This window comes from Saccopteryx bilineata, chromosome 1 (genome assembly GCF_036850765.1).
Source record: "Saccopteryx bilineata isolate mSacBil1 chromosome 1, mSacBil1_pri_phased_curated, whole genome shotgun sequence".
Taxonomy (NCBI): Eukaryota; Metazoa; Chordata; class Mammalia; order Chiroptera; family Emballonuridae; genus Saccopteryx; species Saccopteryx bilineata.
The window spans coordinates 91,485,858-91,548,779 of record NC_089490.1 but is presented as its reverse complement, the minus strand read 5'-3'; the positions used below and the strand labels follow the sequence as shown (position 1 = coordinate 91,548,779).

Below are 62,922 nucleotides of genomic sequence, written 5' to 3'. Positions count from 1 at the left end.
GGCGGTAGCAGAGCAACCAAAGTATAAATAAAAAGATAAATTTAACTATAGTAAGTTGTTTTATAAAGATTTATTCTGCCAAACTTAGTGAAAATCTGACATAAAGTACTTGGGAAGTAATTATTATTATATGCTTTAACTTGCTATAACTCTGCTTTATAAATTTTATAAAGTAAAGTTACTTCCCTGCTTTATAAATCACAATTACTGTGGAACCAGTGGGCGCTTAGAAAATTTTACTGCTAACAGAGAAACAAAAGTGATTGATAGGTATAAAAAGGTTGACTACATGTGATCTAGACTCATATTGGGAAGGGCATTTATTTACAAGGCTCAGGTTCATTATTAAAACACTTCAAAGCACTCTCCGGCCTGGGGTCATACACACACCTTGCTCCCCCCCCAGCACATCTCTTTCTTTCTCCTAAGCTCCAAGGACCCTTCTTTTTTGCCTCTGTAACTTGTTTCCTGAGCCTATTTCTTATACCTTTTTCTAAATAAATGTACTCTTATTTTTTTAAAAAACAAATACTTCAAAGCACAGCAGTATCTGACGGCCATAAAGTTTTTATATTGAACAGTAAAGATGTCAGCCCTTAAATAGGTTGGCATATGTTAAGCAGGTTAATACACGGAAGTGATTATGTTCTAACTAGGTTTTCCATCTTCCTAAATTTGTGCAAGTTAAATCACTAGTCTTTCAAATTTAAGAATCACAAGCCCCACCTGTGGTGGCGCAGAGTTGACCTGGAATGCTGAAGTCGCAGATTGGAAACCCTGGGCTTGCCCAGTCAGGTGCACACGAGAAGTTAACTACAAGCTGATGATTCCTTCTCCTCCCTAGCTTTCATTCCTCTAATATGAATAGATAAAAAGCTTAAAAAAAAAAAGATTCACAAACAAAATGATCAATAAATACTAAAGCCCCAAACTACCAAAGCAGTGGTTATTGTATCTTTTGTAGTCTTAAATCAGGTCTCTAATGTAGGTGAGGTGTCTTAAACATGGCCTAGACAGGAAGGTTGAAGAGGCTAGACTTACAAAGCTAGGAAAGGTCTGTGACTTTTTTTCTTCTTTTTTTAGCGAGGGACAAAAAGTGAGAATCTAGTTGTGACACCTTAGTTCATTGATTGCTTCTCATACATGCCTTCACCCCAGGGCTCCAGCTGAGCCAGTAATCCCTTGCTCAAGCTCTCGACCTCAGGGTTTCAAGCCTGTGTCTTCACCATCCCAGGTCAATACTCTACCCACTGCACCACTGCTTGGTCAGTTAAGACCCTTAATTCTTGAGCCCTAGCTGGTTGGCTCAGTGGTAGAGCATTGGACCAGCGTGTGGACATCCCAGGTTTGATTCCTAGCCAGGGCACACAGGAGAAGCGCCCATCTGCTTCTCCACCCTTCCCCCTCTCCTTTCTCTCTCTCTCTCTCTCATCCCCTCCCACAGCCAAGGCTCCATTGAAGCCAAGTTGGCCCAGGCACTGAGGATGGCTCCATGGCCTCTGCCTCAGGCGCTAGAATGGCTCTGGTTGCAACGGAGCAATGCCCCAAGTGAGCAGAGCATTGATGGATCCTGGTCAGGTGCCTGCGGGAGTCTGTCTCTGCCGGCTTCTCACTTCAGAAAAAAAAAAAGCCTTAATTCTTTATTTGGGTTCAACAGCTGTACTTTGGGGACCCCAGAAACTCCTTGAAGTTATATTGTATCTCTGCCTTTTCTCTTCGGTAAGGCTCCTGGCTTCAAACTCTCAAAGGAGCCTGTGACCTAAAAAAAGAAAAGTTGCGAATCCTTGATCTAATTCCAGCATCCAGAGAAAAGGGCAAGCTGTTAGAATCACACAGTAAATTAATGGCAGAGATGGGTCCCAGGCACCACTCACGAGGACATTTATGTGCTTTCTGCTACCCTGAGCTCTAACCGGTCCAAGCTGCAATTCAGAGTTGGCTCTCTGTCAAGGGATCTCAAACTCCTGTCTCCTACGTGCAAGCAGGACTCAACTTGCAGCTGGGAGACCCCACCTGAGATAGGAAGAGTCCTATCAGGGAGACAAGCCAGAGAGGATGTCTACCCAGCGGTGGGTAAGTAGTAACAATGAAGTCGCAAGGGCTAAGACAGACGTCAAAGCTGTAATCTGAGCTGGCTCTGTAACCTCACCCAGTCATTTTTTTTGGTCTGAAGCTGGTTTTCCAGGTGCGTTACGAGATCGTCAGGCCACGCCCTAAACTTTTTAAAAAGGCGTGGGGGCGTGGCCTAAAGAGCCCCAGGCCCTCTACCATTTACGTCATGCGTGACGTCCGCCTACGGCAAGAAAGCCTCAGTGAGGTCACCGCCCTCCGCCTCGGAGTGCCGGCCCTCCTCGTCAGGGGCGGGGTCTGTGGTCAAGTTCCAGACTCTCCGTCCCGCCCCCACTGGCGCCTCCTCGCGGACCATCCGGCGCATCACGTGACAGGTCGGCCGAGCTGGCGGTTGCTGTCAGCTGATACCACGGGTTGGTGGCAGCGGCAGCCGCGGCGATGGACTTTCTCCTAGGGAACCCGTTCAGCTCTCCAGTGGGACAGCGCATCGGTGAGTCCCCGGAGCTTCGCCCAGCCCTGCTACAGAGCTCTGCACCCGGCCTTAGGCCCCTCAGGGCGCTCGAGATCCTCAGTCGCACACGGGAAGGAGGCAGGGAGGGTAAAGAGACTGGCGCGTCTCTCCCAGACCTGGCCCCGCCCAGTCTCCCGCCCATCTTGATTGGCAAAAGTCGTGGTCCATTAGGAAGCCTCGGCTTGTGATGGATGCCCACGACAGCCAAAAGGTAAAAAGAGAGGGCGGGTCCTCTTGCGGGTCCGCCAATGTGCAGCTGCTGGGGTCGCGAATCCTGGGAGAAAGTTTGGAGGGTTAAAGGGACTACGTGGTTTGCAGTCTCGGAGTCCCTTGACTGTTTTTGTCATGTGTTCCTCATTCCTGTCGTGTCGCCTGGGCTCTTTCTCTCTCTTCCCTGATTCGCCGTGCGCTCCAGACACGGATACCGGAGGAGGGCTAGAAGTCCATTCTCCCAAGACCAGGCATCTAGGTGGCGACTTCTGGTGGGGGGTCCGGGGGCTGTTAGGCAGCCGTGCTTCCCCGGGGCCCTGGCCAGACCCTGGGATTCTGCTCGACGAGGCGGTCAGCCTTAGAGACCAAGGTCTCAGAATGTATTTTCCTTGGCAACCCTCGCCTACCAGCCTCAGTTCGACGCATAGAGTGGCTGACCCTCTGAGATAGAAGTGATCTTAGGAGCCCCCCAATCATGCCTCCCTCATTTCTCAGTGGAAGGGACAGCCGAGCACTCTGGCGTGAGGCACAGGCTTACTCAGCTCCCAGGTCTCCTGACTCTCTTACTCCCTGTCGACAGGAGTCTCTCTAGTTCCTCACCTGAAATTAGGGGGTAATAATGGTCCCTATCCCCGTGGGGTTGTTGTTAAGACCTAACTCGCTGTTAAATGCAAAGTGCTTTGAACAGTGTTTGGCACATGGCCAATGCTAAGTAAAAGAAAGAGGTAATATTGATTATCTTTGTTGTTGAGATACCACCAAATGAGGCTCAAGACTCTAGAAATGGCTGGACAGTAGGTCTCACACGCCATGACCCAAAAAGCTAACATTTGACCGGGACTGGCTGTACCTCCTTGCATGTGGAAACCGCAGGCAGTTCAGTGAAATTCTCTCTTCATCTTTTTGATGGTTTGTAGCCTGAAGTCCAGACTGGGATAGTTTGATAGTTTAGACAAGACATTCTTTCCATTCTCACTGCCTTGGAAGCCAAACCTAACTTAATGTCTGTTGACCAGTTCTGTGTTATAATTGCCACTGTTGCTGTTAGTGACTCTTGGGAGGTTTTGTAATCGGCTCTCCAAGAAGGGTGTGGCAGTAGAGGATTTATACACCAGAAAGATCCCGGACCAGAGAGTGGGGCCTGCGCTCTCAGAACCACCACCACCACCCCCTGTCCCACATGACACACACACCCTAGTGAGTCATTGTTTTGGAGTTGAAAAGAATGCATCCTTCTTTCACCTTTATTTCCCCAACTACAGATAGGGCTGCTTTCATCACATGTCACGTTTGAGGCTACTACTTAAAAAAAAAGGCTGTCCAAGTCAGCTGCATATTTGTGAGGCTTTCTCAATAAGCTCACCTGGATGCTGGACCTTACATGGTCAAAGAAAGCAGCTTCTCTTACTCTGAAGGGTTGCCTGCCTTGGACAAAAAATACTTTGTCAAAAGACAGTGCTATTAAGTCATACTTTAGAGCACAAAGTTTTGGTAGCCCAAGGTTCTCATCTAAAGGCTTTGGAGGTCGTATTAAAGCACTGCAGGCCGGGCCCCACACCCAGAGCTTCCTACTCTACAGGTCTGGGGTAGGGCCCTGAAATTGCTATTTCTAACAAGTTTCCAGGGGATTGGAAACCACATACTGTATTGAAAACCTCTGTTCCAGCCCACCACCTTTATTTTACACAGCAGACTGAGGCCCACAGAGGGGAAACTGTAGAGTGTGACTTACCCAGGACCCCAGTGAAATGATAGGAAAGCTAAGATGAACTCTCCAGAGCCATTGAGATTTGAACCAAAGCAGAAGCATCAAAAGTAAAATTAAATGAAGAATATTTGCCATTTGAGTTAATGCTCTCAGTATTCCATAGTTTTCTTTTAGATAAAGAGGTTGAAGTACCAGTGATGTCTGTGATTTTAGCGATCTAGTATTAGCTGCTTGCATTTCTATAAACTGCAGTAGTAAAATAATCTTGTCTCAAGCCTGCCGCCTCTATCCCTATTGAGAGAAGAGCACACAGAATTGACGTCCCTGAGCACTGTGGGTTCCAATGGTATCTCATAAGGGATGTTATTCACAGAGGTCTGGCGCTGCTCCCTCTGCCTGCTCCCATGTGTATCCTACGCCCTGGGGATCAGCACCTCATCCCTGAGGTCTCTGACCCCTTCAGGTCCAACCACTGCTTTTGTGCTCTCTGGTCACTCTAGCTCCTCAGGCTCCCTCACTGTCTGCTTTTGGGCTCTGAAGCTTCCACTTCTTCCTCGGTGGAATGGTGGTTATAACAGACAGCATCTACCTCTCAGGGTGATTGTGAGAATGAAGTGAGGTACTTCCTGGAGAGGGCCTCATTGCCAGTGCGTATGAAATGGTAGCTCTTGCTGTCACCATCATCATTTGAATTTTCACCATCAGCACACTAATAGGGCACTGTCCCATTATGTTAGTAGTTGTGCGTATGTGTAGCCCCCACTAGACTGGACTTCTGAGAGTTGGAGTTGTACTTTGTTTATCTGGACCCTCAGTACCTAGCATGATGCCTGGCCTCTAGTAGAAGGGAAGAAAGAAGAAAAGGAAAAGTAACAGTTTGTGAGCAAGTATCACGTGCCAGGTGCGATACTAGTCTCCTAGGTAGGACTCTCCAAATTGACCCTACAAAATATGGCAATCTTTTTGCTTTTCACCAAAAGTAAGTCTGAGGGTAACTGCCCAAGGTCTCACACAGCTCATCAGGGTCGGAGTCTAGACACAAATTTCTATGCCCGCAGAGCCCCACTCCTCTCTTGCATCCTCACCATCTGCCTCTAGCTGACCAATGGTTAGTTGAAATTACATCAGTCCCACCCTCCAAGATCTACATTACTAGTCTGCCCACAGACTAGCTTTTCTGACTATGACGTACACACAGGTCTAGCACATTTCCAGGTCACTCACCCATACCTGTGAGTAGGAGACTTCCCAGGGGCAGCAACCTGTCACTGAAAGCATCCTAGAGAATTAGTACTAGGCAGTGTTGACACAGCCATCTTCTTCCAAGGATTTCAAAACCCTTTCAGAGTATTATCTAAGGACATATCTTACTGGCCACATTTTTTTTTTTCTTTTTTTTTTTTTTTTTCTTTTTTTTTTTTTTTAAAGTTTTAATGTTTTTTTTGTTTGTTTGTTTGTTTGTTTTATTCATTTTAGAGAGGAGAGGGAGAGAGAGAAAGAGAGAGGAGAGACAGAGAGAGAGAAGGGGGGAGGAGCTGGAAGCATCGACTCCCATATGTGCCTTGACCAGGCAAGCCCAGGGTTTCGAACCGACGACCTCAGCATTTCCAGGTCGACGCTTTATCCACTGCGCCACCACAGGTCAGGCACTGGCCACATTTTATAGACAGACATCAGAAGACAATCTACCAGTTCATTTTCTATTACTGGCTATCAGCTCACCCCTGTCTCTTTGAGCCAGAGACCTAATTGACTCATGAAAGCAAGCTACAAACCAGTAGAGACTGTAAATATGGGCAGCCCTGGAGACCAGCCCCCAGTAGTTTTGGTGGAGGTAGCTCGAAGTGACGGAGAAAGAAACCTTAGAGCCTATGAATGAGCCCTGGGGTGGAAGAGAGATGGGAAAAAGTCAGAGAGCTGCCCTTGGATCCACAAAAGCCAAGCCACAGAGCCACAGGAAGGAGTCATGGACCAGAAACCACAGATGTCCACTAGGGAGAGAACACCTTGGGCCCTCTGGGGTGCCATTCTGGCAGTGATGAGTTGGAAACCAAACCCTGAGTCCCAGCTCCAGCTCTGTCCCTAACTTTTACGTTCCCTCTGCATTGCCCGTGCCCTTATCTGTAATGTAGGAGTGCTGTTGTTCTTCCTGTTTCCCAGAGGATCAGTGACGAACAACTGAGGTGAAGGCAGGAAAAGGTTGATACTAGATGGAAGAGAGAAACTGATGGCCATTATGGAGGAATGATGGAATTGACTCCACGAGGCTCAGAGGGTAGAATGTGATGTTACAGCTGAGCGGGTTTAGTGCCAGCACAGATAGCCGTCCCTGCCACCTTTCAAAGACGGAACTGGGCCCTGGCCAAATAGCTTGGTTGGTTAGAGTGTCTTCCAGAAGCACAAATGTTGCCAGTTCACTCCCTGGTCAGGGCACATACAGGAACAGATCGATGGTTCCTGTCTCTCTCTTTCTTTCTCACTTCCTCTCTCTATAAAAATCAATTTAGCCTGACCCGTGGTGGCGCAGTGGATAAAGCGTCAACCTGGAAATGCTGAGGTCGCCGGTTCGAAACCCTGGGCTTGCCTGGTCAAGGCACATATGGGAGTTGATACTTCCAGCTCCTCCCCCCTTCTCTCTCTCTCTCCTCTCTCTCTTTCCTCTCTAAAATGAATAAATAAAAAAATAAAAAATGTTTAAAAAAATCAATTTAAAAAAAAGGCTGGAACTGGCTGCCTTGCTATGTAGTGAGCTCCCCACCACTGGAGGTATGAAAGCAGAGGCCAGAGTGGAGGGAAGCTTTAAATAGGATTCCTGCGTTGGATGGCAGGGTGGATAAACCCATCCCTGTAGACTTTTTCTGTAAAGGTACAGATGGTAAATACTGCTTTTTTGGGTTTATGGCCACTGTTTCGACTACTCAGCTCTGGGAATGAATGTGATTGTGTTCCAATCAAACCTTATTTGTGGGCACTGAAATTTTAATTTCGTATAATTTTCACGTCATGGATTTTTTTCCCAACCATTTAAAGATATAAAGACCATTCTTAGCTTGATGGGCCCTACAAGAACACACTGAAGTTGGCACATGGGTGCATAATTTGCTAGCCTCTGGGTCAGACCAACTGGCCAGAGGCAGAATGATGGAGGTCACTGTTGTCAAAGTGGGGTCCCAGAGAACCACATCAGGGATGCTTCAGGGTACCCTATGCTTGGGCCCCTGGAGTCAAATCTACCACCTCCCACACTGTGCCCACAGGAGCCCTCATATCAGAAGGCTCTTTGATCTGGAAGGGTTAGAGCCCAACTCTCTGTCTTGAAGGTCACAAGGAATGATGTCTAGAAAGGGCTTTGTGTCAGCTGGCCACATATTACACATAGTAAGGCATCCTGGATGAGCTGTTGAGTCGGACCAGATGGTCTGAGTCCTGGTTCAGCCTGCACCAGCTTAGTTACCTGGGGCAAGTTACTTAATCTCTTCATTCTTCAGTTTCCTGACTATAAAGTAAGGATAATAATAGCACATACCAGTTAGGGTTGTTGTGTTGCTGTATTTATTGGGAGGTTGTAGTATTGTATTGTGAAGCATTTGGCATGATGCCTGCCAGGCAGGAAGTATCCATAATTGTTAGCCATTGTGATTTTTCAGTGGTGTGATCATCATTGTGGGGGTGTAGTCTAAGTTGGTGGCAGAGCCAAAGGGCCAACCCAGGGCTCCGACTCTCATGCAGCCTCTGTGTTGGTCTTGGCATCACTGGGAATGAGCAGTCACTGGCAGGGCGGCAGTCACTGGCAGGGCGGCAGCCACATTCACAGACAGGTTTCAGGTTGCGGGATAGAACCGATTCCCACTTGGGAATTAGAGCCTTTGACTGACCCTATGGATGGAACTGATGAATAGGTTTTGTTCCCTCACAGCTCAAAGAAATAAGAGGAAAGGCCCGGATTTCCACTCTTGGTTTTAGAAAAAACAAAACAGAAGCCCTCAGTGTCTTCTAGTTAGCTTGGGGTCATCACCCTGGAGAAGCAGGGGGATTCAGAACACGTTAACTCTTTCCATCCGTACCCAGGAGGTGTGAGTCCAGGCTAGCACTCTCTGGGCATCTGTCCTCTGGGCACTGCCTTTATGGTTTGTAGCTGTACCTGTCCCACGGTGACTTATTTCAGAGGGTTTTCCTTTGGTTGGCTCACCTTTTTAAATTTGGCCTTGTCCTGTGTAATTATATCCATGAAATCATTACTTTGATGAGCTAGCTCATGTTTGTTTTTTTCTATTCTACATTAAATATTAAATCTAAGAATGTCTTTAAATTTGCCCGTGAGCCCATTTAACGTGATCCTGCTTAGCACTTTAGAGTTGACCCTGAGAGTGTCAGAACTTGGATTTCTAGATCAGAAGATCTGGGTTCAGATACAAGCTCCACCTCTTCCTGGCTGTGTCCCCCAGACAAGTGACAGAGCCTCCAAGGGACTTATGCTATGATGGACAGGAGAGAATTGATGGAGCACTGAGGGTGCCATGAAGAGCCAAACTGCTGTGCCTGACCCTAGGACAGACACTGGGCTCTGCTCCTGGGGGTGGGGGGCCAGGGAAGGCGGGACCGGGAAAGGAGGGCCAGGGGCCCAGCCAGACCCAAGGACAGGTTAACTTCAATGTGGCAACGTGGCTGGGCCATGGGACCCAGATATTTGGTCAAACTTTATTCTCGATTTTTCTGTGAAGGTATTTTTTGATGAGATGACTGTTGAGTAAAGCAGAATACCCTCTGTAGTGTGAGTGGGCCTTCGCCCGTTAGTGGAAAGCCTTTAAGAGAAGAAAGACTGGCCTCTGGGAAGAAGGAATGCTGCCACCAGACAACCTTTGGACCTGAGCTGCCACTGCTCCCTGGGTCCCCAGGCTGCAGGCTTACTTGGCAATTTTGGACTTGCCAAACCTCCGTGATCGTGTGAGCCAGTCCCTAAAATAAATTGAGAGAGGGAGAGATCAGTAACATCTTTCACATTCACAAGTTGAGGAGGAAAGAGGAATAACATGTACGTGTTGGCCAATCAGTTCAAGCCTCTGCCTTCACAGCCTTGCTCCACCTAACTGAAATATTGCCCTCCTTCGTCTAACTGAAATATTCTTCAGTTAGGTACTATATTTAGTTACATCAGCTTTCAAATTGCGGGTTATCTTCTGTAAAGTATTTTAGAGTTCCTCTTGCAGCCTGTGGTTACAAAATGGCAGGGGAGAGGCAGCCAGGGTTTTGAAAAAAGACTGCTCAGCAACTTTGGAAACTGGTGGAAGTTTCCAAGCTAGGGCTGGAAAAAAATGTTCATTGGAAAAGTAGTCTTCAAGACAGTTTGCTGGCTGGGAAGAAATAAAAGGATTCTGCATGTATTTAAGATCTGTTTTATGAGCATGCTTGAAATCCTCAAACAATTTTTGGTTATTTTTGTAGGTGATAGTGTTTGTGTTGGTGCTTGCTATGTGCTAGTCATGATACAGAGCACTTCAAGGGCCTCCTGTCATTCCCTCTCACACAGCCCTGCAAGGTGAGCGCTGTTATTCCCATTCCTCAGGGGCAGAGGTGAGGCCCAGAGAGTCACTCATGGTCACACCCCTGGTGATTGCTCAGGTGAGGACTTGAACTGGGATTTGCCTGTAGCCAGATCCCACACTCCTGACTTTTCCTACCTCATTGCTTCCCCTTAGAATTGAAAGGGACCTGTGGGTTTCCTTTTGAGTGAAAATGTCTGGGTCTGTCTCAAACGAATCTATTCATGCTGGTTCTCTCTATATTTCTTCCCCACCCCCACCCCCACGTCTAGCACAGTGGCTTTGTCCTGGTGCTTGTCCCTCATAGCAGGAAGCACAGGAGAGGCACCAGCTCCAGCCACCTCTGTTTTCAGCAGAGCAGAACCTCCCCCAGGAGCTGCCCAAGAGAATTCCACTTATGTCCCAGTGGCCAGAACTGGGGCAACGGGCCCTTCTGGCTGCAAGGGAGACTAGAAAAGCCAAATACTCTGTGAGCCAGTGGAAAGTATCTTCACGACAGACTCTTGGAGTCAGTTCCATGCAGTGGAGTTAATAAATATCTAATGTAGCTCCAGGCGCGTTAATACAAATCCATTCCACCCGGAGCAGGTATGCGAGTTCCCACACTGCGTTTCTAGATGGGTGGCCCAGCTGGCCTACATCCCGAGCTTGATCAAAATGATGAAGGCTCTAGAAAACATGTCCAGAGTGGAATGTCATAGGAATCGAGGATATTGGCATAGGAGACAGATTAAGGAAAGACATGATACTTTCTAAAAATATTCACAAGACTGCCAGTTTAAAGAAAGATTGGGGTTTCTACACATCAGCTACTGAGGGATCAGTGGGGGTCAAAGGTGTGAGTATTTCATTTAAAGTGTTAGGAAGGTTTATTGTCCTGATGAATGTGGCCTCATCCTTCATTAGCAATTCAGCAAACATTTACTGCAGGTTTGTCACAGGTCCAGTCCCATCTAGTATAGAGAATTTGTCATTTCATGAACTATAATCTTCATCCTTCAGCTCACAGCCTAATGGGAGAGACAAACAAAGAAATCAGTATTATAGAGTTATTTTAACAACTCACTAAACAGAGCGTACAGTTATGGTTTGTGCTACATGCTACTGGCCCAATGAGTGAAGGAACAGGCCCTCCAGGGGTCACAGCAGTTTTCATAGAGAGGCCTGATCCTAGGAGCTTGATTTTAGATGGGAAGGTGGGGAGGAGCATATTCCTGGAAGGAGCACAGAAGCCTGAAGGAGTGGGACGGACCTGGCAGAAGGCCAGGACTGGCAGGAAGAGGAAGTGGGGAGATGGGCTGGGCCAGGTCTCCACCCAGTGTCTTGCTTAAGGAGCACCTGTGAAGCCTCAGGGTCGCTATGGTTCAGCACAGCAGTCCCACAGGGAAGTCAGGACAGCAGAATTCAGTCCACCAGGAGGGCTCAGGACATCCAGCAGGGGTACCTCAGCTGCAGATGATAGACCCAGCCACCGCAGGCCGAGCCCATCACCCCGTGCTTCGCTTACCTAACAAGAAGTCTGAAGGCCGGTGGTTTCAAGGGTGGTGTGACAGCTCATTGATTTCTTTAAACATCCAGGCTCTGTCTCTGTCCTTAGCATGCTGGATTTTTTTTTTTTTTTTTTTACAGGGACAGAGAGAGTCAGAGAGAGAGAGATAGGGACAGACAGGCAGGAACAGAGAGAGATGAGAAGCATCAATCATCAGTTTTTTGTTGCAATACTATGGTGTTCATTGATTGCTTTCTCATATGTGCCTTGACTGCGGGCCTTCAGCAGACCAAGAAACCCCTTGCTCGAGCCAGCGCCCTTGGGTCCAAGCTGGTGAGCTTTTTGCTCAAGACAGATGAGCCCGCACTCAAGCTAACGACCTTGGGGTCTTGAACCTGGGTCCTTCCGCATCCCAGTCCGACATTCTATCCACTGCGCCACCGCCTGGTCAGGCAGCATGCTGGATTTTTATTATGAGTTTGTCCCCTACCAGACTCAAGCTGCAGGGACCATACTCCCATGCTATCCTCCCAAAAGAGAGGAAGGAAGGAGAAGGGAAGAAGAGGCTTTCCCCTTCCTGGGCTGTGCCTCTGTGTCCCAGAAAGGGCCTCCCAGCACTGCTGCCCAGTCGGTATCCCCTTACTCCCCAGGGATCAGAACTAGGTCACCTGCCCACTTCTGCGTCCAGCACTGTAAAGGGAGTGGGATTGCTGCTTTGAGCGGGTGAGAAGGAAGGGACAGCTTTTGGGTTGGCCAGGAAGGCAGCTGCCTCTGTGGGTTTTGGTGTGGTTCCGGGCCGAGTCCCTCTTTCCAGCGTGAGGTTGGTCCATTCCAAACTATCAGCATATTTCTCTCTATGTCCGTAGCCACCCTCTCCTCCCCTGGCCACTTCACTGCCTCCTGGGACCTTCAGCCTCCTTCAGGTCACTCCTCACAGTCCCTGAGACTGACCCTCGAGTCCTTTCTTCTCCCCTCCTCTTCCCATCATCTTCGATGATGCATCATTGATCCGTTCATTCAGACAGCGCCACTCCTCCCCAGCAAGTCTCTCCTCCGCCCCTGGCAGCACCGCCTCGCTGACCCTGCCCCTTCCCTCTGCAGGTGCTCACCCCTTCTGCAGTTCCCACAGGACCCTGAGCTGGCTTTCCTCATCTCAGTTATCCATTTTGCACTAAAAATGTTTGCCCAGCTGTCACCCTGACCACTTTAGGACCTCCTCAAGGGCAGGGGTTCTGATCTTCATCTTGGCTTCTCTAGCACCTGGCACAGAACTGGACAAACAGTAGCAGTTCAGAGAGTATCATGAGAGGGCTGAGAGGTGAACAGATGGGCAGAAGGAAGCTATGTAGAAGGCGGTGAGAGGCCAGAGTGGATGGGATGAGAGGGCACTGGGGATGGAGGCAGGTGGTGGGTGGGAGGTAAGCAGATTCTAAACATCATATTGTTTCATTCATAAATATTTCAGTGTGTCTCAGAAAGGTATGGAGTAGGATTATTATTTTAAAGCAAACTAGCTGTAGCCACAATACCATTATACACTTTTAAAAATTATGTAGATGTGCTTCATACTTCTAAGCCTGAAAACAATAGAGACTAGGTGGAAATCTTACAAAGAATCACTGTGGTTCCTTTGAGTGATATGAGTAGGCGACTTTTACACCAAAAGATGGCATTCGATAAATGTGGTCTAAAAAGAAAGTGGCTGTGCATGCGTTTGCCCAAAGCCAGTCATAGAAGGAGCCTGGAGGAGCCACCGAGAGCTGATGCAGCATGTACCATATTTTTTGCTCCATAAGACGTACTTTTTTTTCCCCGAAAGTGGAGGGGAAAATGCCTGTTCGTCTTATGGAGCAAAAAATACGGTATTTTATTAAATATTTTAACACACCATTTGGTTCAGAATATTTGTTTTCTTATTTTCCTCCTTAAAACCCTAGATGTGTCTTATGGTCAGGTGTGTTTTATGGAGTGAAAAATATGGTTACTATTCTTTTTTTTTTTTAATTTTTTAATTTTCTTTTTTTTCTTTGTATTTTTCTGAAGCTGGAAACGGGGAGAGACAGTCAGACAGACTCCTGCATGCGCCCGACCGGGATCCACCTGGCACACCCACCAGGGGCGATGCTCTGCCCACCAGGGGGCGATGCTCTGCCCCTCAGGGGCGTCGCTCTGCCACGACCAGAGCCAATCTAGCGTCTGGGGCAGAGGCCAAGGAGCCATCCCCAGCGCCCGGGCCATCTTTGCTCCAATGGAGCCTTGGCTGCAGGAGGGGAAGAGAGAGACAGAGAGGAAGGAGGGGGGGGTGGAGAAGCAAATGGGCGCTTCTCCTATGTGCCCTGGCCAGGAATCGAACCCGGGTCCCCCGCACACCAGGCCGACGCTCTACTGCTGAGCCAACCGGCCAGGGCTGGTTACTGTTCTTACCATAGCCTACCAACTCCTATTCTGGCCCCATCTGCTGGGTCAGTGAACCCTGCCCTGGACTTGGTCATAGTCTAGAGTAGAACTAGATGTGCTTTTGGCATTGGCCCTGAAGGCTTTCCCTTACTATTCACAAACCACGTTTCATTGACTCAGACACCATGGAGTGTAAAAAGAAAAGCTGCCCATGGAAGTCTGATAGGTTATTGTTTTTGAGAAACACCCCAAACAAAATAAATTAAAATTAATAAAAAGAAATTAAAACACCCAATATCAGAGGGGCTCAGGAGTGGAACGGGCGAGCTTAGGGTCAGTAACACAGTGACTACTGTCCAGGGAGTTGGAGGAGAGGGGATTCAGCATTGAACTGCAGCCGTGAGGCCATCTGGGGGCTTGGTAAGCCTTTCCACAAACACTGAACAAACCTCTATTCTGCATCCCGTCAGGGAGCAGGGCCAGTGAGATAGAGATGTCTCAAGAGCTCAGAGCCCAACCAAGGCAGTAGAGATGTCCTCGGGAGGCAGAGAGGAATGAACTTAGGGCCACACAGGCCCACTTTGGCCCCTCCATTCCTGGGAATTGGGCATCATCTGCTCCCACATGTGGTGGTTGGGGACTGTGGGGAGGTAACACAAGAGGAGGTACACCAAGCATCCTGTATGGGCCAACATTCAGTGAATGCTGGTCACTTACTCATGATGTCACAGTGCAGGATGACAAGTGACACTATCTGCCCAGTAGGCGGTATCATTGAGGAGCTGACACTGGGTTAGGGCCTTAAAAGATGAGTGGGAACCAGCAAACGCATCTCCTCTTCTGTGTGGGACATCCAGCTCTCACGTTGCACTGACTCGGGCCCGCATCCGGCTCTCACACTGCCCTGACTCAGTGCCCGCATCCGGCTCTCACACTGCACTGACTCGGGCCCGCATCCAACTCTCACACTGCACTGACTCGGGCCCGCATCCAACTCTCACACTGCACTGACTCGGGCCCGCCTCCGGCTCTCACACTGCACTGACTCGGGCCCGCATCCGGCTCTCACACTGCACTGACTCGGGCCCGCATCCGGCTCTCACACTGCACTGGCTCAGGCCCGCATCCGGCTCTCACACTGCACTGACTCGGGCCCGCATCCAACTCTCACACTGCACTGACTCATTGCCCACATCCGGCTCTCACACTGCACTGACTCGGGCCCACATCCGGCTCTCACACTGCACTGACTCGGGCCCGCATCCAACTCTCACACTGCACTGACTCAGTGCCCACATCCGGCTCTCACACTGCACTGACTCGGGCCCGCATCCAACTCTCACACTGCACTGACTCGGGCCCGCCTCTGGCTCTCACACTGCACTGACTCGGGCCCGCCTCCGGCTCTCACACTGCACTGACTCAGGCCCACATCCGGCTCTCACACTGCACTGACTCGGGCCCACATCCGGCTCTCACACTGCACTGACTCGGGCCCGCATCCGGCTCTCACACTGCACTGACTTGGGCCCACATCCGGCTCTCACACTGCACTGACTCGGGCCCGCATCCGGCTCTCACACTGCACTGACTTGGGCCCACATCCGGCTCTCACACTGCACTGACTCATTGCCCACATCCGGCTCTCACACTGCACTGACTCGGGCCCGCATCTGGCTCTCACACTGCACTGACTCGGGCCCGCATCCGGCTCTCACACTGCACTGACTTGGGCCCGCATCTGGCTCTCACACTGCACTGACTTGGGCCCGCATCTGGCTCTCACACTGCACTGACTCATTGCCCACATCCGGCTTTCACACTGCACTGACTCGGCATCCAGTCCTCTCTATCACAGCATTTTTGCCTTTTGCATTGCCAGTAGTTCCTCTCACTGGACTGTAAACCTCCTGTGGGCAGGACCTGGTTGGTTTTGCTTGCCGATGTCTCTCTGGGGCCTTGACAACAAGTTTTGAGTGGGTTTGAGAGGCACGTAACATAGTGGTTAAGATATGGATTTGGGCCTGACCTGTGGTGGCGCAGTGGATAAAGCGTTGACCTGGAAATGCTGAGGTTGCCGGTTCGAAACCCTGGGCTTGCTTGATCAAGGCACATATGGGAGTTGATGCTTCCAGCTCCTCCCCCCTTCTCTCCCCCCCCCCTCTCTCTCTCTGTCTCTCCCTCTCCTCTCTAAAATGAATAAATAAATAAAAAATTTAAATCGAACTCAGACCCTCCACAATCTCCAACCACCTACCACCACATATCAAATCCTTTCTCTCGCCTGACCTGTGTGGCGCAGTGGATAAAGCGTCGACCTGGAAATGCTGAGGTTGCCGGTTCGAAACCCTGGGCTTGCCCGGTCAAGGCACATATGGGAGTTGATGCTTCCAGCTCCTTCTCTCCTCTCTCTTTCTCTCTCTCTCTGTCTCTCCCTCTCCTCTCTAAAATGAATAAATAAATAAATTAAAAAAAAAAAAAAGATATGGATTTGGGAACCAGACCTCTTTGGGTTTGAACTTCTGCTCTGCAACTTACAAGTTTTATAAGCAGGGGTAAGTCACTGGTGTTTCTGTGCCCCTGTTCATTCATCCGCGGTGTGAGGGTTGTGGTGAGAGGTAATTGGCTTGGAGTGAAGTACCTGGTACATAGAGTGCCAGTGACTGTGCCGGTAGTGGTGAATAGTGTCCTCACTGTTGTCATGGTTATCTGTGAACCAATGCCTGAGCGAGTGGAAGAGCAAGACCTGCAAAGTGGGGGAGCACAGATGGCTGTGGCCATGCTCAGTCCCAGTGACCCTATCAGCTCCTGAAGAGTTCAGGTTTGACCCTCAGCAGCGAGGCCCTGGACAATTTTTAGATAGTGAAAAGTACTGCTTAGATTTATGTTTTAGGAGTGTGAAGGTGAGAGCCCAGGCTTAGGGGAGGTGACAGGCCCTGGACCAGAGCTGTCACAGAGATGATGGGGTAGGGAGCAACTCTGAGATACACTGAGCAGCTGGAATCCACAGAAACTTGGGGACTGTTGAGCATGCAGGGTAGGGAGAAGGTTCCAGGCTGCTCCCCTCCTGGCTGACTTGGGGAGGAGGAGGTCATTGTGGCTGCATCCACAATGCTGACCATGATCCACTGAGCACCCGCAGAAATGGCCCCTCCAAAGCAGCAGAAAGGGCTTCCCCTGTGGCTGGGAAGGCCCGCTGTGCTCAGGCAGTTGGGGGCTTTCCCCCGAGATGCACAGGCCAAGGCCAAGGGCCTGGGGCTGATGCGTCTTTGGTGGCCACGCTTTCCTGTTCTCAGCCCAAGGCACGGTCATAGTAATTAGCAGTTACTGGTCACTGCTCTTTCCCTGATGTTGTGCATGCATTGTCTGGCTAAAAGTCTCAATGTCCCCTGACCAGGCGGTGGCGCAATGGATAGAGCGTTGGACTGGGATGCAGAGGACCCAGGTTCGAGACCCCAAAGTCACCAGTTTGAGTGTGGGCTCATCTGGTTTGAGCAAAGCTCACCAGCTTGGACCCAAGGTCGCTGGCTTGAGCAAAGGTTACTCGGTCTGCTGAAGGTCCACAGTCAAGGCACATATGAGAAAGCAATCAATGAACAATTAAGGTGTCGCAACGAAAACTGATGATTGATGCTTCTCATCTCTCTCTGTTCCTGTCTGTCTGTCCCTATCTAGCCCTCTCTCTGACTCTCTCTCTGTCTCTGTAAAAAAAATAAATAAATAAAATAAAATAAAAGTCTCAGTGTCCCACAAAGCCAGCAGGCTTATCTTGGTTTAACAAATGAGAAAATGGACACGGAGATGGCTTTGATCCTTGCCCATGGTGAAGAGGTGGGGCCAGACTTGTCCCATTCCAAACCTGTACTGCTGCCCAACATGACTCTGCTTGCCACCATGCCCAGCAGGCTCTCGGGAGCTCTCTGGGAAGGTGGTGTCTGCACCAGGCCCAGCATGGAGAGGACAATCTACTGAGCAGGCAGACAGGTGCCCAGTGATTTAAACCCCAGGCCTGCCAGCCCTAGACAATAGTGCAGCCTAATGGGTGGTGGAGGTTTGTGAGGCCTGGCTTCCTGGGAGCTGGGGACAAGAGCAGAACTACTGCTGGGGCCTTTGAAGGTTTCCGCCAACAGCTCAGAGGTCAGGAAGTCAGCTGTCACTCTTGGAACTGGTAACCATTGCCAGTGTTTTTATTCTCCCTTCTTAAAATAGCAAGCTGAGTTGCTTTTATGGTTAAACAGAAACAAAACAAATATCCCCAGATTCCTGTGGGTTTAAATTTCTGCCCTTAAGGGAACACAACTGTCCCATGGAAATCTTTAAGGAAGTCTTACACCTCTCCCCAGTCCTGCTCTCCACTCCCAGCCCTGACAGAAGGCAGTTGGCAGGTGATGGGTGGGCTGGGTCCGTCCTGATCTGGGCTCACCTTTCTTCTGCTGAGATTGTCCAGATGGAGCTTGTCTCTCCTCTCCTCTTTCTCTCCTCATTCCTGTTTATTCTGACTAAAACTCCCCTTACTCCCCGTTCCCCCAAAACCACTCCATCCTCTGAATGGCTCCACCCAGTACTGGCACTGGGACTAAAGAATTTAACAGCTGTGCTCAGGTGGGCATCAGACTTGTGCTTCAGGTCCTTCTGCACCCACCTTGATTCCTTGGGATGGCAGTTCTGACTCGCAACTGCCCAGCCGTCCCCTTAACAGTCTACTTGCCTTTCCCAAATGGCCATAATCCCTTCTAAAACCTGTGCTCTCTCTCCAAGGAGAAGAGAGGTGTCCATCACCTTCAGGGGTCTCTGGGGGGACATAGGGGATCTGATAGAGGGGCTACTACAAGTCTAGCTGGTGGAACCAGGGGTCCAGAAAGAGGGGTGAGCGGCCTGAGTGGTCCAGGGAACCTTCTGGGAAAGCAGAGTTGCTGATCCCTGATGAGAGATGGGGCCTGTGGCGTCAGGGTTGCTCCTCCCTTACCGCTCGGTGACATCTCTACACCTCAGTTCCCTCAGCAGTTAAATGAGGGCAATAATGTACACCTTCTATATATGTCTGTGAGGATTACCACGTTCTTTATGGAAACAGCTAACAGTACTGGGTGTTACGCAGTAAATAACTTGGAAAGTTAAAGTGTTGCTGTTGTCGAGGGGCCTGGAGGCCTGGCTGAGAGCTGGAGGGGCCTTTGACGGATTTGGGGCACAGAGGTACACAGTCACTTAGGTTTCAGGAAGTTAACTCCGGGCAGGAGGGAGAGTGGGTGGAGAGGAGGGTGGCAGGAGGAGCTGAGTGGTCTGAGAGAGGGGTGGTGGCCCGCGGGAGCAGTGGAGAGGGCAGGGCGAGAAGGGAATGGGGAAGGTGGAGAGTCGGGAGCCAGAGTGTGCCCGTTAGAGGCAATCCAGGAGTGAGGGATGACAGTCCTTCTGCCCCATATGACTGGGGGTCACCCTCTGCTCAAAGGCTAGTTGTCTAGCTGTCTTTGGTCCTTCCCATGCAGCTCAGCAAGTGTATGAGTCCCCAGGGATGGAGAGTGTGATGGAAAGAAGCCACACTTAGGACACAATGGTAGGGTGAACTAGCCTATCTTTCAACCCTTTTAAAGAGAGCTCTTCCGACGGAATGGAGCAACCCACTCTGCCGCTGGGTCTCTACCTGGATGCCTCACTGCCTGGCATGTGTCCTGGGCCATCCTGGCATCTATCTGACTGCAGGACCAAGGTAGGACCCAGCGTAGAATGAAGGCAGGCAATTTCAAAACAAAGGTCAGAGAAGCCAGTTATGGGGAGCTGGCTCTGCTGACCCAGAGCAGGGATTGCCCCTCTGGGATGGGCCTGCCTGCCAGGAAGAGGGCCCTTCCCAGTCACACAGGCTCCCGCTTCCATCCTGATAGGCTGGGCTCAGAGCCGCGGCCTCTTCGGGTGCGATGGGGTTGGGACCATGTCCTTCTTCCACCTTTGCCCCCCCAGCACCTGAAGCGGGCCTGACGCGTCAGAACGGACCTCCCTGAGAACAGGATGATAGTTGTCCCATCACATCACACTCCATGTGCCCGGTCTGTCGAGCACTGTTGGCAGATGATGGATGGCTGACAGCGTGGTGCCAATGGGCACGTGAGGCCCGCGGTGTGTGAGCACGCCACCCGCACCGGGGCCCAGAAGTCAAAGAGAAGGCTGTGCTGGGCAAGGACTCGCACAGTGCCCTGAGTCAGGACTCCAAGGCTCTCGCTTGACTGAACCTTAAAACGTTGATGAAGTGCTGTTTCGTCACACATCTACGTGTGGTAAAAATGCATGTGTGTGCCTGACACACCATACAGGAGTAACATGCATGATAGACTGTCACCTGAAAAAGCAGCATACAGAATTGTCTACGTGCTGTGGTGGGTCTTATTTAACAACTGCTGTGTATGAGAGTGGGACTAAGCAGGGTGCAGAGGTTACTGAAAACGGGCGGCATCTTGGGTGGAGGGACAGCACTTCACTTTTTCAAGAACATGTATGAGTATCCTCAGATTATCAGTTGCCACCATCATCATCTACCCACTGCCTCGCACATGACAGTAGAGGAAAGGCGGCCAGCCGGGGCCGTGCACCAAGCATATCTTCAGCAAATGGCTGCTGACCCTGACCTTGGCAGGCTTCGAGAATCTTGTAGCTAAGAGTCAGCACAACCTAAACTGGGAAGAAGTGTTGGTTGCACCACATTGTGAATGTACTAAATGCCACTGAATTGTATACTTTTTCTTTAATTGTAAGTTTTAAAATTTTTAGTGAATTCATTGTGATTACATTAGTTAATAAAATTATATAGGTTTCAAGCATACAATTCTATAATACATCATCTGTCTCTAGTATTGTGTGTTCACCACCCAATGGATTGTACACTTTAAAAAGGTTAATTTTTTATTATGTAACCTTCACCTCAATTAAAAAAAAAAAACTGCCACCACCACTTCCTGAGCACCTGTTTTGTGCCATGTCCCTTCCGGATGGCTTGTTGGCCTCATCACCTCTCAGCAGTCCTACAGGGAGGCTCGGTGCCTGCTCCCTCTGCAGGCAGGAACCGGCTCCAAGGGGAAGGCCAAGGCCAGGGACCTGTGGTACCGGAGTCTGGACTTCCCTGCATAGGTAAAGACTGTCTCCGGGAGATCCGAGAGGAAACTGGAGACAGTGGGGGCCTCTAGGAAGAGGGGATGGGAGGCAGATAGATTCACTCTCTCCTGCTTGCCACTTTGGGACTTTTTGAACCATGTGAATGGTTCAAAAGAAGTATTTTATTATCAAAAACAAAACACTCTCTCTATTGTTACGTCAAAAACAAGCACTTGGAAGCCAGCCCTGCTGGACCTGGTACCTGCTCATCCATTCGGTACTCTGAGCCATGGCTTCCTTGGTGGTTAGAGGACAGTGACACTCCCAGGCTAGCGTGGCTACTGACAAGAACTAAGTGACAAATGGGACAGCACAGGTTAACAGTTGACACAGTGCCTGGCCCGTCTTGTCTTTCCTCCTCTCCATCTTTTCCCACTGCACCTCCCTCACCACACACCTGCACCCCACTATTCAAGTTTGTCAGCTGGGACCCCACATACCTTTGTGACTTGTGGTGTCTTCTCCTCAGAGAAAGCTACAGATGGCTCCCTGCAGAGCGAGGACTGGGCCCTCAACATGGAGATCTGTGACATCATCAACGAGACGGAGGAAGGGTGAGTGGGCACAGGAGGGACAGCCACCCGCAGTGCAGCACTGGGTGGGAGAGCCACCTGCAATGCAGCACGCCCCATCACGCCCTGCCCCGGCTGGAGAGCCCCCTGCCCCAGCTACGTTTCTGTGTGACCCGTGGTGCCAGCAGGGACTGCAGAGGTCCTCTGAGCCCACCCAGGCAGGAACATGGCATTTTAGAATCAAGATCCTGTCAGCCCATACTCGGGAATGAGAGGCCAGAGGTGGCTGGATGCGACCAGCCCTCCCGGCCTCTCAGCAGCACCCCAGGGACCAGGCCTTCCTCAGACATCACCTCTTCCTAGGAGAAGGCCAGCTGGCCACTCCGAAATAGGAGGCAGCCCCGAGGACCTTGCTGCATTCTGTGGACTGGAATGTGTGTCAGGGCCTCCCCGCTCCTCTGGGAGCAAGAACAGACTTTCATTTCCTTAACGTGACACCAGTAGGGAGGGCGGGGGTCACGGGGAGGGCAGTGAGAGTGAAGCGGGCCCGAGTTGGCCTCTGCCACGTCTTTTTGGTGCGCAGGCCCAGCGCCCTGCCCAATGCTGAGGAGCCCAGCACGCGCATACGTGGTGTCGGTGAGGCAGCACAGTCTGGCTCCTGGCCTCTGACTAGCCATCACTCACCAGCTCTGACCTTGGGCAAGTCACTTTACCTCTCTAGGCCTTTGTCTTCCAAAGCAAAACTCACTTCAGTCCTTCCAGCCATAAGGCCAAGGCCTGCAAGGAGCAGAGAGGGATGCTAAGTCCACTGTCCTCAGGAAAAACCCAGGAGAGGGGCGAGGGGTGTGATGACCACCGCCAGCAGGAAGTGCAGCCAGACGAGGCCTCTGTTCTGGAAAATGAGGATCAGCAGTTGCAGCAGGATCTCGTTCCCCTCTATTTTTCACGGGGATATCCAGCTGTCCTGTGAGGGGTCCTCTCGGCCAGGCTGTGCTGTGTGTAGAGGGACGGGCTGGGAGCAGGCAGCGGGCGGGCACCCAGCTTGGAGCCCAGGAGAGGCTGCGGGCAATTGCATCACACAGGCAAGGCCAGTCAGGAGAGTACCTCCGAGTGTCTGCAGTGGTGCTCCGTGGGCTTGCCAAGGAGCGAGGAGGGGACACTCATACCTACATCTGGGCTCATAAGATTGGGAGGTAAGAGTGGTGGGTGGGCAGATGGCAGTGCCACCAAGAGAAAAGACAGAAGGAGAAAACCTAATGGGGCTTCATGAATGGGCTGAAGTCACTGCTGGGTTCTTAGAGAGGCAAGTCCCCATCTCCCATGTAAACTTTGACAGAACTGGGGCTCGGGCTCCAACTTGCTCAGGTGTGTGCTATTAATAGGAGCACCTCCTATGTTCCAGGCCCTACATGGGGCACTGGGGACGCAGCAGGGAGCAAAGCAGATATTGACCCTTGCCTCACTAAGCTTGTCCTCTAAACTTTAGTCTCTTGTCAACTCCTTCATTGGGTCGTGGCCTCCTGGTCATCCACTTTGGGCTCCTAGCAGAGTACTAGGCCCACAGCAGTCGCACACACAGCGGAACTTTAGATTCCCAATGCCATGTCCTTTCTCTGGACCACTCTATAAGAAGTGGAGACAAGTCCCTTTGGAGTTGAAATGGCCACAGATGAGCTGCCCAGCCAGGAGTAGAAACTAGCTTCCCCCACAGAAGAGTGGAGGGCAAGGAGTTACCCCAGAGCATTGGGCTAAAAACTTGCCTCTCACTTCTGGGGCAGGGCCCCACCCCACCAGGGTCCAGAGTCCCTTGTCCCAAGTGTCCTCTCTGTCACAAGCATTGACAGGCCTCCGTGGCTCTGCCCTTCATAGAGTCCATTCCCATGAAAGCTTTCCTGCTGCCTCCCCTTGTGCTGGCTGACCTGTGTCAGGACCCTGACTCTCCTGACTTGCCCTGGACTGGTCAGCACTGACAGGCAGACAGACACCCGGTCAGATGGTAGAACAGGCCCCAACAGCCACTGGTGGCCTAGGAAATGTTTCCGTGCTCCTATAGCTCCGGCACCACATTGGGCCTTGGGGCAGCAAAGTGCCACATAGAATGTGGTCCCTGCCCTCTAGGTGGCGTCTTTAGCCAGCAGGCCCCCGTTAGTGCCACCAAAGAGATGGAGGACTGGGACAGCATTGTGAGCGAGGACGAAGTTGGGGGCCACAAGGGCTTTTAGGCAAGAGTGGTCTGTGTGGGCAATAGCGATGTCACCTGTTCAGGGCTGAGGGGCAGGGAGCCAGAGTGAGTTGTGGGGGGTGACAGTAAAGTTACAGACGGGGTAAGGAGAGCAGGCTGCCACCAAACTTTCAGGGCTCCCTCTGCACATAGGTGCACCCTATCATGTTCCAGCCCCCCATTATCCCCCCGTTCAGTGTGGCCATCTTTCGTTTCCTCCACCCCAGGGCCCTGGTCCAGGCTCTATCTCACCCACTGCCCCTGTTCCCACAGTGGGTTCACCTCATCCTCCGGACTCAGCTATAATGCCCCCTCCTCGGAGAAGACATCACTGACCCCTCCCCACATCCTCGCTCTTACCACAGGACCCACTCATCTCCCTCACTCACACCAGTCTCCCTGCAGTGTGTGGTCTGTTCACCAGTGTGTCTCCAGCATCCAGCGTGGGGCTGGCTCGTGTGGGGAGGCTTGAGGGAAAGGATGGATGGTGGAGGAACTGGCCAGGGTAGGGCATTAGGACTCTGTGCCTACAGGATTTTTATTTGTTTGGTTTTTGGTTTTTTGTTTTGTTTTGTTTTGTTTTTACAGAGACAGAGTCAGAGAGAGGGATAGATAGGGACAGACAGACAGGAACAGAGAGAGATGAGAAGCATCAATCATTAGTTTTTCGTTGCGACACCTTAGTTGTTCATTGATTGCTTTCTCATATGTGCCTTGACTGCGGGCCTTCAGCAGACCGAGTAACCCCTTGCTCGAGCCAGTGACCTTGGGTTCAAACTGGTGAGCTTTGCTCAAACCAGATGAGCCCGCACTCAAGCTGGCGAGCTTGGGGTCTCGAAACTGGGTCCTCCACATCCCAGTCCGTTGCTATATCCACTGCACCACCGCCTGGTCAGGCCAGGGATTGGTTCTTAAACTTCAGTTTGCATAAGAAGCCCCTGGGGCATGGTAAGCATGCAGAGCCCCTCAATGTTTGGCTCAGGGGGTCAAGAGTGGGGGCCCAGGGTCTGCGTTTCTCACAAACACACCTCCCCCTTAAAGTGTTCTATTGCAGTGGTGCTGGGGACCACACAGGGAGAATCTCTGCCACATATTCAGGATCTACTGAGAGGATTTTGGTGGGGCAGGCTGAGTGTGATGTGGTGTAGAACCTGGATAAACAGAGAACAGGAACCAGACCCAGGGAGGGTGGTTCACAGAAGCCATCCCTGCTTCCCAGAGCCCTTGATCTCAGGCAAGCAGCCTCCATGCCGGATAAGGAGGCCCCATGCCTCAGCCATCCTTCCTTCTGTCCTTCTGCCCAGTCCCAAAGATGCCTTTCGCGCAATAAAGAAGAGAATCGTGGGGAATAAGAACTTCCACGAGGTGATGCTGGCTCTCACGGTGAGTGCCTTGTCTGTCCACAGTAGCACCAAGGTCCACTGAGGAGGCCTTCCCAGCCTCTGTGGGGCTCCTCTTCCAAGAGCTGGGAAAGAAAGGTTTGTGGGCAAAGCGCTGTCCTATCTACACTACTGCAAACCTGAAGTGGCAAGAGAGGCCACTGAAAAAAGTCCTCTCCAACCTACTTGCTTGGGAGCAGGCACATCGAGGCCCACCTCCCTCCAGAACCAGTCATGGAGGGCCTGGGCCAGTGAGATTGCGGGTAATGTAGATTCAGTGACTCCACGCTTCTCAGGGGCAAAAAGCCAGGCAGGCCCAGTTGGGTGCTGATTGGCACTTGGGCACTCTTCCTGAAAAATGAACATAAAACAAATGGTGGCCAAGGGCAGTCATTGCCCACAACAGGACGAGCCAGGCATGAGGGGATGTCCTGCTGTCAGAGTGGGTGTGGTGGGGGGGTGGGGATGAGAGTGCTGTGCCAGCCTCCCCACAGCAGTGTCTGTCCAGGCAGACCCGGCTATGCTGAATGCAAAGGCCACTCTTGCTGGGAGCAGGAACAGGAGTTGGGAGGGCAGGCCATTGCCTTTTCTTTGGGCCGCAGGGTCACCACTTGATTGAAACCTCTCTTTGGTTTCCACCTAGAGAGCCACCTCCCCCTCCCCCAGGCTGTATTTAGCTCAGAAACAGCCTCAGGACAAGATTCTATGGGCATTAAGGCCACTTAGTGAGCGGCCTCTAGCCCACACACCTCTCTCTACCCACCCCAGCCTCACCCGCCAGGAAACCAGTCTGGGATCCCAGCATTATCCCTGCTTCTCGGTGTGCTGGGTCTCACTTCATAGTGAGAATATTAAACAAAGGCTTAAATATTAAACAGGGAATAGAAGCCCTATTCCCTCTAAGATTGCCCTCTGGGGCATAAGCGGAGTGTGAAGGGTAGCGCTGGGTGGTCCTGTCCTCTGACAGGTGCTCACGGGCACCTCCTGGCCTCCAGGTCTTGGAAACTTGTGTCAAGAACTGTGGGCACCGCTTCCACTTGCTGGTGGCCAGCCAGGACTTCGTGGAGGGCGTGCTGGTGAGGACCATCCTGCCCAAGAACAACCCCCCCACCATCGTGCACGACAAAGTCCTCAACCTCATCCAGGTGAGCGTGGGCAGGCGGGCAGGCCAAGGAGAGCTCAGTGCCAGCTCTTCCCTGACAGCTCTGGGCCCTGGCCAAGGGGAAGGGTGCCCGCGCCACTGCTGCTCTTTTTCCGTTGGCTTCAGTCTTTCTTGTGGGAGCCACCTTGGTCTGCTGACTGGGCATTCCGGGGGTGGGGAGACTTGTCATCTGGGGCCTTGCTATGGAATGGGCTGTCTGGGCGATGTAGTGAAAGGACCAGGAGGTCAGGGATGGAATTGCTGTTCTGTGGAGGGTGGGTAGGTGACCTTAAAAGGGTTTCAGTGAGCAGTGGTTACCGGCCGTGTCCCCTTGTCCCCTCTTAGTCCTGGGCTGACGCGTTCCGCAGCTCGCCCGATTTGACAGGTGTCGTCGCCGTCTACGAGGACCTGCGGAGGAAGGGTCTGGAGTTCCCGATGACCGACCTAGACATGCTGTCACCCATCCACACACCCCAGAGGGTGAGGAGACTCATGAGGGGAGCAGCGGGTAGGGAGGCAGGAGTGGTCACCAAAAGAGGTTTCTGCAGCTACATCCTGGGGCCCTTACTGGCCTCGCTGATCCAGTTGTTTGTCCGCTAGACCGTGTTCAACTCGGAGACACCATCAGGACAGAATTCTGTGGGCACTGACGCCAGTCATCGGGGGGACCCCACCCAGCACACAGCTCCTCTGCCTGCCTCAGCTGTACTCCCCAGCGATGCACCCATAACTCCAACCCCTGAGCAGGTAAATAAGCCTGGGTCAGAGCCTCAAGGGTCAGGATGGTAGGCCTGGCCCCTCCCCACGTGTCAGGGAGGACTCCCTGTCAGAATGAAAAGTATGGTCCTGGAACCTCTACTGGGTCCTCACAGCAGCCTCACAGAGGTGTATTCCTATTTGGGAGATGAGACTCAGAGAGAGAAATTCACTTGCCCAGAGCCACACAGCTCATTAGAGACAGAGCGGGATTCAAATTCGAGTCTGTCCGGCTCCAGGCAGGCTTTGTGTTCTACATCAGCTGTCCTCCCAACTGTTCTCCACGGAGCCCTTCAGGCAGCACCAGGGAGAGGAGGTGCCCGGCAGGCAGCCCCTTTGCCCACAGCATCTCCACTTTCTTTGTGTGGTTTGCTTATGAGCTCACGTAAGATTTCATTTGAGCAGAGGTTCTGGCTAAAAACAATTTTAAAGCATCCACACAAAAAAGAATTTTAAAAAGCTCTTGCATTGTGTGTGCCGATGCTTCCCGTGAAGCTCCAAGAATATTTGAGGCATAGTGTCAGATTCCAGAGGCTGGCCTGGGCCAGGTTTCCCAGGGCCCTGTGAGGACCTTTGAAAGATGACCCTCCTCAGACTAGGTGTCACACTGGTTTAGTCGACATTTGTCCTTCAGTTTCTTCCTCCTAGAGGCAAGATGATCTGCCCTTTGGCCAGGAGCCGTTTGTAGCATGCAGAAGCTGCTGTCCCTACCAGGGGCGTCCACAGCCGTGACCAGTGCTGGCTGGGTGTACCGTCATTTGGCTATTGGGGTATAAGTGAAGGCCTTTCGCTATTGGGTTGCCCACTTTGAGTTGTTTTACAAACTTCAGACCCATCACATCAGCTAAGTATAAAAGCTTAGCTGCCAAAAATGCTTGTGAAAACGTGCAGGTAGAAAAAAAGAGGGGAAAAGAAGAACACATTCAGGTATATATGATGGAAACAGAAGTGAAACGACTTTCCCAAGCGCACCGACTGCCCTCTGGTACAGCATCATCTGGGTTCATAAACAAGCCTGCCAGACAGCCTTTCATGCCCTTCACCTTCTTTTGAAGAGAAATTTTTGTACTTTAATATCTTATAAAGTCACCTCCGAGGGTTACAGGTATTACTAGAGAAGTTTTCCTAACTGGACAAATAATTAAAGGTACATAAAAATTGTAAAATCACCCTGTGATCCAAAATTTATCTTACTGGGGTTATGATTTTAAACCAGTTTGCCTGAAGTCTGGTATCTGCATGGGTTAAGAATCTGATTACAGCCCTGGCTGGTTGGCTCAGTGGTAGAGTGTTGGCCCAGCATGTGGAATTCCCGGGTTTGATTCCCGGCCAGGGCACACAGGAGAAGCACCCATCTGCTTCTCCACCCCTCCCCCTCTCCTTCCTCTCTGTCTCTCTCTTCCCCTCCCGCAGCCAAGGCTCCATTGGAGCAAAGTTGGCCCAGGCACTGAGGATGGCTCCATGATCTCCGTCTCAGGTGCTAGAATGACTCAGGTTGCAGTGGAGCAATGCCTCAGAGGGGCCGAGCATCGCCCCCGGTGGGCATACCCGGGGGGGGGGGGGTGGATCCCTGTCGGGCACATGCGGGAGTCTGTCTGTATTCCCTCCCCCTTCTCACTTCAGAAAAATACCAAAAAAAAAAAAAAATCTGATTACATCTAGTGCAAGAAGGTTCTTACTAAACAAAACTTGAGTCTTTCAGAGCCTCCTGCTGTCTCTTGGGACATGTAGGACTTTTAGGCACTTAGTGATATAACTCTCAGACTTGTTGTAATTGGGTCCCATCTGACCGGGACATGCTGGGTTTGTGCTCGTAGTTTTCCCACTTACTTATACCATGAGTGTTCATTAAAGAGGCCAGGTCCATCACACATTATTCGGGTTTGGAAGGTGTCAGGTGAACTGTAGCGTGTGTACCGCCTGTGTCTGTGCTCCCACACCCTCATCTGTCAAGGCTGGGATAACGATAGGTGCCCTGTAAGGCGGTGGTCAAGTTTAATTAGCCATGTACGTTAAAACACTGGGCACTTACATCATAGATACTGGCCAGAGGTGGGACAGCATCAGTAAGAATGCTAAGTGAAATAAGCCAGAGAAAGACAGCTACCATATAATTCCACTTACATGTGGAATCTAATGAACAAAAAAAATAAACTTTAAAAAAAAAAAGACACTAGGCACCTAATGGGTGGTCAGTAAAAGATGGCTGCTATCACCGGCATTGTGAATTGATATAGTGACACTGTTCCGATTTAGAATGTGTGAGCATTTTCCAAAATGTAAGCCACTTCAAACCAGACCCAGGAGATGTTCCGTGATCAAAGGGTTCTTTGGCCAGATTAATTCTGGAGCTTCCATACTGATCCCTTCCTGCTACCCACACCGTGCACAGTGTTCATGAGGAGACAACAAGCCGCAGAGCCCCACAGCATAGAGCACTGTAGCTTTCTACCACCTCACCCATGTGAAGAGACTGTGCAGCTTGATTTATAACAGCTCCCCGAGCCAACACCTTGGACCCTTTGATCACTGAAAGCTGCTGACATCCCTGTAACAAGTACTGAGTCTGAGTTTTGCACTCAGACTGGGGGTGGCGCTGGGATGTATCCTCAGAAGAGCCTGGGACACTAAAGTAGACCAGGAACAACAAACAGACCAGGAGCAAGACAAAAACCCCGAGAGGGTAAGTCCCGTCACTTGCAGAGGGAAGCAAGCCTGCCGACTCTCCTCTCTCCTGGGGAAACTGCCCCGGGGGCCTTGTTAGCTGCCCTTGGACTCAGGAGATGCTGGAGCCTTCCAGCTGTGTTCCGTGATGCATTCACCCTCCACTTCTTTCCTGTTGGCCTCTCCCTGCACCAGGCTCCCCGGTTGGAGATGGTAATGGTTGATGGAGCCCCTGTGAGGGGCCTGTGGGGTTGGGGACAGTTAGAGACGCAGGCCTCTACTGCAGGGATGTGGCCTGGGAGCCGAGAGAGGATGCCGGCAGGTCAGCTCCTCTGGGCACCACACTCGGACTGGTGCTGCCCGGCTGTCCTAGTGTGCAGCATCAGCTCAGGACTCCTGGCCTCTCTCACCAGGGCCAATGGTGTGTTTCAGATTGGGAAGCTGCGCAGCGAGCTGGAGATGGTGAATGGGAACGTAAGGGTGATGTCCGAGATGCTGACAGAGCTGGTGCCCACCCAAGCCGAGCCTGCAGACCTAGAGCTGCTACAGGTAAGCACGGGTCCGCCCCCAGAAGACTTACTGCTCGTTTGACCACACACATTCCTTCCCTATCACCCTGCGATTTTCATGCTTACTCTGAACTCCTTTGTTACTGTGGGAGATGTTAAAACCGACTTTTAATTACTGTTACATATTTGTGTAACAATAATTACACAAATTACTTCCCAGCCAGGGCACACAGGAGAAGTACCCATCTGGGGTACTTTGGACTCCATCAGATTGGAATTTAGAATAGCCCCTCTGCCTCAGTTTCCTCATCTGTAAAATTGCTCTAATAACAGCCTTCATGGTACAAATTTGACATGAAGTTAAATAAGGTTTTGCCTGCCCTGTTCCTGGTTCAGAGTAAGCCCCCAATAATTAGTATTGAGCAAAAGCTGGTAGGCAAGATTGCCGCCTTCAGAATACAAGCCTAGTGGGCAGGTGTTAGCACAGGGCCAGCTTGAGACAACAGCACTGGTCTCGGGGGCTGAGGCAGGTGGGAACTGTGGGTTCTCGCTCCCGTGTGTCATGAGCCACTCCCACAGTCCCACCCCCAGCTGTGAGGGAAGGGGCACTGGGGCAGGAGCTGGGTTTGGGGAAGGCACCTTCTCTGTGGATGTCAGTTCATAGAGGCGCCAAGAAAAGATGAGACCCTGAGCCCCAGGAGTCATCAGAACCCATGAGAGGATGGAGTGCTTGGTGTGATTGCCTCATTTTGTGTATGTTTCCCGCTAGGCTTGAAACTCCTTGAGGGCAGGGCTGTGATGTGTCCATCCCATGTCATCTTGTCCACTGAGCTGACCCAGTGTACTTGCTTGGGGCTCCTGCCTTTCAGGGGACGAGGAGTAAAGTTGGAGTCTCAGAGTGGAAAGAAACATGGGTGTGAGGACTACATGAGGCTTATGAGAGAAGCCTGTGTGAGTTAGAAAGCAGCAGGTTGCTATAGTGCAGCTAATTCTGTGTCCCCCAAGCCGGAGCTTTGTAGGTGTGAGTGATTGCTAGAGCAGATAGGGACAGCTCACATGCATTGAGCACTTCCCATATGCCAGGCTCCGATGTGAACACTTGATATACATTCACTTACTTACCACATTTCCCAAAGTATAAGATGCACCTTTTTTCGAGAAATTTAGGGTCTAAAAACTAGGTGCGTCTTATACAGTGGTTGAGTCATTTCAAATGCCATAGATCAGTGGTCCCCAACTTTTTTTGGGCCACGGACCAGTTTAATTTCAGAAAATATTTTCACGGACCGGCCTTTAGGGTGGGATGGATAAATGCATCACGTGACCAAGACAAGCATCAAGAGTGAGTCTTAGATGGATGTAACAGAGGGAATCTGGTCATTTTTAAAAAATAAAACATCGTTCAGACTTAAATATAAATAAAACGGAAATAATGTAAGTTATTTATTCTTTCTCTGTGGACCAGTACCAAATGGTTCGCGGCCCAGGGGTTGGGGACCACTGCCATAGATGGAACTGAGGACGAGGCAATATATGAAGACAGTGATTCGTCATCAGACACAGATGAGGACAAGCTAATGGATGAGAGTTCTGACAGTGATGAGGAGTTGTATGAATTTTGTGATGAATAAAACTTGAGTTCAGCCTGACCAGGCAGTGGCGCAGTGGATAGAGCGTCAGACTGGGATGCAGAAGGACTCAGGTTCGAGACCCGGGGGTTGCCAGCTTGAGCGCGGGCTCATCTGGCTTGAGCAAAAAGCTCACTAGCATGGACCCAAAGTCACTGGCTCAAGCTGGGGGTTACTCAGTCTGCTGAAGGCCCGCGGTCATGGCACATATGAGAAAGCAATCAATGAACAACTACCTTGTTGCAAGGAAAAACTGATGATTGATGCTTCTCATCTCTCTCCGTTCCTGCCTGTCTGTCCCTATCTATCCCTCTATCTGACTCTCTGTCCCTATAAAAAAAAAAAACCTAAAACTAAAAATAATAAATAAAACTTGAGTTCAATAACTTTATGTAATACTTTTTTCTTTTTCAAATTCTGGGCCCTCAAATTAAGGTGCGTCTTATACTTGGGGAAATACCGTGACCTTCATCCTCTTTCCCAGGCTGAGGCAGAGAGGTCATGTGATATGCTCGGGTCACATAGCTGGTAAGCAGCAGAGCTAGGATTTGAACCCAGGGACTGGCTCCAAATACTGCTTTTGAGAAGATAAGAAAGTAGGAATAAAGCCATAAATGTGCTTGGTCATGGGCAGAAGAGGGGAGACCCACCAGAGGCTGACAGTCACTCTGCAGGCAGGTAAGAAAATCCCAAGAGAAGGAGCCTGACCGAGGAGGGGGCAAGTAACAGGGCCCAGAAAAACCAAAGTCTGTACTGGGGCAGCGTCTAGGCTAATGACACCTCCGGGAGGAAGGGGCTGGTATGTGGCCACAGGCCCCATGCTTGACAACAGTCTATTTGGACCTCAAGACTGTGGCCCAGGTGCCAGTGCACCTGGTACCGGGCACCTGAATGAAAAACAGTCTTGAGTGAGTGAATATTTATAATGCTGTACCTTTTAGTTTTTTGCTTTTTCCCTACAAGTTTAAATATGTAACAGTAATTAAAAGTCAGTCAGTGACATGGCAACTAAATGCAGTGAGGGGTCCTGGGACATAAAAAGGGCATTAGTGGGAAACAGGTGAAGCCTGAACAAAGTCAGTGGTTTAGTTAGTAGCCCTGACCTGTTAATGCTTTCACTTTGACAAGTGCCAGACTGAGGAGACGTTGGGTGAAGAGTTACAGGACTCTGGAACTCCCTGTACTATCTTGGCAACTTTTCTGTATATCTAAAAGTATTTTAAAAAATAAGTCAGTGAGCCTGGTCTGTGGTGGCACAGTGGATGAAGCGTCGACCTGGAATGCTGAGGTCGCCGGTTCAAAACCCTGGGCTTGACTGGTCATGGCACATATGGGAGTTGATGCTTCCTGCTCCTCCCCCCCCCTTCTCTCTCTCTCTCTCTTTCTTTCTCTCTGTCTCTCTTCTTTAAAATGAATAAAAAAATAAAAGATTAGTGGATTGACTTCAAAAAAAAATGTCAGTGAGAATAATGCAAAAATTCAAAATCAGGGTTTTTGAATAACAGAGTCATATAGTTCATTTTCTATGTTTTGGTTACAAAAAAGAACCCAGTCCACCCAGAGAAGTTACGGTTTGTTCAGCCAGCCACCTGGAAGACCAGTTTATTTAAACTGAGCAAAGATGGCGGCAGGAACTTTCTTCCAAAATCTGCACGAGGCCAGGTTCTACCAGCAGCACCCTTTCATGTGTTAGCTAAATGTCAGCAAGGAACACTATGAAGTGAAATTCAAAGGCTCGCTTGTAGAACCCCTGAAGCTAGTCTGTGGAGCTTGAGTCCAGTCTGGAAACCTCTCCGTCCTCCAAGGCACACCCAGAGGCCAGAGCCTATCCATTAGAGATGGCCTCACTCTGGGTCCAGTAGCCATGGTTGTCTCACGTGCTGCCTCGACAGGAGCTCAACCGGACATGCCGAGCCATGCAGCAACGGGTCCTGGAGCTTATCCCCCGGATTGCCAATGAGCAGCTGACGGAGGAGCTACTGATCGTCAACGACAATCTCAACAACGTGTTCCTGCGCCACGAACGGTAGCCCACCCCCTCACCCAGCATGTGGCCAGCTGTCCCACCCTTCCCACTTCCCTCCTACCCTGTACTCCTGGTCTCCTCACACCAGCTGACTCTCTCTTCTCCCTCTCAAAGACCAGGCTGGCCATCCAGTGCGTGTGTCCAGCTGCCGTCCTCCAGTGTGGGCATACATGCCCGCCTTCACCCACCTCTCCTCTCCTCTCCTCGCCAGAGTCAGCCCTGCACCTGTGTCCCTGCACCCAGCCCTTGGAAATGGCAGCAGTGGGGCTGCGAGCGTGGGCCCCAGCCAGGCAGGCCTGGTCTGTCCTTACTCACTCTACCACTGCCAGGCTCCAGGGCCATGGACCACTTACCTGATTTAATTAGAGCTCTGACCGCAAGCTGCACAAAGCGTTTCTGGCTGACTTAAGCAGAAGGATTGATGAGATGAATAGCCTCTATCAAATGTATCACTTTTAGAGTCCAAAAAAGACTGAAGCAGTGAGGCCTGCCACAGAGCAGGAGGGACAGAGCCTGAGGCCACTCGGGGGTCTCTGGGTCAGAAACTCCTGGACCATGTCCCCAGCGTGTCACCATCAATAAATGGGTGCATTGCGTTCCTGTTTTGTCCTCTATTCCTATTCATTTGTCTAATGCTGGTCATGACTGGAGTGGCCAGATAATTGATAATCCAAATTGAGACACTTTTGCAAATGAAAGAGGGGCACTGTTAATTCCCTGGGCCATCAGGTATCAGTGGATCTGCTCAGGACAGACAAGATGCACCGTCCCCGCCCTGAGCCGCTGCATTGATGTTGAGCCCTGCAGTGTGGAAGGTTCTGCCCAGGCTGGGCTGAGGGCCTCTCTCAGTCTGTCTCACTGACTCTGCTCTCTGTCTTGTAGGTTTGAGCGGTTCCGCACCGGCCAGACTGCCAAGGTAACAGCTTTCCCGTGACTAGACCATGCCCTGTTAGCAGGGAGAAGATGGGCTGTGTTCACCTCCCACCCCCACATCCTGGACAGGATGTGCCTTCTTATCTAGGCTCCTAGAAAAGACCCCTTCTAACTTTCTGTGTCACCGTCCCTTTAAGGCTCTGCCATCAGCTGATGCCCAAGGGTCTTCCAGCCTTCCGAAAGGGAACGGTGGCGCTAGAGGCCAAGGGGTTGGGGGAAGAACTCCTAAATCACAGGGCCCTGGTGGCAGCTCCTCAGGCGGCTTCAGTGCTCCGAGCAGAGGGGAATGAGGCTACAGGGCATGAAGGATGATGGTGGCATCTCCCTCCCCCCCCCAGGCCCCAACTGAGGCCGAGGCAGCAGCTGACCTCATCGACATGGGCTCTGACACGGCAGCCACCAGCAACCTCTCGTCCCAGCTGGCAGGAATGAGTAAGTGCGGGCACCCCTGCGGGTCTGGGTGCCACCCTGTGATACCGCTGGAGCACCAACAGCAGAACATCAGCCCAGACCCCCTCCCCACGGGGGTCCCATGTTGAATCTTGCCGCAGGGTTGGGTCTCAGGGACAGAACACATGGGACTTTTCCTCATAGCCCCACAATGGCTGAGAGCTCTCGGGTTTCAGAAAGCCCACTGTTCTGAAAATGCCTGTTGACACTGAATTCTCCATAGCCTAAATCACCTGGGTGAGCTTGGGCAAGTCACTTGAACATCCTTTGTCCTTCTTTCCTCCTCTGGAATGGGCAGGAATGAGCCCTTCCTCACAGGTCATCGTGAGGACTGGAAGGGCTGGGCATGAACCAGGCTTAGACCAGTGCAGTCCCAGAATGCACTCCTGGCCCATGGTAGCATTTGTTGGCATAGCACTGTCATTAGCTCTGTTTATTTATTTTTTATTTTAATTTTTAAACAGAGTCAGAGGGACAGATAGGGTTCCACAGACAGGAAGGGAGAGAGATGAGAAGCATCAGTTCTTCGTTGCGGCACCTTGGTTGGTCATTGATTGCTTTCTCATATGTGCCTTGACTGGGGGGCTCCAGCAGAGCGAGTGCCCCCTTGCTCAAACCTATGACTTTGGGCTCAAGCCAGCAACCATGGGGTCATGTCTATGATCCCACGCTCAAGCTGGTGAGCCTGTGCTCAAGATGGATGAGCCCATGTGCAAGCCATCAACCTTGAGCTTTCGAACCTGGGTCCTCCACATCCCAGACCAATGCTCTATCCACTGTGCCACTGCCTGCTCAGACATGATTAGCTTTAGTATTGACTGTCTGCTTCATGCCAAGCCCTAAGAAATCATTCCAAGAGAGGAAGTGACTGTGCCCATGGTCCTTCAGCCAGCAGGTAGCCTGCCCCATGCGTAAACACTGCCCTGGCCCCAGTGATCCATGCTGCTTATCCAGAAGCAGCCCTGGGCCTGGCAGGGAGCAGCCTGGCCACAGCGTGTACAAGGACAGCTGGCAACATCTTATGTGGACTTTCTGCTCCTGCAGACCTGGGCTCCAGCAGTGTGAGAGCTGGCCTGCAGTCTCTGGAGACCTCTGGCCGGCTGGAAGATGAGTTTGACATGTTTGCATTGACACGGGGCAGCTCACTGGCTGACCAGCGGAAAGAGTGAGTGTCCCCCCTAGCCCCTCCCTGATCCCCTGCAGTTTGGGTCACTCCCTATAAGAGAAGAGCCTCTCCCTGGGTCCCTGAACCTGGCATGTTGGTGGGCACACCCTGTGGAAAACCCAGAGCCCACTGCCCATCAGGATGGCAGATTTCCTACCCCTAAGTCAGTCCCGCATGGCCCAGAGAGCCCAGTACCAGGTAGCAGACTGAGTGCCCAATAGGCAGAGCTGGATGGGGGAAGGATTGCCTATGTGTTGACCAGCTGTGTGCCAAAATAATCTTATCAGATGAGGAAACTGAGGCATGGAGAGGCTGGGTCATTTGCCCTAGGTTGGGAGCCCAGGTATGTCTGGTTGGAGCCTGACTCAGGCCCCCCTGCACAGTGCAGCAAGCCCTCGGGGGGGCAGAAAGACCCCCGCTGATTCTCAGGGGCTTGTCCACTCGTTTCTGTTCTTCCATAGTCCCTGTTGCCCCATCCAGGTCTGTCCACTCTGCACCAGAACTGGGGCTCTGTCCTATGGGGACTGTCCATTTCCAGGGAGATGCTTTGAGTAGTCAGGTCACATGGCCAGCCCCTCACCTCAGCTTCCCATGATGGACTTCGTGTGGACATGTCAGGGAAGCAGTGTGTGGAGGCTCATTGTCAGCCCCTTGCTGATGGCCCCAAGTCTGACCTGGGCCAGCCAGAAGAGATAGCCAAGGAAAGGGCTAGATTAAGGAACCTCCCCAGGAGACCCTCCAGCTCCCTAGTGGTCATTCTGGTATCTTTGGAAATTGTTGATAGGCCTCCAGAGGGCCCAGAGATAACCCTCCACACTGGCAAATCCAAGTATAGCTCGCCTGGGTCCATGGGGTCCATAACCCCACCCACTGGCTATAGCCAGCTCTGGGAATAGGGGGGCTGGTGAGCCATGAGCCACATCGTTATTCGGGCAGTCTGTAGTCCCAAGCCCAGGTGCTCTGGGACCAGTGGCTCAGGGTTGCCATGGAGTTAGGGGCACTGTGAGGCTGCTGTGCAAGCAGAGGCTAATGAGTCCAGTGTGACTTAACAGCCAGGAGGATGGCCCGCCCCAGTAGGCCCCAGCAGGCAGCACACTGGCCACACCACATAGCTCCTGGCACAACTCGACAGCCTGGCTGAGGTTTGCTGTTACTGGAGTGAGGCCCTGAGGGACAGAGGAAAGCCCACCCGGAACGTTCTCTCCAGAGCCTACAGTCTCAGGGAGAGATGTGCACATGGACCACTGCCATGCAGTGCTAAGTACGGTGCTGGAGGGGTACTTGACAGCGCAGCCTGGACAGCGGGGTGGGGGAGGTCAAGATGGCCATTTCAGGCCATGGAAACAGCATGTGCAAAGGCTCAGAGACGGGAGAGAGCATGAGATGCCGGGGGTAGGGCAGATGGTCAGATACAACATCATGTATCTTCACAGGTAATAGGTTCTCCTGCAGGCCCCCCAGGATTGGTTTCTACCCCAGCAGAAAGCGCCCTGCAGGCGACAGGAATGGGCCCTAGCTCAGAGTCCCTCTTTCCTCTGTTCTCCTGACTGGCTCCACCCCTTATGCTGCAGCTGGATCTTCTAGCCCTAGTCACCTGATTGGCCTTTGGACTCCTCACCTTGCCCTGTCCTCTGAGACTTTGAGTCCTCCCAGGCCTGTTCTGTCTACCTGGTACCTGGCCCATGCCCTCTCCGAACTGGACCGGCTCTGCCTCCACTCACCAGGAGGCCAGCTCCTTGTCAGTCCCTCTGTTTCTGCTCTGCCTTGACCACAGCGGGCACAGTCCTGGCCTCTCCACCTGACCAGGCCCTTCCCCTCGGGCACCGAGGAGAGCGATGGGGGCTTCTGGGTGAGCCAGGTCAGGGGCACCATAGCCAGGCTTTGCCGGGAGAAGGAGCTCTTTCTCAGCTTCTTCCACGTCATCGTTCTAGGGACACACTCCACTTCTTCCTAATAAGTGGTGCAGGTCCAGCCGCCGGCCAGCAGCCTCCTGGGAGCCTCTGAGGAGCAGCACCCCCTACACTGAACATGGGAACCCCAGACACCTGGCTTAGGTCTGCAGCCCTGTTGGGGTGTACTAGGCCTTCACTGCTGCAGGCATGGCCCCAGGAATGGCTGGCCTTTGGCCTGCAGGGCTGTGCAGGGATGTGGGGGCAGAGGGAGAGAAAGAGAGAGAAAGGAGTAGAGGTGATGAGAGTAATTAAGAAAGAACATAAGTTCTTTCAGGTGAAAGGAAGCATCAGTTTCTGTATGTTCCTAGGGCCACTCATGCCTCATTCTGCTTTTGTCCGCAAGGCACCTGCCAGATCTTAGGCCCAGGGAAAGCAACGTGACTGCTGCCATGCCCAAGTAGGCCTTCCCTGGGTCAGGGCACAGCGCACAGTCTCTGGCATCATTCCCCCTCTTCAGTGCCCAGTGCCTCTTTAGCCAGGGCACTGCGCTACCCTCTGGAAGGGTACGAGCATGCTGCCTGCCACCTAGCTTCAGGTCCACTCCAGCAAGGCCCTGCAGGTCGCCCAGCCCGCTTGCCTTGAGTGACAGCTATGCAGCCAGGGGATGAACTAGCTAATGACCGCATTTTTCTGGCTAACTGCACATCCTTTGGAAGGAAGTAGATAGCAGTATTTCTCCAAGTGTCCATGGGAATTTGGGGGTTTATTCAAGAGGCCCCTTTAAGTACAGCCTGCATTATTTCCAGAGGGCGAATGGGACTGCAAAAGTGTGACAGGATCCCAGTTGCCAAAGCCTGAGGCTGGTGCAGCCCTGGCTTCAGCAGTGTGGGGTGCTGCCCCGCCCACACCCCCCACACAGTAGGAAGATGCCTCCTCTCCACCTGTGCAGGGTTTCCCTTTGTAACAGGGATTCTGGGGCTCACTTCACCTCAGTGCTGGACTGACCCAGTGCCGAGGTCTCAACTCCTCTCTACTGTTGGTTCAGAGCAAGAATTATGGCTTTTTCTAGGCATCAGGGCTGTGTCCCTGGATGTCCCCTGCCTCCCCTGGACATCCCCTCCGTAGCAGCCAAGGAAGACACACACAGCCCCCCTCATTAGCCCAGGTCTGCCTCCCACTCCTGGTTTCTTCTCTTGCCCCCCTGACACTCCCCCTCAGATATAGCAGACACCCCCTCCCTGTCCTGTGTTCCCCGTGCAGATGTGGCCTCACACAGAGCACGATGTAACGTTACCAAAGGAGAAAGGGTCTGCAGATAGGAATTCTTTGTGAGCATGGAGTCCTTGCCCTATTTCTCACTCCTGGGGCTTGCCTAAGTCTGGTGACTGCCGTTGGCGATCTTGTTCTGTCTTTGGCCAGCAGCACCCGCCCTCCCTTTCCCCTCTGCTCTCCTCCAGCCTCTCTCCTGCCTGCCATGCACCCCAGCCCTGATCCCAGTTCCCAGAGGCAGGAGGCAGGGTTCCTTCTACCTTCCCAGGCGGGCCTGCAGGCAGCCCTCAGTCAGGGCTGAGTTGGAGCCTTCCTAGGGCCTGAGACAGCCCTGCCCAGGCACAGCCCAGCCCCACACGGGATGTGAATCCAGCTCGTCCCTTCCCATCCCCTCCATTGTCACAGCAGCTGGTTCGCCTGGTACAGCAGGGGCAGCATCTAACGGCCATGGGCCCCCTGTGTTTCAGAGTAAAATACGAAGACCCCCAAGCTACAGACGGCCTGGCTGGAGCACTGGACGCCCGGCAGCAGAGCACTGGAGCGGTAAGCAGAGGGCCCAGGAGGAAGGCAGGAAGTGCCTGCCCCCAGCCCCCATGTGCCGGGCACCGGCTTGGCACGCCCTCCACCTGTGTACTCATGTGAGTGTTCATTTCACAGCTGAGGGAACTTAGAAGTTAAGTCATCTGCCCAAGTTCACGCGGTGAGACGGGTTATAGCAAAAACTCAGACGGAGCGGGAGACCAGCAGCTTGGTTCCCACCCCAGCTCCACCTCACCAGCTGTGTGTCCTTAGGCAGATGACTGCCCTTTCTGATCCTCAGTGTCTTCGCTGTGCTGGAGCTTCCAGTGTGCCTTCATGGTTTATATAACAGGATACGTGAGAGGGTGTATGTGAGGTGCTTGGCACAGGCTGAGAGCTCAGTCAGTGTTCTCCCTCAGGCCTCTCTAGAGACCTGTCATCTGCTGAAGAATGGACAGGGGAAACAGGAGAACAGAGAGCGAGAGCTGTGGCATCAGCCCTGCCCCTCCCAGCCTGTCAGCCTGTGGTTGCTCCAGCTCCCTGCCTGCCTTTTCACCCTGCAGCCACAGGGGGGCACCCTGGGCATCATTTTCGTCCCACTTAGCTGCTGACCGTATACAGTATATAGAGTGAGAGCCACAAGTCAGCACTGAGCACACTCTGCAGGGGCCCTCCCCCTGGGCAGGAACTCCAGGCACACTTCTCATACCTTTGAATTTGTTCTGGAAACCGTCTGGACCGAGAATTTCTGTCCCGGTAAGTGGACAGAGTTGCTCCTTGGGAGCTGGTGGGAAACAGCAGGCCCCGGAGTTGGAGAGAGAGGGGCAGTGAATTCGCCAGCACAGGAGAGGGCTGGTGACAGCACAGGGCTCCTGAGGCCGAAGGGACTGGCTGGCAGGAAAGGTACCTGAGAGGCAGCAGGGACCTAAGGGTGTTGGGGCAGCTGGAAGGACTGTGGGTTTTGTTCTGTGTAAGGAGGAAGCCGTGGACAGTCTTGAGCAGAGGGGACATTCATCTGACTTCTGTTTGGAAGGATCCAGTATGGAAGGGGGGAGAGCAGTGAGAAGTTGGGGACACTGCCCCTCTACTGGTGGGGTGGGGGGAGTCTTGGCTAATCCCCCCCCGGGACATCTCCAATCTCCAGGGTCCTTCCCGAGTCAGAACAGAGTGGGACACTGTGGAGGCAGGGCCAGCAAGGGAATCGAGGGCCTGCTGTGTGTGGTGTGACCTGTCACCCCGCAGAGCCGCCCACCCTTTTCTTTCTAAGTGGCTGTTTGTCGAGCCTGCGCTCTGCCAGGCCCTGTGCTAAGTTCTCTTCGTCCCCCCCTACTGAATCGTCACACAACCCTTAAGATGTGCTGTTATTACCCTTTCATTGATGAGAAAACTGAGTCCCAGGGACGGGTTAAGTGAGACAACAACTATGACATCCTTAGCGTGGTCCTGGCACTTAGTGAGCTATTTAACCTTCATGGTGCTGCGGTGTGGTTTTTCCACTAACAGAACACCAAGGCTGAGATATATGAGCTCATTTGCCCAGGTTCTCATCCCAGGGTCTGGCTGGCTGCAAAGCCAGTGCTGGTAACAAGAACCACAGAGGGCCTGCAAAACTCAAAGGAGCAGAGGTGAATGCGCCCCTGCTCAGCCTCCTTTCCCAAGGGCACCCTCTGGCTCCAGGGCTCCAGATGAATCCGGACACTCTGGCAGCCTGCTAAAAGCACTGCCCTCCCGGGCCACCTGGACTCTCGTGGGCAGGCACTGACTCCACAGCCCAGCAGGCAGCAATCCACGCAGCCAACCCCTTCCTGTTGCAAGTGAGGGAGCTACAGGCCAGAGATAGGCGGCACTTGCCCAGGGGCACAGCACAGCAACTTGGGGCATGCCGAGAACTAGAACACAGGTCTCCTGGCCCTACGCCACCTCGCAGTCAGCCACAGGGAAGGAAGACACACAGTTCTCTACTTGCAGAAAAGCAAAAACTGGTAAATGATGGCTCATTCATTTTTGATAACTTGAGAGATTCAGGCCACTTCTGCCAGATCACGGTATGGCTGTCTTAAAACCATGTTAGTAAACACCTGTTGTTCCCAAGGTGCTTAATTCCGGCTGGTGGTAAGACTTCCTCCCATTGGCCCATCAGAACGTGATTCCAGGCAGCCAAGTACAGAGGAGTATCAAGTGCCACCTCTGTGGCAACAGTGTTTGTCCCTGCTGCCCAGTTCACAGGTCCTGTGATGTGTGGCTTTGTGTGCTGGGCCCCATGTGAGCTCTGTCCAGGGTGGGAAGGCAGGACTCTTATCGCTCTCTTCCGTCAGTATGCTCTGGGGTCCCAGGAACCTTGTGTCCGCCATAGTAAACACGAGGGGACTGGGTAAACTGGTGTTTCTAAGCCTGAGGTGCCCATCAGAATCCCCTGAAAACCAATTGGCTGGCCATGGCTGCCTGCTCGGCCATCCTCAGGTTGCTCAGGCCCACCCTTCGGGATTTTTTTTTTTTTTTTACAGAGACAGAGAGCCAGAGAGAGGGATAGACAGGGACAGACAGACAGGGACGGAGAGATGAGAAGCATCAATCATTAGTTTTTCGTTACGTGTTGCAACACCTTAGTTGTTCATTGATTGCTTTCTCACATGTGCCTTGACCGTGTGCCTTCAGCAGACCGAGTGACCCCTTGCTGGAGCCAGCAACCTTGGGCTCAAGCCGGTGAGCTTTTGCTCAAACCAGATGAGGCCACACTCAAGCTGGCGACCTCAGGGTCTCGAACCTGGGTCCTTCTGCATCCCAGTCCGACGCTTTATCCATTGCGCCACTGCCTGGTCAGGCCCTTCGGGATCTTTATGAAAAGGCAGGAGAAGCTTTTCCTAGCCCATTCTGGGGTTTATCTCCCAGTGAGACACCCTCTGCTGCTTCCGGTCCCCTTCCAGCTGCCACTACACCCAGTACACACCTGCACACGCACACACACACACACGCACACACACATGCCGGCTAAGGTGGCAGCAGCCTGCTGACCTGAAAGGAGTGTCCTGGTGGAGAAGGCTGCCAGCACACCAGTGGCCCAGGCCCTGTCCTTCCCGCCTCCTTCAGCGTGACCCTTTCTCACCAGATGGGAGGTGGCAGTGAGAAGAGCCTCAGTGACTGGATGGTGAGACAAGGCATGGTGAGGAGGGGCCATCCGAGAGCTGGGGCTGTCACTTGTAGGGGTCCCACCTGATGGTACTGTCAGAGGGAGCAGGACCGTTAGACCAGAGAACAAGAGGTTCTGTGCGCACCTGGCCAGCCCAGGGCCCGCTGGACCCAACCCAGCACTCAGTGTGGTCCTGCTCCCTCTGCTCCTGCTTGCACGACCTCCTGGTGCCCGCTCTGGCTCCTGGCTCTGAAGCAGGCCCAGGCAGCCCCTCTGGCAGCTGAGAGGTGACTGGGGCTTGCCTGGTTCTGGACGGAGAGCCAGCAGAACTGAGTGAGAGAGGGCGCTGGTGTGGGCAGCCCAGAGTGCTGCTGCTGCTGCCACCACTGGTGCTGCTGGGACGGCGGCTCCTGCTGCCTGTCTGGGCTTGCTGCTACCCACTGGGGCCGCCGGTGCCGGAGAGAGAGCTTGGGAACCCAATTGGCGTGGTTTAGGGAAGGACTCGCTCCTCCTCTTTCCCACAGTAGCTAACGGGTAACTAGCGTTTCTTTTTTTTTTTTTTTTTTTAAGATAGTTTATTTCTTTTATTTATTTATTTATTTATTTAATTTTTTACAGAGACAGAGAGTGAGTCAGAGAGAGGGATAGACAGGGACAGACAGGAATGAAGAGATGAGAAGCATCCGTTGCAACACCTTAGTTGTTCATTGATTGCTTTCTCATATGTGCCTTGACTGTGGGCCTTCAGCAGACCGAGTAACCCCTTGCTGGAGCCAGCGACCTTGGGTTCACGCTGGTGGGCTTTTTTCTCAAACCAGATGAGCCCGCGCTCAAGCTGGCGACCTCGGGGTCTCGAACCTGGGTCTTCCGCATCCCAGTCCGACGCTCTATCCACTGCGCCACCGCCCGGTCAGGCTAACTAGCGTTTCTTGAGCCTCTACTCTGCTAGGTTCTTTCTATCCATCATTTCATTTAATCCTCACAACAACCCAGACAGTAGGTACTGCTGTTATCCTCTAAAGATGAGTGTAAACTGCCCACAGTCACACTGTACTGATTCCAATCTCTGACCCAGTGTCTTTATGACCCAAAGTGAAGTGTCCCTGTGCGTAGCCTCAGCCCTCTGGGTCCTCCAGCCTGGCCTTTTCCGGTCATCTTGGCACCTCCCTTCACTTCAGCCCTTCCACCATGAACTCTGACCCTAGGGACATGCAGGGAGACAGACCCCAGCAGCTCCTTGCCCACCATCGTGCCCCCACCCACCCTCGCTGGCCCTTCCTGGGCTCTGTGCATTCCTCCGTCAGATGCTGCTCAGCACCTTGCTCAACCCTGACCAGAGCGTGTGCCCAAAACCCTTCTCCTGCAACCTGGAGCCTCGCCCACACCGTCAGTGTGAGGAAGCTGGATGTCCGTTTTCTCCCGTGGACTTGCTCCAGCTGTTAGGAGCCCCTTCCTAGACCCTGCTGAGCCCACTGGCCTGGCATCCCCCCTGTCCATCACCATGGACAGAACTCTGGGTCAGGCAGCTGGACAGGAACCATCTTAGAGGGCGTGTCAGGATCTCAGCTCCCAGGAGGGCATGGGGCAGGTCTGACTGGCCCCATTTCATAAGTGAGAAGGCTCAGGGGTAGGTGACTGTCTCAGGCCACCCAGTGGGTGGGGCTTGTACACTGCCCCTCCCTGCCTCACTGCCCACCCTTCCTTCCAGATCCCTGTCACCCAGGCCTGCCTCATGGAGGACATCGAACAGTGGCTGTCCACAGACGTGGTAAGTCAGGGCCCACCCAGTCCAGAGAAAAGGCTCTGACACGCTCCTTGCCCACCTGACAAGAAGCAGCTGGTCATAGGGACAGGGTGAACAACCAGTGAATGACACGAGGCGCAGGCAGTCTCCCCGCAGTGAGTTCCATCCGCAAGCCCCCAAGGCCATGTTTCGGCAGAGGTCAGGCAGGGGTCCGTTGTCCTGTCTTGTGGCAGTGGCTTACCCTGCCCAGCCCCAGCCTGAGTGTGCCTGGCCTCAGTCTCGGTGTCGACCTTGCCCGCCATGGGCATGCGTCCGTCCACCCCTCTAGACACTGGAAGAGGAAGCCGTGTTCATCGAGGGCCCACTGGTGCCACAGCCTGTGCTCGATACCCTGCCTGTAGTACTCCGTCCTAGCTTCCCGACAGCCGTGTGAATTTTGCCAAGCAGGAAACCCAGGCTCAGAGAAGCCAGGCAGCACCCAGGCCGGGGGGCTGAGGAGGAGGTTCAGGTCCTCGGCCCGCAGAGCCTGCATCTGCGTCACTTTGGTTCAGCAGCCTGAGCCCTGTCCTGCCCAACTCTGCCTAACCCCTGCTTCCTTCTGCTTTCTCAGGGGAATAACGCAGAAGAGCCCAAGGGCGTCACCAGTGAAGGTAGGGTGCCCTGGCCCTGCCCCCATCCATGTCCCCTTCCACCCCCACCTCACCCCGCTCAGGCCTCGGAGCCCACCCCCAGCCTCTCTCTCTCTTGTTTCTCTAGAGTTTGACAAGTTCCTGGAAGAACGGGCCAAAGTGGCTGATCGGTTGCCCAGCCTCTCCAGTCCCTCAGCAGAGGGGCGCCCGGGGCCCCCTCCTGGAACCACCCCTCGAAAGAAGACCCAAGAGAAAGATGATGACATGCTGTTTGCCTTATGAGTGGGGTCTGGCACCCCGAACCCCACTGCCCCCATACCCCTTGGCTGGAGCCCATCTCCCTCCTTTGGTGTTAAGGCTGCTTTGGGGGTGACTTGTTACCCCCTTCTCTCCTCCTTGAGGCTGGGCCACATGGTTTGGGGGTGTGGGAAGGCAGCAGATGAATTGGGGAACAGGTCAGTTCTTCATTGGGATACTGGCCACTCCTGCCTCCTTTCTCACCCCAACCAACCACTATGACTGCTGAGACCGGGAAGGCCTGGGACAGACAGGCTGGCTGCTTGGTTGCCCCAGGTGACTCCTTGCCCTGGGTGATCCCATCCCTGGGCCCATCCCCAGAGACGCTGTCTTCAGAGCCCACACTGCCAGTCAAAGCCTGCCTGAAAGCCAGAAACAAGTTTCTGCTGCAGCTTCTGGTCCTTTCTCCAGCCCCTGCCTCATGGAGCCTGAGGTCTGGCCAGCTGTGGAGGGCAGGGCATGTGGCCTGTGTCACACTGCACACTGTCCTGGTACGAAGCTGCACATGGCGTTGCCAGCGCGCCCCACCCAGGCTGCAGGGGCGGCCTCGGCGTGCCTGGAGCTCCTGTGGCCCACGGCCTCCTCCACTGCCTTCCCTCCACCCTTCCTCTTCCTGCCGGGCACAGCCCACCTGTTGGTTGATCATCTTGTAATGGGAGAGGTGCCTTTTATGTCCCTAATTAAAGGTAGAAACCCACCCTGTTAGCAGTAGTCTCCAAGTGGGAAGTGACTTCTTGGTCTCACCAGTGGCAGGGACAACTGTGCCACTCTGGGCGGGGGCCATTCAAAGGATGGTGTCTGCAAATGGTGCAGGCAGAGCAGCAGGACTGGGCACCCAGCGACACCCCCACCAGGCGCAGGTGAGTGCAGCCCTCTGGTACCTCACACAGGCTCAGCCACGATTTGCCCTGCCAGGAGTTTGTCCCTGCATGCTCAGGGCACCTTCGCACTGCTGCCCGCCTCGGGCCAGCCCTGCAGCAGCCCAGCAGTGACAGTGGGAGCTCCGGCCATGTGGCGGAGTCGCACCTGTGGGGAGGAGAGCGCCTTCTTGTCTGAGCCAGGTGCTGGGCTCGACTAGGCTGCATGCAGACTCAGAATGGTCACAGCAGCCTGGGCAAAGCAGGGTTACCGCCTCGTCTCAGACACAGGCGGAAACGGTCATGTGAGCCGCCAGGCTCAGAAGGGGCACAGGTGCAGTTGTTGGGCATGTGCTGGCACCTCTTCGTGCCTCAGTGCAATGTCTTCACTTGTCAGATGGAGGGCAGAAGGAGAAGGGACTGGTGTGGGACTTGGATGATGGACCTGCCTGAAAGGTCAGCCCATAGAGGAGAGCAGATGTCAGAATGCCTGAGGCCAGGGGGCCCCAGCAGCTGTAGTGTGGCCTGGGTCTCTGAGCAGCCCCCAGCCCCCATCAGCAGTGGGCAGGCAGACCTGCATTCTGAGGTGTGGCCTGTAGCTGGGCACACTGGAGACTTGGGACCTGGGCTTGTCCATCCCCTAAGTGGGAGGAGGGAGCTTATTGTCTAGGCCAGCTTCAAAGCCTGCAGGTGAGCCTGCCTGGAGGAAGGCAATGGCTGAACCTCCGTCTGACCCATTTCCCCAACCTAAACCACTTCTCTGTGTGAGGAGAGCAATTACCCACTCCCCCGCGCAGCCCGCCATCAGCCTGGTCTGACCAACTGTGGGGAAATGGTGGCACCCTAGGCCCATGCCCTCCCGTCATACCACACTCAACGTCCAAATTGGAAGTCACCTCCTACATCATGCAGCAGTTAGCTGTGTTAGCCCAGGTCACAGGAAGGCTCTGGTTTTAACAAGGTAGTGTCTCCTAGACGAGGTTCAACCTTGCCCAGTTACTGTGCAGGTGACCCTGTGCTGAGGGGTGCGAGCTTGTCAGCCCTGCCCAGAGGCTGCTCTTACTCAAAATGAGGAAAAAGCCAAAGTTCAGGTGCCATGCTGTCCCTGGGCCCCTTGTGTACCTGTCTCCACGTGGACACTAGCACTTCTGTGTCTTAGCCAGCTTTAGATCACTCAGAGGTGGCCAGGTGCTGGGGACCCGCCCTAGTCTGAATGGCCCCACTGGCTTTATCTCACTGGCCCCGCTGCCTCCTCCATCGGCACACATGACAGCAGGTCGCTTGCAGAGGCCCCTTCCTGGTCTGTGGCTGGCTGGCTGCCAGCAGCACCACACCAGACCACTAGTGTCTGGAGCAGCAAGCTGAATTTCGTGTTCAGTCCCATGTGTTGGAGGAGGGACCCTAACACACCTGGGCACTCTTTTTCATTATTATGAAAAATAATTTACAGCGGGTACCAGCATGGCTGCAGTTGGCAGCATGTAGTAGTCAGGTAAGAGTACTCGGGTAATAATTGGTCAGTTACTCTCTCACTCCTGGCTTGGCTGGACATGCGGTGGGGTGAGCTTTCCTGGTGAGCTCTCACAGAGCCATTACAGACATCTGTCCCAGGGCCTGACCTGGGCCACGGGCCATCTCAGTGGACAGGTGAGAGTTGAGCTCCATGAGTTCCTTCCCCTTCCTTGCAATCCCCCAATTCTCCCTCCCAACCTACATTCAGCCGAGCTGCCATGTGCAGTACCTGGCCTGGTCTCACCTCACAGCAGCCCTGTGGAGTCAACAGTTTTGACCACTGCTTATTAGTGGGGAAACTGAGGCTTGGGGTGGCAAGGACTGGCCTAGTCACACAATAAGTCACGGAAGAGTGGGATCCAGTCCTTGAAGTACCATTGCCTGTTCTCTCTGCCCAGCTCACACCTCACCATGCCTACCTCCTTCATCTCTCCACCAGGTGAGTGAGCATACCATTCAACGGGGTAGCCTGAGGGGAATGGCGACTTTACAGGGATCTAAGTCCTCCTCTCCCAGTGTTTGCTGACCGCCCCAGGGAACCAGCCCATGGCTTCAGGGGTTAGTAGCCCTGTTCGTGGCTCAAGTTGCCAAGTCGTTTATTCTATCCTGTGTATAGTATCTGCTGAGTGCCAATCTCATGCCAGGCGGGGGTCTAGGTGCTGAGAATACAGAGGTGAATGTAACCAGGTGCCAGCCCTGTTGGGTCACATGAGAGGGAAGGGGACAATAAAGACATGCAAATTCAGAAAGTGCCATCTGCTCTGAAATAAAGGAAAGAGAAACAGATGCAGAGATCTGGGAAGTGAGGGAGGGGTCAAGAGCCAGGCAGGAAGGAGACCCGGAAGTCCTCTGGACTTCCCCGGGAGGGGGCAGCCTGGGCATACCCTCCTTAAGGGCCCCTCCAGAGAGAAGGCTGCTGGGGCTGAACGTGGGTGAAGGAGTGCTGGCAGTAGCCATTGCGCTGGCCAGGCCGGGTTTCCTGGCCAGGCTGTCTGGGCTGATCACTTGGGCCCCCCCATAAAAGAGGCCCAGCCGCTGGCAGGGGCCTTGAGCTGTGCCCACAGAACAGGATTAATGAGGCACCAGGGCCCAGCTGCCTCAGAAGGTAACACATGGCCAGGGATGTGGGAAGGTTGAGTGGATCCCAGCCAGAGAGCAGGAGAAGAGGCAGCCCCTGGGGCCTGTGAGGCTCACCAGAGCTGCCTGGAAGCCTCTTGGCAGAGCCTCCATGCCTTCCTGGCTTTCCTGAGCCATCAGAACCCCACACTGGGCCTGGACTGAACCACCCCCTCCCCAATGTCAGCACCCATCCTCTTCATTGTCATGTAACAATAACAGTAAATCCTGGTGTGGTCCCTTCTGAGCTGTGTGACTTTAGGAAAATTACCTAATCTCTCTGTGCATCTTTGTTTTCTAACTTGTAAACTGCTACAGCAGTTGCTCCCTCACAGGGTTGTTGTAAGGGTTAACTGAAAAGACAAGAAGCACGGCACCTGTCAAGAAAATGCTCCCTGCATGTGTCATCACAGATGGTACCCCCTCCCTCCAGACCAGCCTCTGCCCCAGACCCCTCTGACTCTAGGTCATTTCAGGGACTCTAGTTCTCAAGGGTGCTCGCTGCCTTCAGGACAGCTTCAGCTCCCATGAACGTGCCACAGCACCTCTTTCCTGGGCCTGGGTTGCTGCCCCCAAGGGACATCAAGGGAGCAAGGAGTTGTCTGCCCAGGTGTCCTGAATTGGGTTTTGCAGACTTAAGAGTGGGCGCTTCTGGAGGCCCCATCCAGAGGTGGCACGAGCTCAGGTCGGGTCAGTGTTCCACAGCGGCCACAGGATGGCAGCAGAGCTTCCCACACCAAGTCCTGGAGGGGCACAGTGGGGTAGGGTCCCTCTCTTCCCTTCCCCGACCTGTGGAGGGGTGGGGTGACTGCCAGCCGGCTCCTGCGCTGCCCTCTCTGTCCTCAGTGCCACTGCACAGGGCTCTTTGACCCCAAGCCCAAGCCCCATGCAAACTCTGCCCTCTGCCTCCCACCCCACACACACTTCTCTGACTGGGAGGGCTGGGAACTCAGTTGGGAAGGATCTGCAGGGAGACTGGACAGGATCCCAGCCCTTAATTATACCTCACAACCCACAGGGTTCTGGAGAGGTTCGTTGAGACGAGCTAGGGGCCAGCAAACAGGTGGACACTACCCAGCCCTAACCCCCTGAGCTGTGGACACCTTCTCACCCCCAGCCCCCCCCACACACACACACACCACCTCAGTGGACACGGCATTTGGACCTGTGTGTATTTCTAGTGCTACGTGCATTTGTAGACAGCGCGAGTTCACTCCAGTAACTCCAGTGTCAGTCCAACACCGCAGATTCCTTCCAGCATGTCCCTTCCATGACTTCCTTCTCCTACAGGGAGAAACCTGGGTCCCATTACCCTGCATGTCCTTGTATCAGAACAGCGAGAAACAGACGTTTTGCCACACAATTACGTAGCCAAATTAAGGAATCTTTATTTTATTTTATTTTATTTTTTGTATTTTTCTGAAGCTGGAAACAGGGAGGCAGTCAGACAGACTCCCGCATGCGCCTGACCGGGATCCACCCAGCACGCCCACCAGGGGGCGATGCTCTGCCCATCTGGGGCATCGCTCTGTTGCAACCAGAGCCATTCTAGCGCCTGAGGCAGAGGCCACAGAGCCATCCCCAGTGCCCAGGCCATCCTTGCTCCAATGGAGCCTTGGCTGCGGGAGGGAAAGAGAGAGACAGAGAGGAAGGAGAAGGGGAGGGGTGGAAAAGCAGATGGGCGCCTCTCCTGTGTGCCCTGGCCGGGAATCGAACCTGGAACTCCATGCCAGGCCAACGCTCTACCACTGAGCCAACCAACCAAGGCCAAGGGATCTTTATTTTAAAGCTGGCGACCTCACAGAGACCTAAGTCAGTCAAGTCATGTAGCCCCGAATACAGTTTAAAGTCATCTTTTCGAGACAAAATTACACAGATTGGGGAGTAGGAAGGAGGGGAAGCCTAGCAGTAAAACAAGCTCATTTACAATGCTTATCTATAGGATTAATTCAGGGAGAAACATTCTGGGAACACCTGCAACCTCACAGAACTTCCCCAAGGCCACAGCCTGGGAAACCAGCCTCAAAGCCAGGGGTAGGGAGTCTTTTAGAAAAAGTGAATTCTGCCAAAATCTCTTTGTTTTAGAGAAAGTAAGTTCTGCTAAAAGTTACTTATGCTAAGAGCCTCTTTCCTACATTTCATCCCGACTTACCTGCTCAATCCTGTCGGTAGCCAACCCCCCACTGCCAGCCCTGCCCCACCCTGGGAGTGCCCTCCTCACCTTGCTTCGGCCCCCACAAACACCAGAGCCCCTCACTCAGCACAGGCTCCGGCACCCTGCTCGGGCCACTGCCGCCCACCCCCAGGCAGCACACGTCCTGCCTGGTCCCACCTCATGGCTTTGGGACAGACAGTTGAGGATAGGGTGGAAGAGGAACAGGAGGTTTCCTTTTCACAGATATCAGAGTAAGAGTCTCTGAGGCGATGTCTGAGTCCTGTTGCCCCACAAACAGCCCAAACATTTGCACAGTTCTGGTCTTTACACCCACAAACTACCGCTGCCTGCCCTTGGCGTCAGAAAGCACCACAAAAGCCCTTGCTCATTATATGAGGTAACTGGGCCAGCCATAAGAGTGCCACAGACTGGGGCCTTACAGCAGAAACGTCGTATCTCAGTCCTGGGGCTGGAGGTCAAGGTGCCAACAATGCAGTCTCTTCCCCTTGGCTGGTAGATGGCTGTCCTCTCCCTAGGTCTGTGTCCTAATTCTCCTCTGCTCACCAGAAGGACACCAGCCAAGTGGGAGTAGGACCCAGCTCATCCTAATGACCTCATTTAGCCTTAATCACCTCTTTAAAAGCCTTGTCTCCAAACACAGTCAGACTCTGAGGTGCTGAGCACTAAAACTTCAAAAAATGGAAGGGGGCGGGGATACATTCAGTCCATAATGGTCAGATACACCGATTACTTCTGCACCCTCTGGCCATTCTCCTGGGCGGGCACACCTGCTCTGCTCTGGGCACAGCCCCAAGGTGGCACCCTGGCCCACCTCCACCCCTCTGCCTCCTCTCCTGGTAGGTGGTGTCAGGATAGCTTGTGGATTTATTCTTGGGCCAACCCGGCCTTCGGATCCCAAGAAGGACCAGCCGTTGCCTTGGGGCCAATGGCAGACCAGAGTGGGGAGAGAGCGGAGGAAAGCAAAGCCACAGGTATCCTGGCCCCAGGCTGGGGGCTAGCGTCCTGGCCCCCACCTGCTGTATTTGAGAACTGAGGCAAGGAGCTGGAAGGGTTCACTGCTGTTCTGCCCACTCAAGCTCAGAGTCCACAAGCCTCCCTCCAGAAATGTGAGGCAGGAAATTCTAATTGCAGAGATGGAGACATGGGGCCCACTCCAGGACCCACAGGTCGGGGAACACCCGCCACGCAGGTCATCTGGACAGCGTGGGGGTAGCTGTGAGTTATAAGGCCTGGGTGGCCTCCTCACTAGGGTGCTGGGTGTTCCCTGGGGAGCTTGTCTGGCAGAGGAGGGAAGTGAAACCCCAGCTGGGAACATACTGCACTCACCTCCCCCACCCCCAGGAACAGGAAGCAGCTGGCCCACTGAGGAGGAGGGCAAGGGGCTGTCTGTGCTCCCTGCCTGTAGATGCACTTGGGGCAGTGGCACCCTGCCCCACTGCTTCTGAGGCGGGAGGAAAAGGAAGCTCCATTTTATGGAGGAGAAGTGAGGCTCAGAAAGGTTGGCTGACAGACAAGGTCACAGAGCTGGGAAGTGGACAGGCCTCTTTTCTGGGAAGAAAGGATCCTTAAGGGGATTGGGGTGAGATTCATTTTATCGAGGGTGCTTGGGGCCAGAAAAAGTCACTCTGTATGTGTATACATGTGTGTACACATCTGCATAGGCAAATACATGTGTGGCCCTGAGTCTGGTGGGCTAGAAGGCACCATTTAGTCTGCAGAAGCTTCCTGAACACCCGCAAGAAAGAGGCTGGCAGGGATGCCTCTCGGGCCCAGAGTGGTGCAGGGACTTGACCAAAGCCACACAGCGAATCTTTGGCAGGTTCCTGGCTTGAATCCAGGTCTCCCACAGAACCTGCCTGGGAGGAAGGTGGGGAAGGGAGAGCAAGCAGCTGGAAGTCCCTCTGCAGAAACACCTCCCTGGCCCCTCCGCCCACTCCGCTATGAGGACATTAAGCATCAGAGACCACCTGGTCCAGTTAAACCTTCTCTCACCAAGGACCTCCTGTCCCAAGGCTGTCCCCAGCCCCTGGATCTGGAAGTGGTTTGTTTGTTTTGGGGTGTTTTGTTTTTGTTTTTTTGGTCTATTTTGTGGTTCACTAAGGACTTCAAGTTTTCCCTTTTGTGCATCGTAGTGAGGTGGATTACGCTTAATCCAGTGTCAAACGCCGAGGCACTCTCATTCCAGCCAGAAGTGCTCCCGGCAGCCTGTCCCTGGAAACTAACTGTGCAGCCTTTAGTCCATCCCTGCTGGGCCCACCCTATAGACCTGCCCCACCCACTGCTTGGGGCCAAACCTTACGCATGGGGGAGGGGGGCAGGAGCTGAGAACAGCTGTGCTCTCCAGCTGTGCTCTCCCCTGGCCAAAGCCTCCACTGCTCACCCACCACCATTCCTGACCCCATGGCTTCTGTACTGTTCCCAGTGGGCACAGCTCTGCTTCCTGTCCCCGAACCTCAACTCTGCAAACCCAGCCTTAGGGTGGGTTCCTTGGCTCTCAGATGGGCTACCTGTTTCACTCCCATTTGTCCCACCCTCCCTGGCACTTGGGCATTTGGCCTTTAGACCCCAACTTCCAGGGAGAAACTCCTATCCCCTCTCTGCCTCATTCCTCCTCAACCAGGAGCTCCACCCACTCCCCCCAGCTGAAGGTCAAGGGAAGGCACCACTGAGCTTGCTCAGATGTTGCAGTCGAGCTGGAGGACCCAGGCAGAGATGGTCAGAGGCCTCCAGATTGAGAACTGTCGTGTGCATTCTGGCCCCTCCTCCATCGCTTCTTGTCTCATTCCTCCCATCCACTCACCACTGGTCCATCCACCATCCTGCCTTACTTTCATCCAACACATAGGCCAGTCAGCCATCCTTTCTTCCACCACCCATCCATCCAGGGCCCATACAGACACTTGCCACACAGAGGACATCAAAGGCCCGTCACACAGCAGGGACATCACACAGCAAGGACATCACGCAGTGCCACCAGCTGACAAGAGATAAAGTCTTCTCTGTCTCCCTACTTCCCACCACAACCCATCAAAGAACAAAGGGGCCAAGATGAGGGAAGGGGAGTGAAGGAGCAGGCCACCCCCTCCTCAGCCCTTCCAAGTCCCTCCAGCAAATCCTTGAAGGTGCAGGGGAGGGGAGGGAAGTGAGAGTCAAGTCAGGTGCGAGATTGAACTTTGAGACTGGACTTTGTCATGCTTCAAAGTGACAAGATGTTAGCAAAACTGCCTGAGCTGTCACAAAGGCTGCAGTGGTCAGCTAAACTTGGTCCAAAGCAGTGGTCGGAAAAAAATGAAGGATGTTGCAGTCACGTTTGTGAATAGTGACTTTGGATCTGTAAGCTCAGGGAGGGAGCTGGGGAGAGCGGAATTGCTCTGCAGGTAAGAGGGAGGTGTATCCCAGGCTCCAATGCCACCTGAAGAGAGGAGGACAGCCCAGAGACTAGAAAGGAAGGGCAGAGAGAGGAGCCAGCGGAGGGTGGGACCAGGTAAAGGGTCCCCAGAGAAGACTTACTTTGCTACTGGGAGAGTAGGGAACAGTGTACCCTGAAAAGGTTTGGAAGAATAGATCTGAGATGCCATGTGAAAGTGTCTTCTAGATGAGGCCTAATGTCACCCCGAGATCTTTAGTAAATACTCTGTTCACAAGTAGGGGAGGGCTTTGTGTAAATGGAGAAGGGGTGAAGTTTCACATCTGAGTGTCTGAGTCAGCGCAGGGCCAGCAGGAACCTCTCCGGAAGAAGCAGAAGCAGCAGGGGAAGTGGTGAAAACAGCGCCCAGGGGAACTCTGAACTCGGCAGAAGGCTCTGAGCTTTCAAGGGACATGAAGTCATGAAATTAGAGAATTGAAGCACCAACTCTGCCCTCCCCACAGTGTCTTCTTCACACATGACCAGAATACACTTCAAAAAGCTAATCTGACCATGTTTCACAGAGCCACACTCCCAAACCCCAACACACCCCAGAACTCTTCACTTGATCTTGGGTTGAGCCCCACTTCCTGGCCTGGCCTCCAAGGCTGTCGGGGTCTGGGCCCCAGCAGACTCTCCAGATCCTCTGCATCCTGGACACACAGGCGGTCTTCACACCTCAGAGTTTCACACCCGGTCCCAGGGCCTTTGTACCTGCTGTTCCCTCTAGAACTGCCCCACCCCACCCCCTAACCCCCAGTTAACTTACTTCTCAGGACTTAGATCAGACAAGTGACTCCTGACCTTGGAACTCACCTCTGCGATTGCACTGGCAAAGAGGAGTAGAATAGCCACAAGATGGCTTAGAGTCCGTCCATGCCTTAGACCAGGGGTCCCCAAACTACGACCCGCGGGCCACATGCGGCCCCCTGAGGCCATTTATCCGGCCCCCGCCGCACTTCTGGAAGAAGCACCTCTTTTCATTGGTGGTCATTGAGAGGAGCACATTGACCATCTCATTAGCCAAAAGCAAACCCATAGTTCCCATTGAAATACTGTTCAGTTTGTTGATTTAAATTTACTTGTTCTTTATTTTAAATATTGTATTTGTTCCCGTTTTGTTCTTTTACTTTAAAATAAGATATGTGCAGTGTGCATAGGGATTTGTTCATAGTTTCATAGTTTTTTTTATAGTCTGGCCCTCCAACGGTCTGAGGGACAGTGAACTGGCCCCCTGTGTAAAAAGTTTGGGGACCCCTGCCTTAGACTAAACTTGATTCGTGCCCTGGCACTGGGCTCACCTTCATTGAATACTTTTCCATCTGAATCGTGAACAAATTAGGTGTCTGTCATCGGGTGGGCATTCCTATTTCATTAGAACAATTGGTGGGCTCTGGAGCATGGGCAGGTGTCCCAAATCAACTTCCTGTGAATGATCAGGCCATTGCCCAAATTAGGAAATATTGCTTGCAAGCTTGGGAGAAAATTGAATCTAAGAGACAAGTGGCTGTCTCTTTTCAAAAGGTATTGCAAGAACCAAAGAGCCCTATACTGAATTTATTTCCTGGCTTCAAGAGGTTATTAAAAAACAAATTACTGCCCTGGCTGGTTGGTTCAGTGGTAGAGTGTCGGCTTGGCGTGCAGGAGTCCTGGGTTCGATTCCCGGCCAGGGCACACAGGAGAAGCGCCCATCTGCTTCTCCACCCCTCCCCCTCTCCTTCCTCTCTGTCTCTCTCTTCCCCTCCCGCAGCTGAGGCTCCATTGGAGCAGAGTTGGCCCGGGCGCTGGGGATGGCTCCTTGGCCTCTACCCCAGGCACTAGAGTGGCTCTGGATGCAGCAGAGCAATGCCCCAGATGGGCAGAGCATCGCCCCCTGGTGGGCATGCTGGGTGGATCCCGGTTGGGCGCATGTGGGAGTCTGTCTGACTGCCTTCCCGTTTCCAACTTCAGGAAAAAAAAAAATTACCAATATTGAAGCTGCTGATACTTTACTTCAACTATTAGCAGTTCAAAACACTAACCAAGATTGCCAAAAAGCTATCGGCCCAATGAAAGGAAAATTAGACTTAACCGGATACATTAAAATTTGCCAAGGAGTTGGTACTGAGAGTTACAGAGCTACTATGATGGCTCAGACTGTGGCAGGGTTAAAGTTAAATTCAAAATTTCCAGGAAAATGCTATAATTGTGGCAAGTTAGGACATACTAAAAAGAATTGTAATAAAAAAAAGGCAATAAAAAAAAAAGGCAATAGAATAACTCCTCAGCAAAAACAAGGGAATGAGGGAGGAAAGCCGCCCAGAATATGCCCACATTGTAGAAAAGGTAAACCATTGGTCTACCAGGGGTCCTCAAACTTTTTACACAGGGGGCCAGTTTACTGTCCCTCAGACTGTTGGAGGGCCACCACATACAGTGCTCCTCTCACTGACCACCAATGAAAGAGGTGCCCCTTCCGGAAGTGCAGCGGGGGCCAGATAAATGGCCTCAGGGGGCCGCATGTGGCCCCCAGGCCGTAGTTTGGGGACGCCTGGTAGCCAATGCCATTCTTGATATCATTAAAATGGAACACTGCTTCAGGGAAACCACCAGTGGGGCATGTTTCCAGCCCCATTCCCAAAAGGGAGCATGCCCAGTGCAGCACGAAGGTTCTACTCCGCAATGTCACAGTTTAGTCTAAGGCAGGGGTCTCAAACTCAACTCAGCATGTGGGCCGCAGAGCAAGATCACAGCCATGTGCGGGCCGCACTAGGTCTACAAAAGGCAACTGTTACGCAACACTTTTCTCACTGCAGTTGAAAACAAAAAAAAAATCAGTACAACAAGCACAATCGTACATGCAGTTTACTCAGTGTCACAAAACGACCAGAAACTGTAGTTCGCATCACAACTGCTGTTAACTAAGCTAATATCTAGCTAGGATGCTAGAGAAATGAAAAATACAAGTAGGCCCCTAGGCTTACTTAATTTTATCCAAAATATTTTGAACTTCGTGGATTAGTCTGCGGGCTGCACAAAATTGTTCGGCGGGCCGCGAGTTTGAGACCCCTGGTCTAAGGCATGGACGGACTCTAAGCCATCTTGTGGTTATTCTACTCCTCTTTGCCAGTGCAATCGCAGAGGTGAGTTCCAAGGTCAGGAGTCACTTGTCTGATCTGAGTCCTGAGAGGTAAGTTAACTGGGGGTTGGGGGGTGGGGTGGGGCAGCTCTAGAGGGAACAGCAGGTACAAAGGCCCTGGGACCGGGTGTGTGTCCAGGATGCAGAGGATCTGGAGAGTCTGCTGGGGCCCAGACCCCGACAGCCTTGGAGGCCAGGCCAGGAAGTGGGGCTCAACCTGAGATCAATTAATCCCAGCCACAGCAGACAGTACAGCAGTAGATATTACTACCAGAGAGGGTATTCTTTTAACTCCAGACAGGACCCTGTAAAGGTTAAAAACCGGTTTTTGTGGATGACTACCTCCCAATATGGTGGGACTTTTGCTAGGACATTCTAGTTTAACATCAAAAGGAGTCCAAGTTCATAGTGGAGTTATTGGCAGGGACTATACTGGGGAAATTTTAGTCCTGATGTCTTCCTCAATCCCATGGAAGGCAGATCCTGGAGAACAGATCACTTAATTTTCATTGGTGCCCTATATTCCAATTGGATCAAGTCAGAAGGTCCACGGCTCACAAGGATTTGGGAGCTCTGGACAAGCAGCGTTGTTGTTTTTTAACAGAAAAAAATTTAGATGAATGTGTTACCTGTGAAATTAGTATACAAAATAAAAAATTTAAGGGTTTAATTGATACAGGGACAGATATATCCATTATCAGCATTCTTGGTCTTGCAATTGGCCCCTTCAAGAAGCCAATATCTGTACTTGGCCTAGGTACTGCAAGAGGTTTAAAGCAAAGTGTTAACATACACTCTTGCTCTGGACCAGATGGTCAGCCTGCGACATTACAGCCCTATGTTGCAGAACTTCCTAACAATCTTTGGGAAAGAGATCTTTTAGAACAACGGCAAGCAGAAATTCATATTCCCACTCTCCCACAGCACAGCAAACAAAGCCAGAAAATTATGAAGCAGCAAGGATGTATTCCGGGGAATGGCACTGGTAAGACATCATCAAGGCATTACCGTACCCTTAGCTGCAGGCAATGCTACAGCTGACAAACTGGTTATGCCCGCTCTTACGGAGGCAAGTCAGTTTCATGACTGGACGCATGATAATGCTACAGGACTCTGTGGTAGATTCCATTTGTCTTGGAAACAGGTTAAAGATATTGTACACACGTGTCCTAAATGTCAAACCATTACCAAGCTCAAACAATCGCCTTCTGAGATTAATCCCGAGGCTTGGAACCAAATCACATTTGGCAGATAGATGTGACGCACATTCCATCTTTTGGTAAAAAATCATGTTCCAAAATGTTTACTGGAATGCTAATCGCTGCTATCATGCTTACTACTGTTGCAGCAGTATCAGGAGTAGCCTTACATCAAAGTATGCAAACTACTGAATTTATTCAGAAATGGCATGGAAATGCTAGTTTAGCATGGGGAAGTCAAATTCACATTGATCAAGAAATCAACACACGCCTAGTAGATTTAGAAAATGCGATGTTGTTCGGGGAAGAACTACTAACTGTAAAAATACAGCTTAAACTTCACTGTGACTGGAATCACACCTCATTCTGTGTAACCCCACACAAATTATAATGAGACTCTTACTTCTTGGAATAGTGTCCGATGTCATAATCTTAGTTTAGACATTGTACAGCTTCAGGCTGATGTTTTTAACATACAAAATGCCCAGTTACAACTTTTTTTTTTTTTTTCATTTTTCCGAAGCTGGAAACGGGGAGGCAGTCAGACTCTGCATGCGCTCGACCAGGATCCACCCGGCATGCCCACCAGGGGGCGATGCTTTGCCCCTCTGAGACGTCGCTCTGTTGCATCCAGAGCCATTCTAGTGCCCAAGACAGAGGCCACAGAGCCATCCTCAGCACCCGGGCCATCTCTGCTCCAGTGGAGCCTCGCTGTGGGAGGGGAAGAGAGAGACAGAGAGGAAGGAGAGGGGGAGGGGTGGAGAAGCAAATGGGCGCCTCTCCTGTGCGCCCTGGCCGGGAATCGAACCCGGGACTCCTGCACGCCAGGCCGACGCTCTACCGCTGAGCCAACCGGCCAGGGCCCCAGTTACAACTTTTTTTTTCTTTTCTTTTTCTTTTCTTTTTTTTTTTAACAGAGACAGAAAGAGAGTCAGAGAGAGGGATAGATAGGGACAGATAGACAGGAACGGAGAGATGAGAAGCATCAATCATTAGTTTTTCATTGCGTGTTGCAACACCTCAGTCGTTCATTGATTGTTTTCTCATATATGCCTTGATCGCAGGTCTTTAGTAGACTAAGTAACCCCTTGCTCAAGCCAGCGACCTTGGGTCCAAGCTGGTGAGCTTTTGCTCAAACCAGATGAGCCCACACTCAAGCTGGCAACTTCGAGGTCTCAAACCTGGGTCTTCCGCATCCCAGTCCAATATTCTATCCACTGTGCCACTGCCTGGTCAGGCCCAGTTACAACTTTTATCAGCTTCCAAAACTGTGTGTAGCACTGCTGATGGTCTGCAAATCCCTTAAACAAATGTTAGAAAAACAAAAAGAGAGAGATAAGGATCCACCGGCAACTCAATATAAAGCATTGTTTAGTCTAAATTTTTAGAATTATCCACCTTCTTTGCCCTCCACAGCTGCGGATCAACATTACTCTGCTTCTTCCTTATCTTCTGTTTCAGAACATCCACTTAATGTGGTGGCAGGATCCGGTGACCAACCTTTGGGCAAAGGGACAGTTGTTAACCTGGGGACGGGGTTTTGCATCTCATCTTCTACAGTAGAAGCCCCACTTTGGGTACTCTCTATGACCTGGAGCCCTAATCATGCAGATGGAGGGACTAACCCTCCAGACTACCCATCTGGCAGGACTGATGCAAACAATGAAGAAGGCAGCTCTTCTAACCTGGGGACAGATAAAACATCTGTGCCAAGAAGCAGAGAAACATTGAAACAGCAGAAAACTTCAATGACTGCCGCTAACATGAGGCTGCAAAACTGCTTATGCAGCTATACAAAAACAAAAAGGGGGACGTGTGAAATGGCTGAGAGATTAAACTGCAGCCTTCAGACAAGTCTGTGGTGTGGACTTTGAAACGCCAAGTCCTGCGGGGCAGAACTCTGCTCTGGCAAGCACTACTAGGATTGTTTCTAGGAAGAGCTGATCCCTATGGCCATTTTCCTACAGGCCTGGGGGGCATCGGTTGGCCATCTTTCTCTGCACCTGAATCTATTGTAGACTAATTTGACCCAGGCTCTGCTAATTTGCTTGATGAGCTAAGAGACCAATAAATATGATGAGGTTGCAGAGATCTGGGCTCTCAGTCCCAGAGGCTGGGAGTCCCCTGTAGCCATCTTTTCTGCATGTTGTGCCTCGTGTGCTTTTAAGTCCGGCAGTGCCTTCCTTTCGTGCACACCCACGGCTGAGCTGGTTGCTGCAGGAAGGCCTGGGCACTTTTGTCAATAATCACAATTACAAAAACGTACCCACAACAATTTTTTATTGAGCAGTTACAATAAGCCAGGTGCAATGCTAAATATAATATTTAACATGGATAATTTCATTTCATACAAGCCTAAGCGATAGGTACTATTATTATCCCCATTTTACACAGAAGAAAACTGAGGCCCACAGATATTTGAAGATTTGGCCAGGTCAGAGGACATTTTTTGCCTGAAGATGTTCCTTTGGTTGTTCATTAGAACGAAGTGTGTGCCTCCCTAGCACCCCAAGTTTTTTGTTGTTTTGTGTTTTTTTTTTTTTTTTTTACAGAGACAGAGAGTCAGAGAGAGGGATAGACAGTCAGGAACGAAGAGAGATGAGAAGCATCAATCATTCTTTTTTCGTTGCGCATTGCGACATGTTAGTTGTTCACTGATTGCTTTCTCATATGTGCCTTGACCACGGGCCTTCAGCAGACCAAGTAACCCCTTACTCGAGCCAGCAACCTTGGGTCCAAGCTGGTGAGCTTTTGCTCAAACCAAATGAGCCCACACTCAAGCTGGCGACCTCAGAGTCTCGAACCTGGGTCCTTCGCATCCCAGTCCAACGCTCTATCCACTGGGCCACCGCCTGGTCAGGCGACCCTGGGTCATTTTCAACATAACTGACCTGTCTCTTCAAAACAGTTCTTCCAGAGTCTACATCACAAGCCCTAGCCAGGTGGTCAACTGGTTAGAGTGGCACCCCGATTTGCTAAGGTTGCAGGTTAGATCCATCCCCTGTCCTGACAGGGCACATACTAGAATCAATCAATGAGTGGAGCAACAAATCAATGTTTCTTTCCCCTCTCTCTCCTTTATGTCTAAAATCAATTTTAAAAAAAGTATGTCACAAAAGACACTAAAAGGATTTGACAAGTTGACTGAATTATGGTGGGGCGAGGGGTCCTCTAAAGCAGCGGTCCCAACCCCCGGGCCACGGACCGGTACCAGTCCGTGGGCCATTTGGTACTGGTTCACAGAGAAAGAATAAATAACTTACATTATTTCCGTTTTATTTATATTTAAGTCTGAACGATGTTTTATTTTTTATTTTATTTATTTTATTTTTATTTATTTATTTTTTTATTCATTTTAGAGAGGAGAGGGAGAGACAGAAAGGAGAGACAGAGAGAGAGAAGTGGGGGAGGAGCTGGAAGCATCAACTCCCATATGTGCCTTGACCAGGCAAGCCCAGGGTTTCGAACCGGCGACCTCAGCATTTCCAGGTCGACGCTTTATCCACTGCGCCACCACAGGTCAGGCTGTTTTATTATTTTTTTTAAATGACCAGATTCCCTCTGTTACATCCGTCTAAGACTCACTCTTGACGCTTGTCTCGGTCACGTGATACA

At 52.3% G+C, this 62,922-nt stretch overlaps 1 protein-coding gene across 2 annotated transcripts; it reads left to right on the top strand.

Moving 5' to 3' along the window:
• Positions 1–2,406: 2,406 nt before the first annotated feature.
• Positions 2,407–46,628, top strand: TOM1 (target of myb1 membrane trafficking protein). 2 transcript variants are annotated; one of them, XM_066259771.1, is made up of 15 exons: positions 2,407–2,560; positions 21,532–21,616; positions 25,100–25,178; positions 26,170–26,319; positions 26,661–26,795; positions 26,916–27,062; positions 30,168–30,284; positions 33,765–33,898; positions 34,781–34,814; positions 35,170–35,263; positions 36,326–36,446; positions 40,075–40,150; positions 44,962–45,021; positions 45,608–45,647; positions 45,754–46,628. In XM_066259771.1, the coding sequence occupies exons 1-15, from the start codon at positions 2,509–2,511 to the stop codon at positions 45,906–45,908; spliced, it is 1,479 nt and encodes a 492-aa protein (XP_066115868.1). In that variant the 5' UTR covers positions 2,407–2,508; the 3' UTR covers positions 45,909–46,628. The 2 variants fall into 2 exon arrangements, with proteins under 2 accessions (XP_066115868.1, XP_066115878.1); XM_066259781.1 differs by lacking the exon at positions 21,532–21,616 and having other exon boundaries at positions 2,435–2,560.
• The last annotated feature ends 16,294 nt before the right edge of the window (positions 46,629–62,922 follow it).

What these genes read in the sequence shown, in the direction of transcription:
- TOM1 (XM_066259771.1), top strand. Translation starts at nt 2,509, where the DNA reads ATGGACTTTCTCCTAGGGAACCCGTTCAGCTCTCCAGTGGGACAGCGC. An exon ending in GTCCCAGCTGGCAGGAATGA is followed by an intron (nt 35,264 to 36,325) that starts GTAAGTGCGGGC and finishes CTGCTCCTGCAG; the next exon opens with ACCTGGGCTCCAGCAGTGTG. An exon ending in GGCAGCAGAGCACTGGAGCG is followed by an intron (nt 40,151 to 44,961) that starts GTAAGCAGAGGG and finishes CCTTCCTTCCAG; the next exon opens with ATCCCTGTCACCCAGGCCTG.